This window comes from Pleuronectes platessa, chromosome 14, assembly GCF_947347685.1.
Source record: "Pleuronectes platessa chromosome 14, fPlePla1.1, whole genome shotgun sequence".
Classification (NCBI taxonomy): Eukaryota; Metazoa; Chordata; class Actinopteri; order Pleuronectiformes; family Pleuronectidae; genus Pleuronectes; species Pleuronectes platessa.
The window spans coordinates 24,445,940-24,516,905 of record NC_070639.1 but is presented as its reverse complement, the minus strand read 5'-3'; the positions used below and the strand labels follow the sequence as shown (position 1 = coordinate 24,516,905).

General features: G+C 45.4%; 4 protein-coding genes across 7 annotated transcripts in view; 1 reads left to right on the top strand and 3 right to left on the bottom strand.

Annotated features, from left to right (window-relative positions):
* Positions 1-12,663: 12,663 nt before the first annotated feature.
* LOC128456343 (NACHT, LRR and PYD domains-containing protein 12) lies at positions 12,664-41,047 on the top strand. Of its 4 annotated transcripts, XM_053440464.1 has the most exons (20): positions 12,664-12,802; positions 13,360-13,494; positions 13,595-13,714; positions 14,159-14,361; positions 14,590-16,390; positions 16,817-16,990; positions 17,528-17,701; positions 18,082-18,255; positions 18,636-18,809; positions 19,191-19,364; positions 19,744-19,917; positions 20,369-20,542; positions 34,497-34,673; positions 35,053-35,226; positions 35,606-35,779; positions 36,160-36,333; positions 36,715-36,888; positions 37,268-37,441; positions 37,893-38,069; positions 40,186-41,047. In XM_053440464.1, the coding sequence occupies exons 2-20, from the start codon at positions 13,367-13,369 to the stop codon at positions 40,208-40,210; spliced, it is 4,719 nt and encodes a 1,572-aa protein (XP_053296439.1). In that variant the 5' UTR covers positions 12,664-12,802; positions 13,360-13,366; the 3' UTR covers positions 40,211-41,047. The 4 variants fall into 4 exon arrangements, with proteins under 4 accessions (XP_053296439.1, XP_053296437.1, XP_053296435.1 ...); XM_053440462.1 differs by lacking the exons at positions 16,817-16,990; positions 17,528-17,701; positions 18,082-18,255; ... (2 more) ...; positions 19,744-19,917; positions 20,369-20,542 and adding exons at positions 30,413-30,547; positions 30,648-30,767; positions 31,214-31,416; positions 31,648-33,445; positions 33,786-33,959; XM_053440460.1 differs by lacking the exons at positions 16,817-16,990; positions 17,528-17,701; positions 18,082-18,255; ... (2 more) ...; positions 19,744-19,917; positions 20,369-20,542 and adding exons at positions 30,413-30,547; positions 30,648-30,767; positions 31,214-31,416; positions 31,645-33,445; positions 33,786-33,959.
* On the bottom strand, positions 22,964-28,051 carry LOC128456356 (amine oxidase [flavin-containing]). The gene is made up of 6 exons (XM_053440503.1): positions 27,666-28,051; positions 27,435-27,492; positions 27,071-27,168; positions 26,718-26,829; positions 25,413-25,475; positions 22,964-25,332 (listed from the first exon to the last, which is right to left on the bottom strand). The coding sequence occupies exons 1-6, from the start codon at positions 27,803-27,805 to the stop codon at positions 25,177-25,179; spliced, it is 627 nt and encodes a 208-aa protein (XP_053296478.1). The 5' UTR covers positions 27,806-28,051; the 3' UTR covers positions 22,964-25,176.
* Positions 41,043-62,980, bottom strand: mao (monoamine oxidase). The gene is made up of 15 exons (XM_053440495.1): positions 62,826-62,980; positions 53,899-53,993; positions 53,061-53,198; positions 47,308-47,412; positions 47,141-47,232; positions 46,912-47,053; positions 46,244-46,393; positions 45,755-45,914; positions 45,408-45,504; positions 45,011-45,064; positions 44,719-44,776; positions 44,355-44,452; positions 44,106-44,217; positions 43,498-43,560; positions 41,043-43,417 (listed from the first exon to the last, which is right to left on the bottom strand). The coding sequence occupies exons 1-15, from the start codon at positions 62,878-62,880 to the stop codon at positions 43,262-43,264; spliced, it is 1,575 nt and encodes a 524-aa protein (XP_053296470.1). The 5' UTR covers positions 62,881-62,980; the 3' UTR covers positions 41,043-43,261.
* Positions 62,981-68,173: 5,193 nt separating this feature from the next.
* ndp (norrin cystine knot growth factor NDP) overlaps positions 68,174-70,966 on the bottom strand; it is a 7,713-nt gene continuing 4,920 nt past the window's right edge. Inside the window, exon 2 of the mRNA XM_053440507.1 lies at positions 68,174-68,398. Coding sequence (XP_053296482.1) covers positions 68,174-68,398 — 225 coding nt within the window. The remainder of the gene's footprint in view (positions 68,399-70,966) is intronic.

The following is a 70,966-nucleotide window of genomic DNA, read 5'->3' as shown; positions in this document are numbered from 1 at the left end:
GGTGGTGGATCCATTGTGGCGGATTCTGGGCTGATCGTGGTGCTGGTGGCGGACCCTGTGTTGCGTTGGCATTGGGCACGGGCGGTGGACCAGGACCGCGGTGGTGGCTTGTGATGGGTCCTGGTGGTCGGCGGTGGACGGTGACTGAGGACTGGAGTGGCGTCTGGTCTGGATGGTGGATCGTGGTCTAGATGGTTGCTGAGCATGGACTGTGCTTGCAGCGGGACTGCTTGGCATGTCATGTTGGGGTTGTCCTTCGGGATGTCTACCCTCATCAAATGCTGCTAGAGACTTTGATTATTGATGATGTTTTCCTGCACGTGGCATCTATTGCACTTCTGTCCGTCCTGGGAGAGGGATCCCTCTCATGTGGCTCTCTCTGAGGTTTCTACATATTTTTACCCTGTTAAAAGGGTTTTTAGTAGTTTTTACTTACTCTTGCTGAGGGTTAAGGACAGAGGATGCCACACCCTGTTAAAGCCCTATGAGATGAATGGTAATTTGTGAATATGGGCTATACAAATAAAATTTGATTGATTGATTGATTGATTATCCTGATCTTCAGATTGTTTGTCTACAAGCGATCGTAAGACGTCTCAGCTTCCATCATGTCTCCTCCCTCTCAGCACCCCCCCCCCCTTCCTTCTCTTTTACACCCCCCCCCCCCCCCCCCCCCCACCCCTCCTCCAGGCCCCACCTGTGAGTTGGAGATAGTCGGCGCCGCTATCAGCCGAGCTCCTGCACAATACCAGTGTCCAGTAGAGCGTGTGAACGGGGTCATGCCAAGGAGACAGGAGACGGGAAGCAGAGCTGCCATGCGTGAACAGGGAGGACAGGGGGGTACGTCTCCTCTGCATCAGGGGGGACATCTGAGGACCAATATCATCGTCTGACTCTCAATTATGTGTCTCTGCTCCAGAGGCTTTAAGGACCGAGCACGGGGAGAGAGGACGTCCTGCTCCGGTCAACGCTACAGGAATTCAATATGTCACAAACATATCATCATCACCATCATCATCATCAGTGCGTGTCCTGTTTGTGTGTAAACAGTCACATGGTTCATAAACACACAAGGAAACGCTCTGTTGCTTCTCTCTGCTGAGTTTAATTAACAGTTCTGATATAAACATTTCTCTTCGTTTTGTAATTGAGTTGAAATTAATCTGTCGCCCTCGGGGGAGCAGGTAGAGGGTGTGTGTGTGTGTGTGTGTGTGTGTGTGTGTCACATTTATACCCTTATATATTTCTAAGACATTGTAATTGTTGGGTTTGTGATCAGTTTGTTATATTTGGACCTTAACGAGGGAAAGGGTCCAGGTTTACTTTACAGTTTACATATATATATTATACAGTAGATGATATGTTATTATAATCACACTGTGTAGCTGAGCGGGGGGGGGGGGGGTCAGGGACAAACGTCTGAGACTCGACAGGAGATTTAAAATATATATTAGAAAAGCTGTAACCATGACAACCTCTTATTAAACCTCCAGCTGATCATGTTTCCACGTTCGGGACATCGTGTTTGATATTCAGAGGGAAGGTGAGTGACAGGCCTTCTCCTGGGTCCAGACTCCTCCCACTTCTGATTTAACCTGATTGTGATGATGGAACACGAGCTCAGGTTTTCTCATCATGTTTCACAATCGAGTATTTGACCCAAAACAAAAAGCTTCTCTCTCTGCTGCCGTCAGGATTTATTAATCTGCAGAATGACGCCGTCCAATCAGAGCCAACCTGCCACGGTACGTGTGTCTATAGACAGTAGAAATATTCCTCCCTGCCATTTGGGTTATTAGTGATGTTGATGGAAATGATGGCGTCGCCCTGAGAGAGAGAAATTCAATTATAATAAACGTCTCTGAATGTGAAACACATCATTTCACAGAATCGTTTCACTGCAGAATCAAGTTATTAATTCATGTTAATGGAAATCACAGAGGAAACATCAAATAAACACACTTCACTTCAGAAGTACTTCAATATACAAATAGTAATTTAAAAGTTAAGCTCTGCATTGAAAATAAAACATCAGTAAATGTATTTGATTATTTGAAGTGTTGTAAAAAGTACTGATGCTCTGACAATGTTATATTGTTATATATAATGTAAAATATGTAAAATAACATTTTATACAGCTGTAAAATAAATGTAATAAATAAAAGTACTAAAGTACAGAAATGAAATGTAAATGCACTTAATATCTCCACTAACAGAGAGTCAGTCCGGAGCTGATATTGATCAGAGAAGATCATGGAGGAGGAGGTTAATGACCTGTACTGCAGTCAGCCACCAGGGGGCGATAGAGACGCTATGGCTTCACTTTCGGGAGCCGTCCTGTTGTCCATCTTTATTCACAGTCTGATCCATTTGTTTTTAATTAAACAAAACTCTGACTTTTATTAGTCTGATGACAACAAGACGTTTAAATTCAGCTACACAATTCACTTTCAGGATTTTGTCTTAAATCTTTGTCTCCTTCAGTCTCTGTTGAGTCCCCCCCCCCTCCAGTGACGTGACTCCCAACCCAGTCTCATCAGAAAACGTTCAATGGCAACGTTGGTCCACTTGGAACGACGTGACCATCTCACAATCTGGCCTCTCAGATTGTGAGATGGTAACATTTAGTCCTCCCATTGTTTTGCATTGGCGTGTTCTCAGGTCACGTGACTCTCAAGCTCCCGTCTGCGGAGAGGAAAACATGGCGGAGATTCCCTGTTTTTTCAGATAAAAATATAATTTTGTAACTTAGTTTGGGCATAAAAATACATTCTGACACCATTTCTAGCGAGAAATGTGCTCTTTGCTTCCACAGCCTTCAGCCAGTTCGTGCTTATGATCAATATTTTAATAGTTATCACGCATGTGTTTATCGTTGCTATGACGGTTGCCATGCCACCACGGTGCAGCGTGGTGTTTAAATCACAGTCCCTGCGTGGTGTCCTTCAGTGATCGTGAATGTTATTCATGTTATATAATAGTAATATTTGAGGCTAGATTACATCTCTAATGAGAAGGATCCTGCGAGTCTGCTCATACCGAGGCCGGCCCGAGTGCGCGAGCGGACCGAGCGGCGCGAGCCGAGCGGCCCGAGTGCGACCGGACCGAGTGCGCGAGCGGACATGACGTGTGGCTGTCGTAAAAACCCTATTTGTAAACAACCAGCCCTTTAACTCGGGGCTGCGTCATAAACACGGCGCGCTTGGAAGACCACGATGTCATCTTCCTTCTGTCAGGTAAGTAGTTTATTGTTTTTAAAGATCGTTACGATCTAGGTTTACAGTCCGAGTGCGGAGAGAGTCCGTCAATCCACACTATGGACGCTGTTCATCAGCTAATACGCCATTGTTAGCCACATGCTTCAGCCCACGGTAGCCTGTGCTACCTGGGAGGTGAATACATGGTTGTTGAAAAGCAGTTCAAGACGCTTAGCTCATCATTGAGGGACGCTACAATATAAATATAAACATGAATTTGATTTATGAATGCTTTAGATTAATAAGGAGTGTATTTGTCTACCATTACTCCACAATATCAGATCAATTTGGTTTAATGTATAGTATGCAATATGACAATGTTTTCATGTTATGGAGTTGCGATTCATTTTATAAAACAATTGCTATGTTCTGTTTTTTAATCAAGGAGGATCAAAGTGAAGCTACAGGAGTTTCATTAACGTCAACAACTTGGACCGAACACTTTGTTTTGCTTGATGAAGAGCAGGAAGGGCAGCCTGGAGAGAAAGAGAAGCCGGGTTGAGCCCACTACCATCATCCATGTACCACAAGGAAGATGAGGGAGAGAAATGATCCTACCATTAAAGAGGTACTTTTAAGTTACATACCAGAAAAAACATTTGATATAATTTGCCAAATATACATTTTATTAAATCCCCAAAGTACGCTTGCTGAAATACAAGTTAATATCACACTGAAAGAATTTTGATCAATCATGCTTCCCTGCTGTGATTGTTTAACTGGGAAAACAACTTTTTCCACAGGAAGGCAAGTAAATTTAAGGAATACATGTGCAAAGTTTTCCTCTGTTATGTATAATGATGACCCCCATCAAACATAATGTTAGCAATCTTTACACCTTTTAATTTATACTGAAAAATGTGTGTCATTGTTGTACAATGTCCTTTGACTCTGTTTACACAGAATGTTTCTCATAAGACCTTATCAGATGCATTGTGAAACATCTGGGTCACCTAATTTTAATGTAAACAAGAGGGTGAACTCTTGACTAATGACTAATTTTGCACTGAAACACAAACTTGATGTTACACATCTTAAACAATGATATGGGTGTCCCTAGACAACCAGACCTGTGTGCTTTGCTGTGACTATAAATGACTGGAACCTCAGATAAAGAAAGTTATTTTCTGACTTCCATAACTGAGGCATTCTCTACAGAATGTAATGTGCCCATTCTACTTCAGATCCATTGGATCATTGTTTGTTTATGTTGCTTAAAGAAGAGCATTCACTGCTTTAATGTAATCAGCATCTTATCTGACAATATCATGGTGTAGAAGTGCAAGGAAATACCATTATGTTATGATCAATGTCATTTATTGTGCACAAACATTACATTAAGGCATCTGCTGGAAATGATATGATCAACAATTCTCATGCAAAAAATACTTTAAAAACTACACAAATAGTGTTTTGGAGAGGGGGGTTTCAGAGGGAGGGGGCAGCTCTGGAGAAAGGTCTGTCAATCCAGGTCTGCTGCTTGGTGTGATGGAGACATGAGGTTAGCATCAGGAGCGGAGGTTGCAGGAGGGACCGTGGAGCTGAGGCACACCTGTACTGCTTCTCTTGAGAAGAACTGAAGGACACACAAACAAACCATAGTGTTAAATTATGAAGATGGTTCCCTCTGATTTTTTTTTAAACATAAACGTCAGACAGGCCACTAAAAACTAAAAATGCTGAAGCTAACAGCTACCCAACAGCAAGCTCAGTACTCAGTACTGCCTGAGAATATATGATAAAAAACAAAACGTCTCAATAGTGCGTTTGTGTGTATGTATACATACACACATACAGGGCTTTCTTTTCTACAGAAATATTTTTCCTGAGTTGATGACTCTGCTTATTGCCATCTAGAATGTGAAACCAAATATATTTTTTGGTGTACCCATACAAGATGTCCAATGTAACACCAATAAAATCCAATCTACTACACTACGGTTTTAATGCCTCTGCAATAGCGAGTCGCCGGAGGCATAACTGCATGTTTTCGGATTGTCTAACTTTGTATTTGTCTTAAAGTAAAAAGGTCAAGGCCACACTGACCTCATCTTATGGTTTCAGTTGTCAAGAGATACAGTGTCATTTATATGAGAGAAAATATGTAGAAATATGTAGACGGACACTGCACTGGTTAGCGGAGTCATACAACGCAGTGCGGTAATTCTAGTGTAGTTTTTTTTTAATAAATGGGTAATAAATAGATTGTAAATCTATTTTTACAATCTACAAAAAGTTATCTATACATTTGGTCACAGAATGTTACACAAATAAATTGGCATTAAAGTTGGCATCTTGCTGTCTCACCAGTCTGACGATGCAGCTGAAGCGTCCATCAAGGGCTTTCTGCAGGTAATTTGGATTGTTTGTTTCTTGTGAAGAGGAGAATAACATGAATTCATACCAATATCACTTTACAATCAAACCTTTTTGTGTTAACCTTGTGTAAACAGAGTCAAAGGACATTGTACAACAATGACACACATTTTTCCACAGTACCTGTCGTTCACTACTGAACTTCTGACACCCATTACTGGACTGTGTCTTCCTGTAGAGTGGTGATGTTCTCAACGTTCTTTTCACAGTCTGTCAAAACAAAATTAGAGTTACAAATGTTAATGCCCCACAACCCATTGCAGATACGGTTGTATTTGCACACCACATCGGATCAAAACAAAACTGCAATCTGTGAAACAAGCAGTTTTGGTAGATATAAGGGAAATGCTAATATTTCTGCATGAAACATATTCAGTCCCTTAAGCAAAATAACAATGATGGCAGGCCGCAACCTCGATGCCTTCGTCTGCTTTGCTTACAGACTAGTTTGCGGAGTCTCGTGCTGCCGCCCACTGACCGATACATCATCGCTCTTTTCTGAAACTAATGAAGGCAAATTCACACATGCAGACAGAAATAAACAGTATAAATTAAAAGGTGTAAAGATTGCTAACATTATGTTTGATGGGGGTCATCATTATACATAACAGAGGAAAACTTTGCACATGTATTCCTTAAATTTACTTGCCTTCCTGTGGAAAAAGTTGTTTTCCCAGTTAAACAATCACAGCAGGGAAGCATGATTGATCAAAATTCTTTCAGTGTGATATTAACTTGTATTTCAGCAAGTGTACTTTGGGGATTTAATAAAAATGTATATTTGGCAAATTATATAAAATGGTTTTTCTGGTATGTAACTTAAAAGTACCTCTTTAATGGTAGGATCATTTCTCTCCCTCATCTTCCTTGTGGTACATGGATGATGGTAGTGGGCTCAACCCGGCTTCTCTTTCTCTCCAGGCTGCCCTTCCTGCTCTTCATCAAGCAAAACAAACTGTTCGGTCCAAGTTGTTGACGTTAATGAAACTCTTGTAGCTTCACTTTGATCCTCCTTGATTAAAAAACAGAACATAGCAATTGTTTTATAAAATGAATCGCAACTCCATAACATGAAAACATTATTGTCATAGTGCATACTATACATTAAACCAAATTGACCTGATATTGTGGAGTAATGGTAGAGAAATACACTCCTTATTAATCTAAAGCATTCATAAATCAAATTCATGTTTATATTTATATTGTAGCGTCCCTCAATGATGAGCTAAGCGTCTTGAACTGGTTTTCAACAACCATGTATTCACCTCCCAGGTAGCACAGGCTACCGTGGGCTGAAGCATGTGGCTAACAATGGCGTATTAGCTGATGAACAGCGTCCATAGTGTGGATTGACGGACTCTCTCCGCACTCGGACTGTAAACCTAGATCGTAACGATCTTTAAAAACAATAAACTACTTACCTGACAGAAGGAAGATGACATCGTGGTCTTCCAAGCGCGCCGTGTTTATGACGCAGCCCTGAGTTAAAGGACTGGTTGTTTACAAATAGGGTTTTTACGACAGCCACACGTCATGTCCGCTCGCGCACTCGGTCCGGTCGCACTCGGTCCGGTCGCACTCGGTCCGGTCGCGCACTCGGGCCGGCCTCGGTATGAGCAGACTCGCAGGATCCTTCTCATTAGAGATGTAATCTAGCCTCAAATATTACTATTATATAACATGAATAACATTCACGATCACTGAAGGACACCACGCAGGGACTGTGATTTAAACACCAAGCTGCGCCGTGGTGGCATGGCAACCGTCATAGCAACGATAAAAACATGCGTGATAACTATTAAAATATTGATCATAAGCACGAACTGGCTGAAGACTGTGGAAGCAAAGAGCACATTTCTCGCTAAAAATGGTGTCAGAATGTATTTTTATGCTCAAACTAAGTTACAAAATTATATTTTTATCTGAAAAAACAGGGAATCTCCGCCATGTTTTCCTCTCCGCAGACGGGAGCTTGAGAGTCACGTGACCTGAGAACACGCCAATGCAAAACAATGGGAGGACTAAATGTTACCATCTCACAATCTGAGAGGCCAGATTGTGAGATGGTAACGTCGTTCCAAGTGGACCAACGTTGCCATTGAACGTTTTCTGATGAGACTGGGTTGTGACTCCTGTATCTATAGACACATCTGTCCCTCAGAGTTCTCACGCTGGGTCGTCACTGAGCTGGAACCATCAGCTGCACTGGGATCAGCCAAGTTGCCATTTGTGGAGCCTAATTTAGAAGGAGTTGTGATTAGCTGGTTCCGCCCTCTGAGGCAATATGCATTTAACTGGGACACATTCAACCAGCTGGGAATAGGAGCAGCCGATTCCCTCAGTGCTGCAGTTTACTGGTCCTGCTGGGAAGAGCGTTTAGATCAGGACGAGAGGAGAGGAGAGGAGAGGTGAGGAGAGGAGAGGAGAGGAGAGAAAAGAGAGGGAGAGAGAGAGAGAGAGAGGAGAAGACTATTTCAGGTTCGAGGGCTTTTACTGCTGTCGTCTCACTCCAGGGATTAAACACACTCTCTCTCTCTCTCTCTCTCTCTCTCTCTCTCTCTCTCTCTCTCTCACTCTCCCCTCACTCTCTCTCTCTCTCTAAACCAGTGGAGTCGCCCTCTGTTGGTCATTTGAGAGATTTCTGGTTTCATTAGCTTCTCTTCTCGGATCTGGAGTCCACGTCCACCAGGGGGCGACATAGCTCGATGTCTCAGTGGGACAACAAAGATGAGACCAATGTTAACTGATGTAATTTTCTCATAGACTTCTATAGAAAGTGACTTGTTTTAAAGCCAGTGGATTCGCCCTCTGCTGGTCATTTGAGAGAATGCAGGTGTCAGGAACTTCCACATTAGCTTCACTTTCACAGATGACACTGTTTATGTAACTTCCTTCTCCTCCTCATCCTCCGCCTCCTCCTCCTCCTCCTTCTCCTCCTCCTCCTCTCTCCCCACGCTCAGTTTCTTTCTTTGTGGCCTGACAGATTGAGTGATCGTCACTGGGCCCTGATGGTTCTGTATCAGATGAAATCACCTCAGTGCTCCGTCACTGTCACACTGAGTCATTCTGAAGCTAATGGTCCGACTCCAGCCCAGAGAAGATGGTGGATCATCAGGCGAGGGGCAGAGCCTGTAGAGCAGCAGGAGGCGGGACATGACGTACAAACTCTGCTGTGGACAGATCAGTGTTGTTGTTTACAGCTCATCCACACCGGCATCGGCCCTCATCACCAGAAGATCTGGAATCTCCTCGTGTTCCCAAGTGGACGTCTTCATCTTCTACGTGTCCGGCTCCTCTTCTTCATCCTGAGACGTTTGTGTTCTTCCAGTTTCACGTCACGTGTTAGAAACCTCATCAACACATCCACTTGTGAAGAACAGATCTCAATCCTGTTTCAAGTCGTCCTGAGCTGCAGATCCTGAAGCTTCTCTGTGAAAACACACAAACAGAGAAACTGTTTTTTTCTGCAGCAGCTGTTGTTTTCAGTAAAGTCGTCGCTGCACCTCAGCACCTCAGCACCCTGGGTACAGACTGCCCCCCCCCCCCCCACACACACACACACATACACACATCACCCCCCCCTCACCTGCTGACAGGAAAACAATCTAACGCTGAGTCTGGGAGCGAGAACATTTAACGGGAGATTGCAGACGATTTCACCGTTGAGGGAACTTACGTGGGCGTTGGGGGTGCGGGGGGAGGGGGGGGGCGGTTGGTGGAGGGAGGTTAGTGGTTGTCTAGGCCACAGCTCCGAGTCCCCGGCTCCCACAATGCATCTGAATCCAATCGACCGCCTGACGGATTGGGAGGCAAATTGACAGTGTCACATTTCATATCACAGCAGGCTGCAGCGAGGGCCAGGAGCATTGTGGTCTGATACACACAGGGCAGTGTGTGTCTGTGTGTGTGTGTGTGTGTGTAGGGTGGGGATGGGCCTGTGTGCATGTCCGTGCACGCTCTTTGGCACAGATGAATGCAGATGTATTGACACCTGCATGAAATGAAGGAAAAAATGCAACCCCAGCATCATGCAGCTGCTCGTGTGCTGCAGCTACACAACCTGTGTGTGTGTGTGTGTGTGTGTGTGTGTGTGTGTGTGTGCTGATGGAGTCATGGTGGTTTACTGAAGTGGTGGCAGTGACTAATCCTGCTGTGTCAGTCTGGGCCTGTACGAGCCTCTGACAGCACTGATGACAGCAACATGTCGACCAGCAGAACCAGCGACAACATGATTAATCCCAGTTCAGGATTAAACCCCCCACTCCTCTGTGTGTGTGTGTGTGTGTGTGTGTATGTGTGTGTGTGTGTGTGTGTGTGTGTGTGTGCACATAGCTCCTGCAGCAATCAGGGCGGAAACCAACCCAGAGTTTCTTAGAGGACACCAGTTCATCTGTCGTCAGTCTGCTCACTCGGTGGTTTTCTGCCCTCTAGTGGCCATGCACACGACTGCAGGAGGTCACTGTATTTCATAATCACACCTTTTTTAGTCAGAACATTTAGGTCCTGAGCACTGACAGGCACTGACAGACGTGAGGCCCTATTGAAATTGTAAGAATTATTATTATTATTTAGGCAAATGATTTGGCTTTTTGAGGCTTCAACATGCTAAAATGTTTACCAAAATTGGCAGAAAGTTAGAAAGTGGTGAAAATGTACGTATTCTGGAGGAATGAAACTTTCCAGATAACATCCCAGAGGAGGTGAGGATCCACTGATGTGAGGGAATCGGTCCGATGTTCTTAATAAATAAATACTGCTGTGACAGTGGTGCGTGGTTCTGTGATGTGTGCACATGAATGGAAGGACGAGGAGGAAGAGAGGGTTCAGTGATTTCTGATCTCACACATTGTGTTATCCACAGAGTGTCAGTGTGTCTGTGTGTTGTCTTTATTAGTGACATCACTGCTGTCCCATGAAGTCGCTCTTCACCTCCACCTCACTAACAAACACCTCGATGTCAGTGTCAGAAAGTTTCACTTCCTCTTCTCATCGCTTGATGCCGTGCCTCCGTCAGGACTGTCATGGGAATTTCTCAATAGTCAAGCACAAGTCATTACAATGTCTTTCTGGAAGTTTATTCTACATCTGCAGATGGGCATCAATGTACAAGACCATGGAATAGATTTCATACAATGAGCAATGACATACAAGAAAAGCAGCACTTTATACATCTCCAAGCCCCTCCTAGAGAGGAAACAAATGTTATAGATCAACCTCTTTCATGTTAAGCAATAGGTGACCAATATCCTGTCTCCTAATCTTTCCCAGACCTTTGGAATGTAGCATCTGTTTTTCAAGATCCCTTGCCCAATGTTTACAACCACAAATCCCCCGTTCTGTTAAGTCTTTGTTTGGTGACATCGTCAGTGAGGATGTCACATACCAGTCATGAGTGCAACCCTGACTTCTCAGGCAACATTTGTTATCTTTCGAAAACATCAATATCAATCATTGCCCTAATGAGTAAAATTTCTATCACAGGACTCACGGTGGAAACCCATTGGTCAGCAGCATCATTTAATATTCATGAGGTGCTTTGCATTGACCACATATAGTTGAAATTGGGTGTGTGGAGGGCGGAATTGGAGTTCAGGTTTGCTTGCGCACGGTTTTATAAATCTGAATTAGCTTTGGTATACTCCATTTCCGGCTTTTGTGCGTACGCACACTTCAGTCAGACAACTCACGTTCGGTCATGTAATATATTTATTAAAACAAATTTAGTGTTTGGCGTCTAGGCTCCAACTTAATCACTCCCCCATATGATTACACAGGAATGATGGGAGTGATGAGCAAATACTTGTAACCCCCCGTTGGAGCCTACAGGTGGATGCTGGGGTGGTGGAGGGACTGAAGCAACAGGTAACAATACTGCAGCAGCAGTGCGAGCAAGAGGGGTGGATGGGAAATGTCTCTGGTTAAATAGACCACCTGATAAGGTGGGTGTGTATTATAGATGGTTGTGGAGATTGAGGTATGTCACATGATGTATGTAATATGATTGGCGCAGCGCAGCTCGAGTTGTCTGCCAGAACTAGCTCGCAGGCGTCGCCATATTTTTTGTAAGAATCCTACGCACTCTTTTATAAATCCGACCCCTGAGCTTGAACCGGTTGTTCTGACGTCTCTATGTTAGCATCAATGACTGTATCAACATGGACGACATGACCGGATACTGCTGTCATCGAGCACTGGTGACGTCATGTATACGCCCACCTGACCAATCAGGAGTCAGCCTCAGCTGTCAATCATCACGTCTCAGCTTGTTTTTATATCATCAAATAATTGATTCAAACCAAACTGATCAGAAACACTTGAAAAACATCAGTGACATGAGAACGACCTGAAATGAAAGGAAACATCTTTGACAAAAATGCATTTAATGTTTACTGCAGCCGGCCACTAGGGGGCGATCCAGATGTTTTGGCTTCACTTTCCTGTGGGAGCCGTCAAATCACTTCACATTTAAATCGTCTCCTATGTTTGAGAAAAGCTGCTCTGGCGTACTTTCCATTTTTGACTGATTTTATAACTTCTCTCCTCTAAAATTAGTAAATGCCATTAGACCAATCAAGTGAAGGATGCATTCAGTACTCAGCCAATCAGGAGCAGCTTTCACTTAAGCTGCAGTGAGCCCCCACCCACTCCCAGTCCCTCCCACCTTGAGATAATGGGAGAGGAGCAGAGTCCGTCCACTTGAAGCAGCCGCTCACTTTGTCTCTGGTCCACCAGTGTCCTCCTCCTCTCTGCTCTCACTTGGACTAAGACACACTCATCACTAGTGACCAGGATCAGAACATGAAGGAACTGAGTGATGGTTTGATTCCACAGTTTATGAGACTCATTTAAACATCATGAGAAAGGACCAGTCAACATAGTCTGTCTCAGTCCCAGGAGAAGCTCCCAGTCAGGACTCAGGGTTAAAGTGAGGATCTGGATTCAGGATCCCAAACCGTCCATTATTAACTAAATACATGATCCTAAGTGTGTCACCGACATCATAACATCAAACATGAACTGTGAACCAGTTCATCTTCATGGGCATGAACTGGACTTTGAACCGGTTGGTTTAAATAGTGAACTGGTTCCACAGGGAGGAGGAGCCTGAGAACAGGGAAGTGTCAGACTCCATTTTCACCTGGACGAGCAGAAGGAAGGAAAGTGAGCAGGTGAGTGTGAACACAACTTTCTGAAAGTTTCACTGTCTCACTCTCACACCTGCTGTTAACATCCGTCTGCTGATCACATGACTCTAAGTTTGTCAGTTCACACCTGGTGACAGACGTCATGTGATCGGATCCCAGAGACAGATGTGAACAGCAGGTCTGGATCAAAGAGCCTTCAAAGGACTAATTAACAGAGTTAACTCACAGCATCACTTTTTATCTTCATCTGTTCATCAAGTGTTTAATAACAAAACGTGTTTTCACACTCATACGTTACATTCACCTGAGTGTGTGTGTGTGTGTGTGTGTGTGTGTGTGTGTCTGTGTGTGTGTGAGTGAGTGAGTGAGTGAGTGAGTGAGTGAGTGAGTGTGTGTGTGTGTGTGAGTGAGTGAGTGAGTGAGTGAGTGAGTGAGTGAGTGAGTGAGTGAGTGTGTGTGTTTGTGTGAGTGTGTGTGTGTGTGTGTGTGTGTGTGTTTCCTTGCTTGGTATTTTTAGGTGTGTTTCTTGAACAGACTGGTTTGTCCTGAATCCTCTGAGCTCACAGTGTTTTTCCTCTCAGACTGAAGATGAGTGGTTATGAGGAGGAAGAGGACAGAGCAGAGTCTCCAGGGTTAATCTGTGAGTCTCTGAAGAGTGACTGGTTCATGGGACATCCTCCAGTCTTCAGTAATGAACCTGGACCCTCACACACAAAGTAAGAGACCTGCTACAAACATGTGAAGCTCCAAACTGAATCCTCACAGAATGAACCAGTGAATGATGTGTTCTGAATAAAAACATGTTTGTGTTTGCAGAGGTCAGGACCACAGCCTGAGAGCAGAGTCTCCAGGGTCCAGATGTCTGTCTCTGAAGAGTGACTGGTCCATGATGAATCCTCCACACTTCAGTAATGAACCTGGACCCTCACCCACAGAGTAAGAGACTGTTTCTACTGGGACCTGCTCTGAAGAGGATCTAGTTTCCTCTAGTGTGGCCCCTGCATTAGGACACAGCTTCATTGAAGTTGGTGACTAATCTCTCAGAATCACTCAAAGAGCTCAGACCTCCACCAAGAACCAACACGCTCCTTATGAAACCACTTTGAAATCCACTAGAGACTCATTTTCATTTGGATCTGCACCAAATTCCACACACTGGTAAACATCAGTCCTCTGAACATGTCTGTGAAAGAGCCCCCCCCCCCCCTGGTTCACAGACCACAACCTTCCACCAAGTTTACTGGTAATCTGTCGTTTTTTATAATACCACTAACGAACCAACCAACACACAAACATACTGGGTGAAAACTAAACCTCCTTGACAGAAGTGATGACAACCTGTGACTGTGACATGTGAGTTATCAGGACATGTCTTCACAGGGAGAGGAAGAGGAGTCATGTTTCTGAGGAGGAGCAGTCGTGCTGCTGTGCTTCGTGTCAGGACGTCCTGAAGGATCCAGTCTCCACCAGCTGTGGACACTGGTTCTGCAGACAGTGCATCACCTCATACTGGGACCAGTCTGGTTCTTCAGGAGACTCCTCCTGTCCCCAGTGTGGACAAAGATCCAGAACAGGAGCTGGAGGTCAGACAGCCGGTCAGAGCAGCACTGTACATGTGTCTGCTGATGTCTTCACTTCTGACAACAGCACATGTGGTTTTATTTTGTTCCTTCATACAGCATCAACATTTAACATCGTTAGAAAAGCACAAAGTTAAAAAGCTTTTATTTTCTGTAGTTTTTCTGTATCTGATGAAAACAATCAGCAGATTCTCAGATTCTCTGTCTCTCACATTGTTTCTTGTCTTTAAGCAGATCGTGGTCTGCAGGAGGTTTCAGATGAACATAAGCTCAGTGTGAGGAGGAGATGTGAACATGTGACTGAAGGAAGTGATGAAACAGGAAGTAGAACCCTCCTCAACAGGATCTACACTGAGCTCTACATCACAGAGGGACAGAGTGAAGATGTTAATACTCAACATGAGGTGAGGCAGCTTGAGACGGCTTCCAAGAAGAAGATCCTCCACGACACTCCCATCAAGGTCCACGACATCTTTAAAGCCTCCACTGACCAGCAGAGCAGCATCAGAGTCGTCCTGACCAACGGAGTCGCTGGCGTTGGAAAAACCTTCTCGGTGCAGAAGTTCACTCTGGACTGGGCAGAGGGTTTAGAGAACCAGGATGTGGGTCTGCTGGCTGTGCTTTCGTTCAGGGAGCTGAACCTGGTGAAGGACCAGCAGCACAGTCTTCTCACTCTGCTCCATGTTTTCCATCCAGCGTTACAGAAGCTCACTGCAGAGACGCTCGCTGTCTGTAAACCTTTGTTCATCTTTGACGGCCTGGATGAAAGCAGACCTTCTCTGGACTTCAACCACAGGGAGCTTTTGTCTGAGGTCACACAGAGGTCATCAGTCAACGTGCTGCTGACAAACCTCATCCGGGGGAATCTGCTTCCCTCGGCTCTCGTCTGGATAACCTCCAGACCTGCGGCGGCCAATCAGATCCCTCCTGCATGTGTTGACAGGGTCACAGAAGTACGAGGCTTCACTGACGCCCAGAAGGAGGAGTACTTCAGGAGGAGGTTCAGTGATGAAGAGCTGTGCAGCAGAATCATCTCACACATCAAGACGTCCAGGAGCCTCCACATCATGTGTCAAATCCCAGTCTTCTGCTGGATCAGTGCTACAGTTCTGGAGCACATGTTGACCACAGACCAGAGAGGAAAGCTGCCCAAGACCCTAACTGACCTGTACTCACACTTCCTGCTGGTTCAGACAAAGAGGAAGAACAACAAGTACGGTGAGGGACATGAGACGACTCCACAGCAGCTGACGGAGGCTGACAGGGACGTTCTCCTGAAGCTGGGGAGGCTGGCACTTAAACATCTGGAGGAAGGAAACATCATGTTCTACCAAGAAGACCTGGAGCGGTGTGGTCTTAATGTCACAGAGGCCTCGGTGTACTCAGGAGTTTGTACTGAGATCTTCAGAAGAGAGTGTGTGATCTTCCAGAAATCAGTCTACTGCTTTGTTCATCTGAGCGTTCAGGAGTTTCTGGCTGCAGTCTACATGTTCCACTGTTACACCAAGAGGAACAGAGAAGAACTCAACAGCTTCTGGGGAACATATTGGAACACAGACAGTATCTTCTCCCTGGATGACCTCCTGAAGAGAACCATGGAGAAATCCCTCACCAGTACAAATGGTCATCTGGACCTGTTTGTTCGATTCCTTCACGGCCTCAGTCTGGAGTCCAACCAGAGAGTCTTAGGAGGCCTGCTGGGTCAGAGAGGGAACATTCCACAGATCACCCACATCATCATCAACAACCTGAAGGAGATAAACAGTGATAACATTTCTCCGGACAGAAGCATCAACATCTTCCACTGTCTGACTGAGATGAAGGACCACTCAGTTCATCAGCAGATGAAACAGTTCCTGACGTCAGGGAACAGATCAAAGGAGAAACTCTCTGAGATCCACTGCTCAGCTCTGGTCTACATGCTGCAGATGTCAGAGAGGGTTCTGGATGAGTTGAACCTGAAGAAGTTCAACACATCAGACCAGGGTCGACGGAGACTGATCCCAGCTGTGAGGAAATGCAGGAAGGCTCGGTGAGTCCAGACATGATCAATAACATGTCCAATCAGTGGTGTGTTTGTGTGTGTGTGTGTGTGTGTGTCTTTGTGTGTGTGTGTGTGTGTGTGTGTGTGTGTGTGTGTGTGTGTGTGTGTGTGTGTGTGTGTGTGTGTGTGTGTGTGTGTGTGTGTGTGTGTGTGTGTGTGTGTGTGTGTGTGTGTGTGTGTGTGTGTGTGTGTGTGTGTGTGTGTGTGTATGTGTGTGTTAGTGTGTGTGTGTGTGTTTGTGTCTGTGTGTGTGAGAGAGAGAGAGTTCCCACCCTGCGTTTGTACGATGTATGAAGAAATCTCCTAAAGACAGACTTGAACTCCAAGAGGCCATGAAAATGTTCTGTGACTTTGACCTTTGACCACCTGAATCTAATGAGTTCCTCTGTCAGTTCTAACTACACTTAATTACAGACTCAGTGGTTGTCGACTCTCAGAGACTCACTGTGAAGTCGTGGCCTCAGCTCTGAAGTCAGACCCCTCACATCTGAGAGAACTGGATCTGAGCTCCAGCGGGCTACAGGATTCAGGAGTGAAGATGCTGTGTTCTGGACTGGAGAGTCCAAACTGTCGACTGGAGACTCTGAGGTCCTTAAATCCTTCTTCACTTTTCAGACTTTCTTTCTTATTGGGTCATTATTTATTTAAATTGTCTCAGTTCTTCTCTGCTCACTGTCCCTCAGTCATCTGTCACTCACCCAGCCTGTCAGTCACGTCCACCTCATCAACTCCATTCACCTGCACTCACCTGCTCCTGATCACTGAGAAAGTGTCAGTAAATAACATGTGGACTGAGGCCGAGCACTCGTCCTCCTCAGGTTTTCAGAATAAGACACATTCTTATTGAAGCACGTTGGACAGTTGATAAGTATAGAAACAAACAGGAAGTGACTGTCAGGAGCCGTCCCTACTTTAAACAGTGTTTAATTACACAAACCTGCTCAGTGACCAACACACAGAGAAGAAGCTGATGAATGAAACAATGGTCCAACATGTCTGATCTGATATTTATCTTCAGGTCACAGACTGGACTGAGGTCAGCAGCATGTTGAGAGTCTGTGTTGATATGATGACGATCCACAACAACAGGAGGACAAATTCTAATATTCATATTTCTTTATCCAGGTTGAGGAGCTGCAGACTGTCAGAGATCAGCTGTTCTTCTCTGGCTTCAGCTCTGAGGTCAAACCTCTCTCATTTGAGAGAACTGGATCTGAGTCTAAACAGGCTGCAGGACTCAGGAGTGAAGGAGCTGTGTGGTTTTCTACAAAGTCCAACCTGTCGACTGGAGATTCTGTGGTCAGTTCACTGACTGACTTTTGTAGATCTCATATCTATAAAACAGCATTCATACACAATTTATCTAATTTAATTCTAATTTAACATAATTCCTCTTCATACATAACTTGAATCCATTCATTAATTAATCTGTGACATTTTAAATATTCAGCTACTTGTTAAAACACTGAGTTTAGTTCTGGATTTCCTAAACTGATCTGCAGGACAGAGACCGGGTCCAAAATAATCTATTTTTACTGAATCAAGACTCGTTTTAGTCCAACATGTCTGATTTCATATTTATCTTCCATGTTATGAGTCTGTGCTCACATGAATATGTGTCCTTTATTTTCACACATGAACTCAGTTTAATTTACAGTTAAGTTTTATTCTTCATCCAGGTTGTGGAGCTGCAGTCTGTCAGAGATCAGCTGTTCTTCTCTGGCTTCAGCTCTGAGGTCAAACCCCTCTCATCTGAGAGAACTGGATCTGAGTAGAAACAACCTGCAGGACTCAGGAGTGAAGGAGCTGTGTGGTTTTCTACAGAGTCCAACCTGTCGACTGGAGATTCTGACGTCAGTTCACTGACTGACTTTTGTAGATCTCATATCTATAAAACAGCAATTATACACAATTGATCTCATTTATTTTGAATTTAACATAATTCCTCTTCATACATAACTTGAATCCATTCATAAATTAATCTGTGACATTTTAAATATTCAGCGACTTGTCAAAACACTGAGTTTAGTTCTGGATTTCCTAAACTGATCTGCAGGACAGAGACCGGGTCCAAATAATCTATTTGTACTGAATCAGGACTCGTTTTTAGTCCAACATGTCTGATTTCATATTTATCTTCCATGTTATGAGTCTGTGCTGACATGAATATGTGTCTGTTATTTTCACACATGATCTCAGTTTAATTTACAGTTAAGTTTTATTCTTCATCCAGGTTGTGGATCTGCAGTCTGTCAGAGATCAGCTGTTTTTCTCTGGCTTCAGCTCTGAGGTCAAACCCCTCTCATCTGAGAGAACTGAATCTGAGTGACAACAACCTGCAGGACTCAGGAGTGAAGGAGCTGTGTGGTTTTCTAAAGAGTCCAACCTGTCGACTGGAGATTCTGACGTCAGTTCACTGACTGACTTTCGTAGATCTCATATCTATAAAGCAGTATTTATACACAATTGATCTCATTTAATTTGAATTTAACATAATTCCTCTTCATACATAACATGAATTCATTAATTAATTAATCTGTGACATTTTAAATATTCAGCGACTTGTTTAAACATTGAGTTTAGTTCTGGATTTCCTAAACTGATCTGCAGGACAGAGACCGGGTCCAAATAATCTGTTTTCACTGAATCAGGACTCGTTTTTTAGTCCAACATTTCTGATTTCATATTTATCTTCCATGTTATGAGTCTGTGCTGACATGAATATGTGTCTGTTATTTTCACACATGAACTCAGTTTAATTTACAGTTAAGTTTTATTCTTTATCCAGGTTGAGGATCTGCAGACTGTCAAAGATCAGCTGTTCTTCTCTGGCTGCAGCTCTGAGGTCAAACCCCTCTCATCTGAGAGAACTGGATCTGAGTGGAAACAAGCTGAAGGACTCAGGAGTGAAGGAGCTGTGTGGTTTTCTAAAGAGTCCAACCTGTCGACTGGAGAATCTGAGGTCAGTTCACTGACTGACTTTTGTAGATCTCATATCTATAAACAACATTTATACACAATTGATCTCATTAAATTATAATTTAACATAATTCCTCTTCATACATAACTTGGATCCATTCATAAATTAATCTGTGACATTTTAAATATTCAGCGACTTGTTAAAACACTGAGTTTAGTTCTGGATTTCCTAAACTGATCTGCAGGACAGAGACCGGGTCCAAATAATCTATTTGTACTGAATCAGGACTCGTTTTAAGTCCAACATGTCTGATTTCATATTTATCTTCCATGTTATGAGTCTGTGCTGACATGAATATGTGTCTGTTATTTTCACACATGAACTCAGTTTAATTTACAGTTAAGTTTTATTCTTTATCCAGGTTGATGAGCTGCAGACTGACAGAGATCAGTTGTTCTTCTCTGGCTTCAGCTCTGAGGTCAAACCCCTCTCATCTGAGAGAACTGGATCTGAGATACACCAACCTGCAGGACTCAGGAGTGAAGGAGCTGTGTGGTTTTCTAAAGAATCCAACCTGTCGACTGGAGACTCTGTGGTCAGTTCACTGACAGACTTTTGTAGATCTTGTATCTTTAAAGCATGATTTATACACAATTTATCTCCTTTATTTCAAATTTAACATTATTCCTCTTCATAGATAACATGAATCCATTCATTAATAATCTGTGACATTTTAAATATTCAGCTACTTTTTAAAACACTGAGTTTAGTTCTGGATTTCCTAAACTGATCTGCGGGACAGAGACCGGGTCCAAATAATCTGTTTTCACTGAATCAGGACTCGTTTTAGTCCAACATGTCTGATTTCATATTCTGTTTTCACATGAATATGTTTCTGTTATTTTCACACATGAACATTAATTTACAGTTAAGTTTTATTCTTTATCCAGGTTGAAGAACTGCAGCATGTTGAGAGTCTGTGTTGACATGATGACGATCCACAACAACAGGAGGACACATTCTAATATTCATATTTCTTTATCCAGGTTGAAGAGATGCTGTCTGTCAGAGATCAGCTGTTCTTTTCTGGCTTCAGCTTTGAGGTCAAACCCCTCTCATCTGAGAGAACTGGATCTGAGCTACAACTGCCTGCAGGCCTCAGCAGTGAAGGTGCTGCTTGATCTACAGCAGAGTCCAACCTGTCGACTGGAGACTCTGAGGTCAGTAGATGGTTGGAGTCAGTCCACGCTGCTTTCATCAGTATGTTACTAAACACAGTCAGTATCACAGATCCAGGGTCTGTGCTACCAAGCAGGATTTGTGGTTATCAGGTTAACTTCAGGTTTAGTTTTTTCAGTTCTACGAAGCTCGTCCACTTCTTAACCAGTTCAATCACCATGGTAACTTCTGATGAACATCTAACCTGCTCCAGGTTAAGTTGGAGATCAACCAGTATAGAAGCTCCACCCACTGACCACAGTGACTCTACACTGTTGTGTGGTGCACACTCTCCTTAAAGGGACGGATAAGAGAAGTTTAAATCAACGTCTGGTTGGTTCAGTTGATCTCTAACTCACCCAGAACATCTCAATGTCTCCAGACTCATCCTGTCACCAAAACACCAGATGACCTCAGCTTCCTGGAGACAGGTCCATGTGTTTCTATTGAGTAGTGATGTCAGAGGTTTCCACCACAGTGTGTGTCCTCAGAGACAGTTAGACCGTGTGTGTCCTCAGAGACAGTGATACAGTGTGTGTCCTCAGAGTAGTGAGACACTGTGTGTCACATCCTGGGATTCAAACATTTCTCATCCAGAATCTTCTTGTCTTCCACTCGTCTTGTTAATAAACAACAGATTCATATCTCGTGGCCTCGAGTTATTTATCTCGTTCACACACGTTATTATGTTGTGGTCACGTAATATTTTTACCAGATGCCACCAGGGGGCGCTGTAACTTACACATTGACACGATCCAGATGTTTCACCAGCTGTTCTTCCTACATTTAGCAGCTGTGACTGAGTTTCTTTTTTTTCTGGATCATGTGTTTGTTCTCCTCTGATTTTTATTATAGAACAGTTTGATCCTGGTTGTGAAATATGAGGCTCTGCTGTCAGTCAAACTGTCCATGTCTGTGATTGGTCATCCACAGTAAACCCCGCCCCTTTTAGATGAGGAAAACCTGAGTTAACTTAACGAGTTGATAACCAGCGTCATGTGACCACTTAGCCTGACTGTGTCTGTCAGGTTCAGTTGAGCTGATCTCAGAAAGATCTCCTGGACATGTCCTCACACGAGGAGCAGAGACGGTGTCGTCTTCATCTGATCTGAGACAGTTTGTCCTCTCACTTCATCAGTGAAGAACTGATCAGGTGGATCTTTGTCACAGCTCTGAGATCAGTGGGACTGAAGCCTCTCCTCATCACATGGTAACCAGGAGCTCTTTTTACAGAGCAGAACCTCTGCTGAGGTCCATCTGTCTCCTCTGGTCCCAGTTTGTCAGAAGCAGATGTTCATCAACACACAGTGAAACATGGCTTCACCTGTAACAGCAGTAAATCCACCTCTCAGGTGTCCACTCTGCACTTTGACATGCAGAGGACACACACTGAGCTCTTAGCGTGTTCATTCCAACACGTGAACATGAAGCAGAGAGGAAGCTGCTCCACCTCTGAACAGGACTGAAGTCCCTGCTGCTCTTTCTACTGGATGAGCTGCATCACTGACTCACAACTGATGAAGTGAGTCTCTGTGACACTGATGTCTTCTTCTCTCAACAGGTGGGGGTCTTATCGAAGCAGAGTGTGAAGAGGACAGTGTGAAGAGGACAGTGTGTGTGGACGGAGGCTGAGCTGTGTCCTGAGGATCCAGAGGCTGAAGCAGCAGCAGCTTGTGTGTAGAGCGGCTCTGACTGGGCCTTGTTGCTGGGAGGCAGAGTGGAGACAGAGCTCCAGAGGAATCAGAGGAGGTGGTTGTAATATATAACTTCACCACTAGATGGCCCTCCACACCCATTGTGTTTATTCACATGAAGAATGAGTTTATTGAAATGACACAACACAAGCAGAATACATTAACCCTCTATGAAGAGTCACATATATGTGTTTATTGATTAACTAAATTGATTTAGTTCAACACAAAGTTAAACACATTGAAATCACTTTGAGTTTAAAATCAGAGTTTTGTCTTTGACACAAAAGATCAAAACTCTGGACTTAAAAATGGGACGTTTTAATTTCTGCATCAGGTGCAGAGCGGTGGTGGCTTTTCTACTTTTGACCCACAGGTGGCGCTGCAGTATAACAGCAGCACATCCCAGTCAAAGCCTTTATATTCAGTCTATGAGTCAAACACATGGATCATTTCCTCTGTGACAAACCAGATGTAACGACAAGAAAAACATCTCAGAGAGAAAAGTTCTGTTTCTACTTGTCTCTGCTTTAATTTTTTTTTGTTATTTCAAAACTCAGATTCAAAATTTAGGTTTTCAATCAATCAATCAGAAATAAATGTATTAATATTTTTTTTATGTCTAAATTTTTTTGCAAAAGCATAAGTCACAGGAAACTTGAAACAGACTCAAGGGCTTTTACTCTGAAATCTCTGGATTACTACACAAATAAAAACCTCAAACAGGAACAGTTTCATACGAGGAAAAGATTTATTTCACATTTCTTTCTTTAAATATCACCAGCTTTGTTTGAGGAATCATAGACATCAACGAGACACAGGAAGAATCAAGAGGCTCAATTACAGAGAAAGACACGAGGGCCGGAGGACGATTACACACACGAGACGTCGGTTCTGTTCTGTACGAGTTCTGTACGAGTTTTGTACGAGTTCTGTTAGAGTTCTGTACGAGTTCTGTGGTTCAGGACGTGTGTTTCTGCTCCTGTGAGAAGAAAACCAGTAGAAAAAGAGGCGAGGGGGTAAAACAGCTGACATGAGGTCATCACACAACAGAGACAGAGACACACTGCCAACACAAGACACACACACACACACACTGGAGATCACAGCTTGACAAATTCAACAATCTGATCACAGACGACACCGTTTTGATTACAAGCCCTGACCTCCTCCATGTTAGCCGATGTGACATGGACCAAACAAACAAACAAAATGAAAGTAGACGTTGAATAATTGTTTGTTAAAGATGGTTTCTGTCATTTCAGGTCGTTCTTCAGATTTTCTGATCGGTTTGGTTTTAATAATAATAAAAATGTTCTGAGACATGATGATTGACAGCTGAGACGTGGGGCTGCAGCCCGCCCTACTGGTGAGAGACAGTAGCTGCATGGCAAAAAAGTTTTCTGTAATCGTTTAAAGAAACTTTCATTTTCTAAAGACATTTTGAAAGTAGCATCGTATTTTTATTTATTTTTTATTTTGTGAGAATATTTTGTGTATTTTCTGCGAAGGTTGGACGATGTGGGCGTGGCCTCGATGATGTAGCTCCACTAAACTTCACATGACGTCATCGTTTGCATCGTAGATATTTTAGTGGAGACGTGTCGTCCATCTTTATTTAGTTTGTTCACACAACTGGATTCACCAGAGTCACGTTAACAGTGATGACACAACTCCGGTAAAACAGGTTTTAAACCAGCAACCTGCTCGATCTGACCTCTGACCTCCAGTGCAGGCGGGACAAGGAGGGGGAGGAGCAAAGGGCGGAGAGTGTCAGAGTCACACAGGCACTTGAGAGGAAACACGAAAAACACTAGGACTTCAATTAAGGCACAACAGACTACACACAAACACTAACAGACACACACAAACACACACATCTTTGGAACAGAGGATTCTCTCGAACACAGAACGACCTTCACAACAGATGTAAAAACTCAGTCATGTTTAAATTCTAACAACGTGGATAGAACCTTGATTTTCATGTTATAATCATATAACAATTGTTCGTCCATCAGCTGTAAAGTTTAGTTTAAAGTATTAATGTCTCTTTTCCCTTTCTAACTCAAACTAGAAAGTAATATAAGTTTAGTTTTATTAATTCTCTGTGTATTTCTGTTTCAAAGAGTCAAAGTTCCTTCAGGTTGAGGAACGTTCAGATGTGAAGTGATGTTTACAGGAAGTGGATTTCATGGAGTCGCTCCAACATTAAAATACAAACAGCTGCACAGGTCACTTCGGTTCACACGTCACAAATCTGCACAAATTCACGAGGCTTCAGTCGGACTCACTTTGACGCAGTCGGGATTTTCATGGAGTTTTTACTGAAGCAGCACAAACGAGGATCTGATGATGAATCAACATCGTCTGAAAACACAGAATCTCTGAGAGGACGATTCTGAGATGAATCAGCTGCTGAGTTCACAATAAAAACAATACAAATAAAAATATCACTTCATCTTTATCCTCTGCTGGGGTTTTTAATTTCGTGAAAACAAGTGTTTGAACGTGACGTGAGTGGATCAGCACCGAAAATCATCAGAGGTAATTACACACACACACACACACACACACTCACACAAACACACACACACAGAGATAATACACTCTGATGTGATCAATGGGAGTGTCATTGGCAATGTGTGGAACATTATTCATCATATATATGTTATATATCTATTTCTCATTTGATTCGTTTTCTTCATTAGTTTCATTGTTTCAATCTGATTGGCTGACGAGCTCGAGTCTTCTTCTCTCGTCTCTTTACGTTTAATCTTTTCTGTTTCTCTCTCGTTTGTGCTCGACGGTGCTTGAGCTCAACAGTCTCTGATCCGACCGGGCGTTTCTCAAATAACATCCTAACCCTACAGGTCACCACTCTGAACACGGAGCGGTGCACTAGAAGAACTCGAGTACAGTGTCTGTTGAGATCTGCCCCCCCCGCTCTAGCTCCGGGGGAGGAGACCCTTCTTGTAGGCCACGAGGCCCGCTGCCGTGGCCAGCGTCAGGAGGGCGGAGACTCCGGTGAGCTTGAGGAGGCCCCCGACCGACGGCAGGTTCCTCTCCCAGAAGGAGGTGACGAAGGGCAGAGCGGGAACTTCCTGTCGGGGGACGGACACGAGTGTGAGACACGTTCATCCAGGTTTTCACTTCCTGTAAATCTGTAGAAAGTTTGTCTCACCACACTCTCAGGCTCCGGCTGCCAGATCTCACTCTGCTGGATTCTGCCCATCACACACAGGACCTGCAACAGACAGGAGGACGAGACTCAGGAGACGAGAGACGAGTGGAGAGGTCAAAGTTCAATTCCACAGAATCAACGACATGAAGACCAGTCGTCAACGAGTCGATGAGACACTGAGAACTTCATCCTTCAATCTAAATCAACAACTTTCATCATTTCATTATTGAATTAATAAGTGAGGGTATTAAGTTCTATAGAGGTTTTAAAGATGGACTGGTCCCACATGTGAGGGACAATAAGTCATGAATCCACTTGTACTGAAGAAACTGGTGAATATTAAACTTGTTTCTTATTGTCAAACTACAGAGGGAGGAGTGGGAGGTGAGACTCCTCCCACCTCCTCCTCCCGTCTGCGCTTTAACTACGAGCTGATCTCCTGGTCTCTTTAGTGGTCGTGGTCGTGGTCGTGGTCGTGGTCGTGGTCGTGGTCGAGGTCGTGGTCTCTTTAGTGGTCGTGGCCGAAGTCGTGGTCGTGGTCGAGGTCGTGGTCTTGGTCGCGGTCGTGGTCTTGGTCTTGGTCGTGGTCTTGGTCGTGGTCTTGGTCGTGGTCTCTTTAGTGGTCGTGGCCGAGGTCGTGGTCGTGTTCGAGGTCGTGGTCTTGGTCATGGTCTCTTTAGTGGGTTGTGGTCTTGGTCTTGGTCTTGGTCTTGGTCTTGGTCGTGGTCTTGGAAGTGGTCTCTTTAGTTGGTTGTGGCCGAGGTCGTGGTCGTGGTCTTGGAAGTGGTCTCTTTAGTGGTCGTGGCCGAAGTCGTGGTCGTGGTCGAGGTCGTGGTCGCGGTTGTGGTCTTGGTCTTGGTCGTGGTCGTGGTCTTTTTAGTGGGTTGTGGTCTTGGTCTTGGTCTTGGTCTTGGTCGTGGTCTTGGAAGTGGTCTCTTTAGTTGGTTGTGGCCGAGGTCGCGGTCGTGGTCTTGGTCTTGGTCGTGGCCGAATTCGTGGTCGTGGTCGAGGTCGTGGTCTTGGTCTTGGTCGTGGTCTTGGTCGTGGTCTTGGTCGTGGTCTCTTTAGTGGTCGTGGCCGAGGTCGTGGTCGTGTTCGAGGTCGTGGTCTTGGTCGTGGTCGTGGTCTCTTTAGTGGGTTGTGGTCTTGGTCTTGGTCTTGGTCTTGGTCGTGGTCTTGGAAGTGGTCTCTTTAGTTGGTTGTGGCCGAGGTCGTGGTCGTGGTCTTGGAAGTGGTCTCTTTAGTGGGTCGTGGTCTTGGTCTAGGTCGGGGTCGGGTCTTGGTCGTGGTCTTGGTCGCCCTCACCTCTCTGGCCGCTCTCTCTCCGGCCTGCACCGCCCCCTCCATGTAGCCGCTCCACTCTGTGGCCGTCTCCGTCCCAGCGAAGTACAACCGGCCCACCGGCTCCCTCAGCACCCTGCAGGGGACATGAGGAACTACAGCTCATCTGTGATTCACTGACGGTGAGTTTCATCCCTGTGTGTTTGTTTGTTTGTTTGTTTGTATGTTTGTTTGTTTGTTTGTTTGTTTGTTTGTTTGTTTGTTTGTATGTATGTATGTATGTATGTTTGTTTGTTTGTTTGTTTGTTTGTTTGTTTGTTTGTTTGTTTGTTTGTTTGCAGGACGACAGGACGGATGCTGACGTGGTGGAGACTTACTTCCCGTACTGGGTGAGGATCCCTGGGGGGAAGTAAGCTGTGTAGCAGCCTCCAGAATATTCCTCCTCACACCAGTTCTTCTCCTCGTAGTGAACCGGCTGAAACACACAGGACCACACATGAGGGTTCGAACCAGCGACGCAGCTGCAGCTGTGGCTGAGCGTGTGTTCACTGTGGGTCGGGATCCCAGAGTGAACACTCAGGAAATAAGTAAAGGTTGAATAATTAGCAGCGCTGCTCCACAGGACGTCTCCCTGTGGACGCGGGTCAGAACCAAACCCGTCCCCGAGTGGGAGTTCTCCAGGAGAACATGGAGCCTGTGATGCTCAGAAACCAGTGAGCTCCAGTCTGAGGAGGAACTCACATGCAGAGCCTCCTCCGAGTCCAGAACCCGGGCGTAGATCTCACAGATCTTCTTCAGCCTGAAAACAGCAACAACAGTCTGGATTAGAAGGATCCTGCAGCTGGGACAGTGTCAATGATCCGTCTCCTCTGAGGGACAGTGTGAAGGTTCTGTCTCCTCTGAGGGACAGTGTGAAGGTTCTGTCTCCGCTGAGGGACAGTGTGAAGGTTCTGTCTCCTCTGAGGGACCCACCTCTCCTCCTTGGTCAGTCCGGACAGTTTCCTGCACTTACGGGCCAGGATGAACCTGAAGGAGAGGAAACAGTGATTCGTGAGAAGGAAGAAGTGAACAAACACATACACACACACATTGTGAACACAACACAAACACATTATGACAAAGGACACACAGCTGCATCTATAAGAGAAATTATTTGTCTCTCGTCTCTGAAGTTAGAGTCTGATCTAAAAACTAAATTAATGTTTTATTGAGTTTGTCCTCAGCAGGAAACTGTGACATCACAAGAGAGACATCTGAAAGTTAAACCACAGATTCACTTCCTTCCTGTTCCTCCTGCTTTTCAAACAATCAACCTTCATGTCAATCACAGTCACATGATCAGTGTCACTGTCTGAATCTCTGTCTTCACCCCATGATCGCAGGGACACTCCCATCGGGCTTTGTGTCGTCCAGCGTCAGGCCAATGGGAGCGTCCTCCTCCTCGATCACCATGGTGCCACAGTAACCTGCACACACACACAGACACAGACACACACACACACACACACACACACACACACATATATAAGCAAGTGTGAAAAAACAAGGTTTTTGATGGACAGGGAAATCTGCCAAACATGAAACACTTTCATAGGGGTATAATATGAAGTTATGTGAAAAGGAATCTTCTGTGTGATGCTGTATTTACACCTGGAAACAGGAAGTTGTCAGATTGAACGTATGTGTTGCTGTTCTCTTTATAACCTCAGGCTGTTCTCCCCCCCCCCCCCCCGTACCCTTCTTCCTATTAGTGACATCACTGCTGTCCCATAAAGTCGCTCTTCACCTCCACCTCACTAACAAACACCTCGATGTCAGTGTCAGAAAGTTTCACTTCCTCTTCTCATCGCTTGATGCCGTGACTCCGTCAGGACTCACGGTGGAAGCCCATTGGTCAGCAGCATCATTACATATTCATGACGTGCTTTGCATTGACCATTTATAGTTGAAATTGGTTCGGGTTAGGGCGTGTGGAGGACGGATTTGGAGTTCAGGTTTGCGTGCGCACGGTTCTCTCTATAAATCAGAATTAGCTTTGGCGTACTCCATTTCCGGCTTTTGTGCGTACGCACACTTTGAGTAAGAATCCTACGCACGCTTTTATAAATCTGACCCCTGAGCTTGAAGGCATCAATGACTGTATCAACATGGACGACATGACCGGATACTGCTGTCATCGAGCACTGGTGACGTCATGTATACGCCCACCTGACCAATCAGGAGTCAGCCTCAGCTGTCAATCATCACGTCTCAGCTCGTTTTTATATCATCAAATAAGTGATTCAAACCAAACTGATCAGAAACACTTGAAAAACATCAGTGACATGAGAACGACCTGAAATGAAAGGAACCATCTTTGACAAACATTTATTTAACGTTTACTTTGAGTTTTTACTTTAGTCCATGTCCCATCTACCAACATGGAGGAGGAGGGGTTTATGACCTCTACTGCAGCCGGCCACTAGGGGGCGATCCAGATGTTTTGGCTTCACTTCCTGTGGGAGCCGTCAAATCATTTCACATTTAAACCGTTTCATATGTTTGAAAAAAGCTGCTCTGGCGTACTTTCGATTTTTGACTATGATTTTATAACTTCTCTCCTCTAAAATTAGTAAATGCCATTAGACCAATCAAGTGAAGGATGCATTCAGTACTGAGCCAATCAGGAGCAGCTTTCACTTAAGCTGCAGTGAGCCCCCACCCACTCCCAGTCCCTCCCACCTTGAGATAATGGGAGAGGAGCAGAGTCCGTCCACTTGAAGCAGCCGCTCACGTTGATTCTGGTCCACCAGTGTCCTCCTCCTCTCTGCTCTCACTTGGACTAAGACACACTCATCACTAGTGACCAGGATCAGAACATGAAGGAACTGAGTGATGGTTTGATTCCACAGTTTTTGAGACTCATTTAAACATCATGAGAAAGGACCAGTCAGCATTGTCTGTCTCAGTCCCAGTAGACGCTCCCAGTCAGGACTCAGTGTTAAAGTGAAGATCTGGATTCAGGATCCCAAACCGTCCATTATTAACTGAATACATGATCCTAAGTGTGTCATCTTCATCATAACATCACAATAACACATGAACTGTGAACCAGTTCATCTTCATGGGTATGAACTGGACTTTGAACCGGTTGGTTTCAAGAGTGAACTGGTTCAACAGGGAGGAGGAGCCTGAGAACAGGGAGGAGGAGCCTGAGAACAGGGATGTGTCCGACTCCATTTTCACCTGGACGAGCAGAAGGAAGGAAAGTGAGCAGGTGAGTGTGAACACAACTTTCTGAAAGTTTCACTGTCTCACTCTCACACCTGCTGTTAACATCCGTCTGCTGATCACATGACTCTAAGTTTGTCAGTTCACACCTGGTGACAGACGTCATGTGATCGGATCCCAGAGACAGATGTGAACAGCAGGTCTGGATCAAAGAGCCTTCAAAGGACTAATTAACAGAGTTAACTCACAGTTTCACTTTTTATCTTCATCTGTTCATCAAGTGTTTAATAACACAAAGTGTTTTCACAATCATACGTTACAGTCACCTGAGTGTGTGTGTGTGTGTTTGTGTGTGTGTGTGTGAGTGTGTGTGTGTGTGTGTGTGTGTGTGTGTGTGTGTGTGTGTGTGTGTGTCTGTGTGTGTGTCCTTGCTTGGTATTTTTGGGTGTGTTTCTTGAACAGACTGGTTTGTCCTGATTCATGTGAGCTCACTGTGTTTTTCCTCTCAGACTGAAGATGAGTGGTTATGAGGAGGAAGAGGACAGAGCAGAGTCTCCAGGGTTCATCTGTGAGTCTCTGAAGAGTGACCGGTCCATGTTTGAGCCTCTGAACTTCAGTAATGAACCTGGACCCTCACCCACAAAGTAAGAGACCTGCTACAAACATGTGAAGCTCCAAACTGAATCCTCACAGAATGAACCAGTGAATGATGTGTTCTGAATAAAAACATGTTTGTGTTTGCAGAGGTCAGGACCACAGACTGAGAGCAGAGTCTCCAGGGTCCAGCTGTCTGTCTCTGAAGAGTGACTGGTCCATGGGATGTCCTCCAAACTTCAGTAATGAACCTGGACCCTCACACACAGAGTAAGAGACTGTTTCTACTGTGACCTGCTCTGAAGAGGATCTAGTTTCCTCTAGTGTGGCCCCTGCATTAGTCATCAGTGAAGTTGGTGACTAATCTCTCAGAATCACTCAAAGAGCTCAGACCTCCACCAAGAACCAACACGCTCCTTATGAAACCACTTTGAAATCCACTAGAGACTCATTTTGATTTGGATCTGCACCAAATTCCACACACTGGTAAACATCAGTCCTCTGAACATGTCTGTGAAAGAGGACCCCCCCCCCCCCCCATACTGGTTCACAGACCACAACCTTCCACCAAGTTTACTGGTAATCTGTCATTTTTTATAATCCCACTAACGAACCAACCAACACACAAACATACTGGGTGAAGACAAAACCTCCTTGACAGAAGTGATGACAACCTGTGACTGTGACATGTGAGTTATCAGGACATGTCTTCACAGGGAGAGGAAGAGGAGTCATGTTTCTGAGGAGGAGCAGTCGTCCTGCTGTGCTTCGTGTCAGGACGTCCTGAAGGATCCAGTCTCCACCAGCTGTGGACACTGGTTCTGCAGACAGTGCATCACCTCATACTGGGACCAGTCTGGTTCTTCAGGAGACTCCTCCTGTCCCCAGTGTGGACAAAGATCCAGAACAGGAGCTGGAGGTCAGACAGCCGGTCAGAGCAGCACTGTACATGTGTCTGCTGATGTCTTCACTTCTGACAACAGCACATGTGGTTTTATTTTGTTCCTTCATACAGCATCAACATTTAACATCGTTAGAAAAGCACAAAGTTAAAAAGCTTTTATTTTCTGTAGTTTTTCTGTATCTGATGAAAACAATCAGCAGATTCTCAGATTCTCTGTCTCTCACATTGTTTCTTGTCTTTCAGCAGATCGTGGTCTGCAGGAGGTTTCAGATGAACATAAGCTCAGTGTGAGTAGGAGATGTGAACATGTGACTGAAGGAAGTGATGAAACAGGAAGTAGAACCCTCCTCAACAGGATCTACACTGAGCTCTACATCACAGAGGGACAGAGTGAAGAGGTTAATACTCAACATGAGGTGAGGCAGCTTGAGACGGCTTCCAAGAAGAAGATCCTCCAGGACACTCCCATCAAGGTCCACGACATCTTTAAAGCCTCCACTGACCAGCAGAGCAGCATCAGAGTCGTCCTGACCAACGGCGTCGCTGGCGTTGGAAAAACCTTCTCGGTGCAGAAGTTCACTCTGGACTGGGCAGAGGGTTTAGAGAACCAGGATGTGGGTCTGCTGGCTGTGCTTTCGTTCAGGGAGCTGAACCTGGTGAAGGACCAGCAGCACAGTCTTCTCACGCTGCTCCATGTTTTCCATCCAGCGTTACAGAAGCTCACGGCAGAGACGCTCACTGTCTGTAAACCTTTGTTCATCTTTGACGGCCTGGATGAAAGCAGACCTTCTCTGGACTTCAACCACAGGGAGCTTGTGTCTGAGGTCACACAGAGGTCATCAGTCAACGTGCTGCTGACAAACCTCATCCGGGGGAATCTGCTTCCCTCGGCTCTCGTCTGGATAACCTCCAGACCTGCGGCGGCCAATCAGATCCCTCCTTCATGTGTTGACAGGGTCACAGAAGTACGAGGCTTCACTGAGGCCCAGAAGGAGGAGTACTTCAGGAGGAGATTCAGTGATGAAGAGCTGTGCAGCAGAATCATCTCACACATCAAGACGACCAGGAGCCTCCACATCATGTGTCAAATCCCAGTCTTCTGCTGGATCAGTGCTACAGTTCTGGAGCACATGTTGACCACAGACCAGAGAGGAGAGCTGCCCAAGACCCTGACTGACCTGTACTCACACTTCCTGCTGGTTCAGACAAAGAGGAAGAACAACAAGTACGGTGAGGGACATGAGACGACTCCACAGCAGCTGACGGAGGCTGACAGGGACGTTCTCCTGAAGCTGGGGAGGCTGGCACTGAAACATCTGGAGGAAGGAAACATCATGTTCTACCAAGAAGACCTGGAGCGGTGTGGTCTTAATGTCACAGAGGCCTCGGTGTACTCAGGAGTTTGTACTGAGATCTTCAGAAGAGAGGGTGTGATCTTCCAGAAATCAGTCTACTGCTTTGTTCATCTGAGCGTTCAGGAGTTTCTTGCTGCAGTCTACTTGTTCCACTGTTGCACCAAGAGGAACAGAGAAGAACTCAACAACTTCTGGGGAACATATTGGAACACAGACAGTATCTTCTCCCTGGAAGACCTCCTGAAGAGAACCATGGAGAAATCCCTCACCAGTACAAATGGTCATCTGGACCTGTTTGTTCGCTTCCTTCACGGCCTCAGTCTGGAGTCCAACCAGAGAGTCTTAGGAGGCCTGCTGGGTCGGACAGAGAACAATCCAGAGATCATCCAGAGAGTCATCAACAACCTGAAGGAGATGGACAGTTATAACATTTCTCCTGACAGAAGCATCAACATCTTCCACTGTCTGACTGAGATGAACGACCACTCAGTTCATCAGCAGATGAAACAGTTCCTGACGTCAGAGAACAGATCAGAGGAGGAACTCTCTGAGATCCACTGCTCAGCTCTGGCCTACATGCTGCAGATGTCAGAGGAGGTTCTGGATGAGTTGGATCTGGAGAAGTTCAACACATCAGACCAAGGTCAACTGAGACTGATCCCAGCTGTGAGGAACTGCAGGAAGGCTCGGTGAGTCCAGACATGATCAATAACGTGTTCAATCAGTGGTGTGTTTGTGTGTGTGTGTTTGTGTTTGTGTGTGTGTGTGTGTGTGTGTGTGTGTGTGTGTGTGTGTGTGTGTGTGTGTGTGTGTGTGTGTGTGTTAGTGTGTGTGTGTTTGTGTTTGTGTGTGTGTGTGTGTGAGTGAGAGAGAGAGAGAGTTCCCACCCTGCGTTTGTACGATGTATGAAGAAATCTCCTAAAGACAGACTTGAACTCCAAGAGGCCATGAACATGTTCTGTTACTTTGATCTTTGACCACCTGAATCTAATGAGTTCCTCTGTCTGTTCTAACTACACTTAATTACAGACTCAGTGGTTGTTTCCTCTCAGAGACTCACTGTGAAGTCGTGGCCTCAGCTCTGAAGTCAGACCCCTCACATCTGAGAGAACTGGATCTGAGTAACAACAAGCTGCAGGAGTCAGAAGTGAAGCTGCTGTGTTCTGGACTGGAGAGTCCAAACTGTCGACTGGACACTCTGAGGTCCTTAAATCCTTCTTCACTTTTCAGACTCTCTTTCTTATTGGGTCATTATTTATTTAAATTGTCTCAGTTCTGCTCTGCTCACTGTCCCTCAGTCATCTGTCACTCACCCAGCCTGTCAGTCACGTCCACCTCATCAACTCCATTCATCTGCACTCACCTGCTCCTGATCCCTGAGAAAGTGTCAGTAAATAACATGTGGACTGAGGCCGAGCACTCGTCCTCCTCAGGTTTTCAGAATAAGACACATTCTTATTGAAAGACGTTGGACAGTTGATAAGTATAGAAACAAACAGGGAGTGACTGTCAGGAGCCATCCCTACTTTAAACAGTGTTTAATTACACAAACCTGCTCAGTGACCAACACACAGAGAAGAAGCTGATGAATGAAACAATGGTCCAACATGTCTGATCTGATATTTATCTTCAGGTCACAGACTGGACTGAGGTCAGCAGCATGTTGAGAGTCTGTGTTGACATGATGACGATCCACAACAACAGGAGGACACATTCTAATATTCATATTTCTTTATCCAGGTTGATGAGCTGCAGTCTGTCAAAGATCAGCTGTTCTTCTCTGGCTTCAGCTCTGAGGTCAAACCCCTCTCATCTGAGAGAACTGGATCTGACTAACAACAACAACCTGCAGGACTCAGGAGTGAAGGAGCTGTGTGGTTTTCTACAGAGTCAAACATTTCGACTGGAGATTCTGTGGTCAGTTCACTGACTGACTTTTGTAGATCTCATATCTATAAACAGCATTTATACACAATTTATCTAATTTAATTCTAATTTAACATAATTCCTCTTCATACATAACTTGAATCCATTCATTAATTAATCTGTGACATTTTAAATATTCAGCTACTTGTTAAAACACTGAGTTTAGTTCTGGATTTCCTAAACTGATCTGCAGGACAGAGACCGGGTCCAAATAATCTATTTGTACTGAATCAGGACTCGTTTTTAGTCCAACATGTCTGATTTCATATTTATCTTCCATGTTATGAGTCTGTGCTGACATGAATTTTTGTCTGTTATTTTCACACATGAACTCAGTTTAATTTACAGTTAAGTTTTATTCTTCATCCAGGTTGATGGACTGCAGTCTGTCAGAGATCAGCTGTTCTTCTCTGGCTTCAGCTCTGAGGTCAAACCCCTCTCATCTGAGAGAACTGCATCTGAGTAGAAACAACCTGCAGGACTCAGGAGTGAAGGAGCTGTGTGGTTTTCTAAAGAGTCCAACCTGTCGACTGGAGATTCTGTGGTCAGTTCACTGACTGACTTTTGTAGATCTCATATCTATAAAACAGCATTTATACACAATTTATCTAATTTAATTCTAATTTAACATAATTCCTCTTCATACATAACATGAATCCATTAATTAATTAATCTGTGACATTTTAAATATTCAGCTACTTGTTAAAACACTGAGTTTAGTTCTGGATTTCCTAAACTGATCTGCAGGACAGAGACCGGGTCCAAATAATCTATTTGTACTGAATCAAGACTCGTTTTAGTCCAACATGTAAGATTTCATATTCATCTTCCATGTTATGAGTCTGTGCTCACATGAATATTTGTCTGTTATTTTCACACATGAACTCAGTTTAATTTACAGTTAAGTTTTATTCTTTATTCAGGTTGTGGAACTGCAGACTGTCAAAGATCAGCTGTTCTTCTCTGGCTTCAGCTCTGAGGTCAAACCCCTCTCATCTGAGAGAACTGGATCTGAGTGGAAACAACCTGCAGGACTCAGGAGTGAAGGAGCTGTGTGGTTTTCTACAGAGTCCAACCTGTCGACTGGAGATTCTGACGTCAGTTCACTGACTGACTTTTGTAGATCTCATATCTATAAAACAGCAATTATACACAATTGATCTCATTTATTTTGAATTTAACATAATTCCTCTTCATACATAACTTGAATCCATTCATAAATTAATCTGTGACATTTTAAATATTCAGCGACTTGTTAAAACACTGAGTTTAGTTCTGGATTTCCTAAACTGATCTGCAGGACAGAGACCGGGTCCAATTAATCTATTTGTACTGAATCAGGACTCGTTTTTAGTCCAACATGTCTGATTTAATTTTTATCTTCCATGTTATGAGTCTGTGCTGACATGAATATTTGTCTGTTATTTTCACACATGAACTCAGTTTAATTTACAGTTAAGTTTTATTCTTTATCCAGGTTGTGGATCTGCAGTCTGTCAGAGATCAGCTGTTCTTCTCTGGCTTCAGCTCTGAGGTCAAACCCCTCTCATCTGAGAGAACTGAATCTGAGTGAAAACAACCTGCAGGACTCAGCAGTGGAGGAGCTGTGTGGTTTTCTACAGAGTCCAACCTGTCGACTGGAGATTCTGACGTCAGTTCACTGACTGACTTTCGTAGATCTCATATCTATAAAGCAGTATTTATACACAATTGATCTCATTTAATTTGAATTTAACATAATTCCTCTTCATACATAACATGAATTCATTAATTAATTAATCTGTGACATTTTAAATATTCAGCGACTTGTTTAAACATTGAGTTTAGTTCTGGAATTCCTAAACTGATCTGCAGGACAGAGACCGGGTCCAAATAATCTATTTGTACTGAATCAGGACTCGTTTTTTAGTCCAACATGTCTGATCTCATATTTATCTTCCATGTTATGAGTCTGTGCTGACATGAATATGTGTCTGTTATTTTCACACATGAACTCAGTTTAATTTACAGTTAAGTTTTATTCTTTATCCAGGTTGAGGATCTGCAGACTGACAAAGATCAGCTGTTCTTCTCTGGCTTCAGCTCTGAGGTCAAACCCCTCTCATCTGAGACACCTGGATCTGAGTGTAAACAGGCTGAAGGACTCAGGAGTGAAGGAGCTGTGTGGTTTTCTACAGAGTCCAACCTGTCGACTGGAGACTCTGTGGTCAGATCACTGACTGACTTTTGTAGATCTCATATCTATAAACAACATTTATACACAATTGATCTGATTAAATTATAATTTAACATAATTCCTCTTCATACATAACTTGGATCCATTCATTAATTAATCTGTGACATTTTAAATATTCAGCTATTTGTTAAAACACTGACTTTAGTTCTGGATTTCCTAAACTGATCTGCAGGACAGAGACCGGGTCCAAAATAATCTATTTGTACTGAATCAAGACTCGTTTTAGTCCAACATGTCTGATTTCATATTTATCTTCCATGTTATGAGTCTGTGCTGACATGAATATGTGTCTGTTATTTTCACACATGAACTCAGTTTAATTTACAGTTAAGTTTTATTCTTTATCCAGGTTGAGGAACTGCAGACTGTCAAAGATCAGCTGTTCTTCTCTGGCTTCAGCTCTGAGGTCAAACCCCTCTCATCTGAGAGAACTGGATCTGAGCTACAACAAGCTGAAGGACTCAGGAGTGAAGAAGCTGTGTGGTTTTCTAAAGAATCCAACCTGTCGACTGGAGACTCTGTGGTCAGTTCACTAACAGACTTTTGTAGATCTTGTATCTTTAAAACAGCATTTATACACAATTTATCTCCTTTATTTCAAATTTAACATTATTCCTCTTCATACATAACATGAATCCATTCATTAATAATCTGTGACATTTTAAATATTCAGCTACTTGTTAAAACACTGAGTTTAGTTCTGGATTTCCTAAACTGATCTGCAGGACAGAGACCGGGTCCAAAATAATCTATTTGTACTGAATCAAGACTCGTTTTAGTCCAACATGTCTGATTTCATATTCTGTTTTCAAATGAATATGTTTCTGTTATTTTCACACATGAACATGAATTTACAGTTAAGTTTTATTCTTTATCCAGGTTGAAGAACTGCAGACTGTCAAAGTCTGTGTTGACATGATGACGATCCACAACAACAGGAGGACACATTCTAATATTCCTATTTCTTTATCCAGGTTTAAGAGCTGCAGTCTGTCAGAGATCAGCTGTTCTTCTCTGGCTTCAGCTCTGAGGTCAAACCCCTCTCATCTGAGAGAACTGGACCTGAGCTACAACTACGACCTGCAGGACTCAGGAGTGAAGGAGCTTCTAGATCTACAGCAGAGTCCAACCTGTCGACTGGAGACTCTGAGGTCAGTAGATGGTTGGAGTCAGTCCACGCTGCTTTCATCAGTATGTTACTAAACACAGTCAGTATCACAGATCCAGGGTCTGTGCTACCAAGCAGGATTTGTGGTTATCAGGTTAACTTCAGGTTTAGTTTTTTCAGTTCTACGAAGCTCGTCCACTTCTTAACCAGGTCAATCACCATGGTAACTTCTGATGAACAGCTAACCTGCTCCAGGTTAAGTTGGAGATCAACCCGTATAGAAGCTCCGCCCACTGACCACAGTGACTCTACACTGTTGTGTGGTGCTCACTCTCCTTAAAGGGACGGATAAGGGAAGTTTAAATCAACGTCTGGTTGGTTCAGTTGATCTCTAACTCACCCAGAACATCTCAATGTCTCCAGACTCATCCTGTCCCCAAAACACCAGATGACCTCAGCTTCCTGGAGACAGGTCCATGTGTGTGTCCTCAGAGTCATTGAGACAGTGAGACAGTGTGTGTTCTCAGAGTAGTGAGACAGTGTGTGTTCTCAGAGTAGTGAGACAGTGTGTGTTCTCAGAGTAGTGAGACAGTGTGTGTTCTCAGAGACAGTGAGACAGTGTGTGTCCTCAGAGACAGTGAGACAGTGTGTGTCACATCCTGGGATTCAAACATTTCTCATCCAGAATCTTCTTCTCTTCCACTCAACTTGTTAGTAAACAACAGATTCAGATCTCGTGGCCTCGAGTTTTTTATCTCGTTCACACGTTATTTTGTCGTGGTCACGTAATATTTTTACCAGATGCCACCAGGGGGCGCTGTAACTTACACATTGACACGATCCAGATGTTTTACCAACTTTTCTTCCTGCATTTAGCAGCTGTGACCGAGTTTCTTTTTTTTCTGGATCATGTGTTTGTTCTCCTCTGATTTTTATTATAAAACAGTTTGGTCCTGGTTGTACGGTGGCCCTGAAAGCTCAACGAACGGCAACTTGAGAAAACACATGCAAGTTGACAAAACACCAGCAAAGTAAAAAAACATCTTCATCAATTTCACAACACAACACAACACATTACAGCAACGCGCTGCAAAAAGAGAAAAGCGCTGCAAATACCGGAACGCGCAGCAAGAAGCCAAACGCGCAGCAAGAAGAGGCCACAACACAACGGAAGTGTTTCCCGGGGACAGCTAAAAGTGATGGACACTGCTGCCACAAAAACGTCCAATACACCATAGAAATTCGGTTCCACACAGGGTTCGGCCACCCGCGGCTCTTCGGCCCCTCTGCAGTGGCTGTACAGTACAACGGTATTTGCTGCGCGTTTCTCTATTTGCAGCACGTTGCTGTAATGTGTTGTGTTGTGTTGTGAAATTGATGAAGATGTTTTTTTACTTTGCTGGTGTTTTGTCAACTTGCATGTGTTTTCTCAAGTTGCCGTTCGTTGAGTTTTCAGGGCCACCGTATGGTTGTGAAATATGAGGCTCTGCTGTCAGTCAAACTGTCCATGTCTGTGATTGGTCATCCACAGTAAACCCCGCCCCTTTTAGATGAGGAAAACCTGAGTTAACTTAACGAGTTGATAACCAGCGTCATGTGACCACTTAGCCTGACTGTGTCTGTCAGGTTCAGTTGAGCTGATCTCAGAAATATCTCCTGGACATGTCCTCACACGAGGGACAGAGACGGTGTCGTCTTCATCTGATCTGAGACAGTTTGTTCTCTCACTTCATCAGTGAAGAACTGATCAGGTGGATCTTTGTCACAGCTCTGAGATCAGTGGGACTGAAGCCTCTCCTCATCACATGGTAACCAGGAGCTCTTTATACAGAGCAGAACCTCTGCTGAGGTCCATCTGTCTCCTCTGGTCCCAGTTTGTCAGAAGCAGATGTTCATCAACACACAGTGAAACATGGCTTCACCTGTAACAGCAGTAAATCCACCTCTCAGGTGTCCACTCTGCACTTTGACATGCAGAGGACACACACTGAGCTCTTAGCGTGTTCATTCCAACACGTGAACATGAAGCAGAGAGGAAGCTGCTCCACCTCTGAACAGGACTGAAGTCCCTGCTGCTCTTTCTACTGGATGAGCTGCATCACTGAGTCACAGCTGATGAAGTGAGTCTCTGTAACACTGATGTCTTCTTCTCTCAACAGGTGCAAGAGATCTTCTAGGAGCTGAGTGTGAAGAGGACAGTGTGTGTGGACGGAGGCTGAGCTGTGTCCTGAGGATCCAGAGGGTGAAGCAGCAGCAGCTTGTGTGTAGAGCGGCTCTGACTGGGCCTTGTTGCTGGGAGGCAGAGTGGAGACAGAGCTCCAGAGGAATCAGAGGAGGTGGCTGTAATATGTAACTTCACCACTAGATGGCCCTCCACACCCATTGTGTTTATTCACATGAAGAATGTGTTTATTGAAATGACACAACACAAGCAGAATACATTAACCCTCTATGAAGAGTCACATATATGTGTTTATTGATTAAATAAATTGATTTAGTTCAACACAAAGTTAAACACATTGAAATCACTTTGAGTTTAAAATCAGAGTTTTGTCTTTGACACAAAAGATCAAAACTCTGGACTTAAAAATGGGACGTTTTCATTTCTGCATCTGTTGCAGAGCGGTGGTGGCTTTTCTACTTTTGACCCACAGGTGGCGCTGCAATATAACAGCAGCACATCCCAGTCAAAGCCTTTATATTCAGTCTATGAGTCAAACACATGGATCATTTCCTCTGTGACAAACCAGATGTAACGAGAAGAAAGACATCTCAGAGAGAAAAGTTTTGTTTCTACTTGTCTCTGCTTTATTTTTTTTGGGTTATTTCAAAGCTCAGATTCAAATTCAGGTTTTCAATCAACCATCAAAAATAAATGTATTAATATTTTTCTTATGTCTAAAAGTTTTTTTTCAAAAGCATAAGTCACAGGAAACTTGAAACAAACTCAAGGACTTTTACTCTTTTACTTTTATCTCTGGATTATTACACAAATAAAAACCTCACACAGGAACAGTTTCATACGAGGAAAAGATTTATTTCACATTTCTTTCTTTTTAAATATCACCAGCTTTGTTTGAGGAATCATAGACATCAACGAGACACAGGAAGAATCAAGAGGCTCAATTACAGAGAAAGACACGAGGGACGGAGGACGATTACACACACGAGACGTCGGTTCTGTTCTGTACGAGTTCTGTACGAGTTCTGTACGAGTTCTGTTAAAGTTCTCTACGAGTTCTGTGGTTCAGGACGTGTGTTTCTGCTCCTGTGAGAAGAAAACCAGTAGAAAAAGAGGCGAGGGGGTAAAACAGCTGACATGAGGTCATCACACAACAGAGACAGAGACACACTGCCAACACAAGACACACACACACACACTGGAGATCACAGCTTGACAAATTCAACAATCTGATCACAGACGACACCGTTTTGATTACAAGCCCCGACCTCCTCCATGTTAGCAGATGGGACATGGACCAAACAAACAAACAAAATGAAAGTAGACGTTGAATAATTGTTTGTTAAAGATGGTTTCTGTCATTTCAGGTCGTTCTTCAGATTTTCTGATCAGTTTGGTTTTAATAATAATAAAAATGTTCTGAGACATGATGATTGACAGCTGAGACGTGGGGCTGCAGCACCCCCTACTGGTGAGAGGCAGTAGCTGCATGGCAAAAAAGTTTTCTGTAATCGTTTAAAGAAACTTACATTTTCTAAAGTCATTTTGAAAGTAGCATCGTGTTTTTATTTATTTTTTATTTTGTGAGAATATTTTGTGTATTTTCTGCCATGGTTGCATGATGTGGGCGTGGCCTCGATGATGTAACTCCACTAAACCTCACATGACGTCATCGTTTGCATCGTAGATATTTTAGTGGAGACGTGTCGTCCATCTTTATTTAGTTTGTTCACACAACTGGATTCACCAGAGTCACGTTAACAGTGATGACACAACTCTGGTAAAACAGGTTTTAAACCAGCAACCTGGTCGATCTGACCTCTGACCTCCAGTGCAGGCGGGACAAGGAGGGGGAGGAGCAAAGGGCGGAGAGTGTCAGAGTCACACAGGCACTTGAGAGGAAACACGAAAAACACTAGGACTTCAATTAAGGCACAACAGACTACACACAAACACTAACAGACACACACATACACACACACATCTTTGGAACAGAGGATTCTCTCGAACACAGAACGACCTTCACAACAGATGTAAAAACTCAGTCATGTTTAAATTCTAACAACGTGGATAGAACCTTGATTTTCATGTTATAATAATATAACATTTGTTCGTCCATCAGCTGTAAAGTTTAGTTTAAAGTATTAATGTCTCTTTTCCCTTTCTAACTCAAACTAGAAAGTAATATAAGTTTAGTTTTATTAATTCTAGTATTTCTGTTTCAAAGAGTCAAAGTTCCTTCAGGTTGAGGAACGTTCAGATGTGAAGTGATGTTTACAGGAAGTGGATTTCATGGAGTCGCTCCAACATTACAATACAAACAGCTGCACAGGTCACTTCGGTTCACACGTCACAAATCTGCACAAATTCACGAGGCTTCAGTCGGACTCACTTTGACGCAGTCGGGGATTTTCATGGAGTTTTTACTGAAGCAGCACGAACGAGGATCTGATGATGAATCAACATCGTCTGAAAACACAGAATCTCTGAGAGGACGATTCTGAGATGAATCAGCTTCTGAGTTCAGAATAAAAACAATACAAATAAAAATATCACTTCATCTTTATCCTCTGCTGGGGTTTTTAATTTCGTGAAAACAAGTGTTTGAACGTGACGTGAGTGGATCAGCACCGAAAATCATCAGAGGTAATTACACACACACACACGGACACACACACTCACACAAACACACATACACAGAGATAATACACTCTGATGTGATCAATGGGAGTGTCATTGGCAATGTGTGGAACATTATTCATCATATATATGTTATATATCTATTTCTCATTTGATTCGTTTTCTTCATTAGTTTCATTGTTTCAATCTGATTGGCTGACGAGCTCAAGTCTTCTTCTCTCGTCTCTTTACGTTTAATCTTTTCTGTTTCTCTCTCGTTTGTGCTCGACGGTGCTTGAGCTCAACAGTCTGTGATACGACCGGGCGTTTCCCAAATAACATCCTGACCCTACAGGTCACCACTCTGAACACGGAGCGGTGCACTAGAAGAACTCGAGTACAGTGTCTGTTGAGATTTGCCCCCCCCCCCCGCTCTAGCTCCGGGGGAGGAGACCCTTCTTGTAGGCCACGAGGCCCGCTGCCGTGGCCAGCGTCAGGAGGGCGGAGACTCCGGTGAGCTTGAGGAGGCCCCTGACCGACGGCAGGTTCCTCTCCCAGAAGGAAGTGACGAAGGGCAGAGCGGGGACTTCCTGTCGGGGGACGGACACGAGTGTGAGACACGTTCATCCAGGTTTTCACTTCCTGTTAATCTGTAGAAAGTTTGTCTCACCACACTCTCAGGCTCCGGCTGCCAGATCTCACTCTGCTGGATTCTCCCCATCACACACAGGACCTGCAACAGACAGGAGGACGAGACTCAGGAGACGAGAGACAAGTGTAGAGGTCAAAGTTCAATTCCACAGAATCAAAGACATGAAGACCAGTCGTCAACGAGTCGATGAGACACTGAGAACTTCATCCTTCAATCTAAATCAACAACTTTCATCATTTCATTATTGAATTAATTAGTAAGGGTATTAAGTTCTATAGAGGTTTTAAAGATGGACTGGTCCCACATGTGAGGGACAATAAGTCATGAATCCACTTGTACTGAAGAAACTGGTGAATATTAAACTTGTTTCTTATTGTCAAACTACAGTGGGAGGAGTGGGAGGTGGGAGGAGGTGAGACTCCTCCCACCTGCACTCTAACTACGAGCAGATCTCCTGGTCTCTTTAGTGCTCGTGGCCGAGGTCGTGGTCTTTGTCTTGGTAGGAGTCTCTTTAGTGGGTCGTGGTCGTGGTCGGGGTCTTGGTCGGGGTCGGGGTCTTGGTCTTGGTCTTGGAAGGAGTCTCTTTAGTGGGTCGGGGTCTTGGTCGGGGTCTTGGTCGCCCTCACCTCTCTGGCTGCTCTCTCTCCGGCCTGCACCGCCCCCTCCATGTAGCCGCTCCACTCTGTGGCCGTCTCCGTCCCAGCGAAGTACAACCGGCCCACCGGCTCCCTCAGCACCCTGCAGGGGACATGAGGAACTACAGCTCATCTGTGATTCACTGACGGTGAGTTTCATCCCTTTGTGTTTGTTTGTTTGTTTGTTTGTTTGTTTGTTTGCAGGACGACAGGACGGATGCCGACGTGGTGGAGACTTACTTCCCGTACTGGGTGAGGATCCCTGGGGGGAAGTAAGCTGTGTAGCAGCCTCCAGAATATTCCTCCTCACACCAGTTCTTCTCCTCGTAGTGAACCGGCTGAAACACACAGGACCACACATGAGGGTTCGAACCAGCGACGCAGCTGCAGCTGTGGCTGAGCGTGTGTTCACTGTGGGTCGGGATCCCAGAGTGAACACTCAGGAAACAAGTAAAGGTTGAATAATGAGCAGCGCTGCTCCACAGGACGTCTCCCTGTGGACGCGGGTCAGAACCAAACCCGTCCCCGAGTGGGAGTTCTCCAGGAGAACATGGAGTCTGTGACACTCAGAAACCAGTGAGGTCCAGTCTGAGGAGGAACTCACATGCAGAGCCTCCTCCGAGTCCAGAACCCGGGCGTAGATCTCACAGATCTTCTTCAGCCTGAAAACAGCAACAACAGTCTGGATTAGAAAGGATCCTGCAGCTGGGACAGTGTCAATGATCTGTCTCCTCTGAGGGACAGTGTGAAGGTTCTGTCTCCTCTGAGGGACAGTGTGAAGGTTCTGTCTCCTCTGAGGGACAGTGTGAAGGTTCTGTCTCCTCTGAGGGACAGTGTCAATGATCCGTCTCCTCTGAGGGACAGTGTGAAGGTTCTGTCTCCTCTGAGGGACCCACCTCTCCTCCTTGGTCAGTCCGGACAGTTTCCTGCACTTACGGGCCAGGATGAACCTGAAGGAGAGGAGACAATGATCCATGAGAAGGAAGAAGTGAACAAACACATACACACACACATTGTGAACACAACACAAACACATTATGACAAAGGACACACAGCTGCATCTATAAGATAAATGATTTGTCTCTCGTCTCTGAAGTTAGAGTCTGATCTAAAAGCTAAATTAATGTTTTATTGAGTTTGTCCTCAGCAGGAAACTGTGACATCACCAGAGAGACATCTGAAAGTTAAACCACAGATTCACTTCCTTCCTGTTCCTCCTGCTTTTCAAACAATCAACCTTCATGTCAGTCACAGTCACATGATCAGTGTCACTCTCTGAATCTCTGTCTTCACCCCATGATCGCAGGGACACTCCCATCGGGCTTTGTGTCGTCCAGCGTCAGGCCAATGGGAGCGTCCTCCTCCTCGATCACCATGGTGCCACAGTAACCTGGACACACACACGCACACACACACACACACACACACACAAGCAAACGTGAAAAAACAAGGTTTTTGATGGACAGGGAAATCTGCCAAACATGAAACACTTTCATAAGGGTATAATATGAAGTTATGTGAAAAGGAGTCTTCTGTGTGATGCTGTATTTACACCTGGAAACAGGAAGTTGTCAGATTGAACGTATGTGTCGCTGTTCTCTTTATAACCTCAGGCTGTTCTCCCCCCCCCCCCTTCGTACCCTTCTTCCTCCAGAAGTTCTCCTTGTAGTAAACCATGCACTTGATGACGGAGCCCATGGGGACGCGGTGGATCAGCTGGTTCCTGAGCGGCGGCAGCTCGGGGTTAAAGTGCATCTTCAGGTTCAGGCTGGGGGGCGTCGCCACGATCACGTACCTGGCCTGAGAATAAAGGACGAGAGAAAAGAGAGAGAGAGATGAATGGAGCAAGAAAGTGTGAGGCAGGTTAGCTAGCAACCAGCAGGGGGCAGCACAGAGCAGCACTAGAGGAGCCTCATGGTTTATTAATCATTTCTTTATGTCACTGTCAATATGACACAAAGCCCCAGAAGTTTGAAAAGAGGAAAAGATCCAAACACATCAAAGTTATCTGTCACACACAGTCTGTTTGAGGAGCTTTTGGATGTTATGAATAAAACAGAATTCTTTATGGTTATTATATCATTATAATGTGCAGCTGCAGTAGTGTCATCACGTGCTGGTCTTGTTACCGTGTAGGTCTGCTTGTCCAGCGTCTCCACCACCACCAGGTCTCCACTCTGGTCGATTCTGTAAACCGGAGACTCCAGCTTCACGCCGTCGCCCAGCTCCTTCGCCATGAACCCGCTGATCTGATTGGAGCCGCCCACGAACTTCCTCTCCTGCAGGAGGACGGAAACAGGGGGGGGGGGGGGGGGGTGTCAGCATCATGAGGTTCTGATCTACTCTCACAGGTTAGATCTCTTCTCAGTCTGATCCTGACTCCTCAAGGAGAGTACAATCTACATTTAGGAGAGAAGCCGATAACGTTCTGTGGATTCCTCCTGAATCCAGCCTCCATTGTTCCTCTGAACGTTCCCTGAACCTCAGGGAGAGTTTACTTTGGAGAAGCTCAGACTGACGACGGCTGAACGACAGAGCGGAGCGAGGGAGAGAGAGGTTCTGCTAAGCTGTGGAACGCAGAATGAAACAGACGGTGACCTTTTCCATATGGTTAGTGTCTCTGTGTTCTCAGTGCATTCCACTGTTGCATTGTGGGAGGAATTCTCCTGCCAGTCACTGGAAGTCAGGAGCTAAATCAACATGAACACGCTCAGTCTGAACTTGTCCTGTTGGATTAGAGATGATTGTTTTCCTCAGTTTCAGTGGAAGGTGAAGAACACGCCTCAGCTTGACCCACCTGTCCCCCGTTAGAGACGGAGAAGATCCTCATGGTTCCTCCGCACTGCTTCACGTACCAGAGGAACCAGAGCGCCGACACCTCGTGGGGCTCAGACGTCACGTTCACGTTCACGAACAATGTGGCGAAGCGTCGAACGGCACTGAGAAGAGAGAGAGGAGCTGAGAATCAGAGCTGGAACCGTCTAACATCTAAACGTCTGTTGACTCTCTCTCTGGGTTCGTGTTACCTGGTCCAGCAGATCTTCTCAAAGAGCTGCAGCATGGACATCTTGTCCCACTCCTCCGCGTGAGGAGCTCTCCATGGAGCCTCCCTGGGAATCTGAAACACAACATGTTACATATTAAAGAAAAGAACAAGTCGAGGAGAGGAAAAGGAAAAACAGAAGAACTTCACCTCCTTGCCCATCTCGTCCATCGTCCTGAACAGGTTGTTGAAGTCCAGCAGGGCGATGGGGTTCCAGATGGGGGGGAGGGAGCCTCTGAACGGGTACGACTTTCCCTGTTCAACACACAGCATCATCATCATCATCATCAGCATCATCATCATCTGACCTGAAACATAACTCATTCAGATATAAGAAGTATTCCCCTCTTTCTTTAACGTGCAGAGATCTAATGTTTGTCGAGATCTCTGCTCTTCAAACATAAACTCTTCATCCTTGAGCCTCTTTGATTAAATGTGTAAACTTTATATTCACGTGTTCCTCAGACTGTTTACATGTACTACATGTATGTAAGGTTGTTAGTAGAAGGAACCGACTCGGTTGTGCAACACTTTCTGATTCAGACTCATTACACCTGATACGAGCGTCCACACTTTGTTTATGAGGCCGGACTCTGGATCTGTTGCTCAATCTCACGACTGATTAACTTCACTGGGATCAAGGTCATTAATGTCAACTCAGCAGATTACACAACAGAGATGAACACAGAACCAGAGCTCATAGAAGGTTTATTGAACTGGTCCTTGAACTGGTTCCATTCAGGTTTCTTGGAACCTTAGTTTTATCAAGAGAAATCAATATTTTTCATCTAAAAACTCAAAGTACAGACAGATTGTTTTGCAATCGGCCGATATAAATATTCTTAAAATCAAATCCTTATGATAGAGAAATGTAAATGAAGTTTGATACTTTACAGTTTAACCATAAACTTTACTTGAGTTAAACTTGTGTTTTAATATCAATATAAAAACAGCTTATTTGTATTGTTTATTCTGGAAATGAAAGTGCTCAGCAGATTAAAAACTCAGATACTGACATGTCTCATATAAACTGATAATCTATTATGTGTCGGGCTCTGAGGGAGCAGCTCGTCCTGCCTCATGGTTAAACATCACCATGAAACCATGAGTCAGCGTTAAAGCTTCTCATGGATTCTCACGTCCACGTGTTCTTCACCTGAGATGAACTCTCTGGTTCCAGGTTCTTCACCTGAGATGAACTCTCTGGTTCCAGGTTCTTCACCTGAGATGAACTCTCTGGTTCCAGGTTCTTCACCTGAGATAAACTCTCTGGTTCCAGGTTCTTCACCTGAGATGAACTCTCTGGTTCCAGGTTCTTCACCTGAGATGAACTCTCTGGTTCCAGGTTCTTCACCTGACATGAACTCTCTGGTTCCAGGACGTCCTCGATCCAGAACCTTTTCTTTTTACTGTCGATCACTTCACATAACGTACAAAACCTGTTTGTTCAAGCATGAACGTCTCTGCAGGAGGACGTGTCTCACATTCAGATGCTTTCTTTTAAAGCCCATTAAACAGAGTGTGTGTCTGTTTGTGTGTCTGTGTGTGTTTCTGTGTGTGTGTGGCTGCAGGCCCAGAGCCACAGACTCTCTGGAATCACTCTCATTCTGTGGTCTGTGCTCAGTCTCCAGTTGTGACTCTGTATGATAAACGTCCTTCTGTCCAATCAGTTCAAACAGCTGACAGCTCAGATGTTTCTACAGGACGGGGGATTCAACCTCTCTAGACACCAGCAGGAGGACGGGACGAGCCGGAGACAGCCATCACAGAAATCCTCTAAAGTCCAGACTGAGGACACTCGATGGAGACACAGCTTCTGTCTCTAGCTCCGGTCGAGAACGTCTCACTTGGCTTTCAATGTCATTTATTACAGATTCTTCTCTGACCTCACCCACGCAACACAAAGGGGTTATCTACCCTTAACCAGTTTAGATGAATTTATAATATTTTGTCAACATATTACAAACAAAGGTTTTACAAGATGTGTTGTGTTGTGTATCAGTTTTCATCGTTTCAAAAAACATAAAAAACATCTAATTTCAATAAATGGTTCTATTAATAAGGTTGTGAATGAGACGTGCGTTAATACTCAAGTATTAAAATAAAAGATGGTTTGTTCCAGGTTCGATCGGTCGATCAGGAATCTACCACATCTGTGTTTGTAAGGATGAGAAGAAGAAACCAGGTCTGATGTAACCTCCATCACCATGATGACACTGTCCCTCGACCAATCAGACGCCTGCTGCTCGGCGGCGTCTCGTTATCTGACAAATGTCCCCCCCCCCCCGACGGACTTTACTTCTAATGAATCGTTCAGTTTGCTTCTTATCGAACTGAAACTCATGTCTGTCAGCAGGGAGACGCCGAGGAGGACAGGAGGACGGGGGAGGTGTGTGTGTGTGTCTGTGTGTCTGTGTGTGTGTGGGGGGGGGGTGTTAGCAGCAGCATCTGCGTCCACTTCAGCGACTCAGCTTCACTGGATGAACACACGAGTCTCTGTGCTGAAGAACGGACGATGATTTCAAACCTCACACCCGTCGTCTCATCAAGTGTTGAAGCTGCTCATCAGCAAATCTGTAAGAAACTGAAACTCATGTTTTCATCATGATCCTCAGACTGAAGCTCACTGCAGAGAACTGAAGCTTCACTGAGGATTCTGTCATAAATCTAGTTCCTGCTTCATCTGATCTGCTGCGTCTGAGTCTGGATGAAAACACAGGAGAGACTTAAAGCAACAGCCTGTGAGTAACAGCGCCCCCTGCAGCCACATGATGATTAATCCGAGCCATAGACCCTGATTCAAGATGGACGACATGACCGCTCCCCAAAGTGAAGCCGAGACGTCTGGGTCCAGTAGGTTCTTCTTGATTTTCACCTCCCTCTCATTTCAGGTGACCTGTGATTAACGTTGAGTAGAGTTTACATCTTTTATTCTAAACGTCTAAACGTCCGTGTGCAGGTCTCCTCCATCAGCAGCCGTCACTCCTCCTCGTGAGGACGCCAGGTCCTCGGCGTCTCAGTGTCTGATAACCAGGTCTAGTGTTGAATCAAAGTCTGTTTCCACATCTCTGATAGTGATGCCCCATTAATAAACCCCAGAGCTGCAGATGAGTGATAAGGGAAGCCAGCACCGGCCCTTTGGATTACAATCTGCCACAGAAAAGCTGATTAGCTCCGCGGCTCGGTCGAGAGCTAGCCCTAATCACACAATGGCTCAGGACACACGCTGCTTCACTGTGTCTCCAGCTCCTCCTCAGATCAGGCTACATGTCCTCCATAGGGACGTCTGTGCAGAGACTAGAGAAGTTCAACACGTTTGATAGACATAGTGAGCGAGTGGTGAAGTGACGCTGGTGAACGTGTTGAGCTTCAGATTCTGAGGTTTTATCAACGTTAGAAAACTACTAACGTCCAATCAGTGTCTCTGTGTTGAAGGTCGGGAGGAGCTGAACAGCTGGTGGTGGGACAACCCCATGGGTGGAGTAATAAAGGATTATTTTATCATATCTTATCTCAAAATCATCCACTCAGTGCTTGTGTCTGCATGTATTAAGTGGTTCAGATCAATGTGACCCTGGGTTCCTCCACATATCAGACAATTAGCCAGTTAATCAATAACCGGAGATTAATCTATGAAGACCACGGCTGTGGACTCAGTGTGTCGAGGTCTGTCTCTCCTTGTGTCTTATGGTGTCTTAGTTTGGGACAATTTTCACTTGCAGTTGTCCTCAGCTGGTGAACAGGTGAATGTCCACAGCAGCAGGACACGAGGGACGTTTACATGGATGAAAAGATTCTGATATTAACCAGATTGAGACGATATTTCTGTCCATGTAGGTGTTTATTTAACGAGGGTTTATTATTTATTATATTTTTATATTTTTTGATTCTGGACCAAATTTAAAGGACGTGAATATCACCAGACTTTGGTGTGAGAGAGATTTAAGGTTTTCACAGTATTTCTTGCAGAGTCTGGTTCAGCAGCAGTGAACACAGGCCTCACCTCACCCCCCCACACCAACTGCATGTGTGCACACAAACGCATCAATGCACACACACAAACACACACAAACACACACACAGACACACACAAACACACAACGGCTGACACTGATAGGACTGAGCAGCTTTCGATGAGGCATGCTGCCATGGAAACCAGCCAGGAAGCTACGAGTGGCACGCATGCTTCTGTGTGTGTGTGTGTGTGTGTGTGTGTGTGTATCTGTGTGTGTGTGTGTGTGTGTGTGTGTGTGTGTGTGTGAACATCAGGTCTTTGAGTGGATCTTGCTCAGATAGTAGCTAAGGAGACGCACTCACACCAGCTGGATGGATTCAGAGCTCTGACGCCTTCGTCCAATTAAAAGTCTCTGAAGCTCAGATTCATTGTGTTGGTCACGCTGTGCAGGAGCAGGTCAGTGATCCATCAGCGCTGAATCACAGGTCACGGGGTCACGGGCTCACACGTGTACATGTATGACGAGGATTTAGTCCCGAAACTTGGACACGTAAAAACCACGCCACTAGGACGGGAGCATCAGCCACTGGCCCCGCCTCCAAAGACTCAAAACTCAACTTGAAGTGTGTGAATGTCGGCGAAGTTGAAACTAGTTCAACAACATAAACATGAAGGTCCGATCAAACAGAAGAGCGACTGAAGCACAATCTGCTGAAAACCCTGAAGAAATGTGAGAACGTGCCCTGGTTGGATGAATCACATCTTCCCCTCCATGGACGCTCGGGTGCAGGTGCATCATGGGTAAAGGGCGGCAGCAGGATGCATGTGAGAAGCAGCCGGAGGCGGCGTGAAGCTCTGGGCAGCGTTCAGCTGACACATTCCACAGAGGGACATCTTTTGGCAGCAGAAGACAGCGCTGCTCTCCGTCAGCAGGAAACTGAACGAGCTGCAAACACCTCACAACCTTCTGAGACGTGAAGATGTCGACTCCACCACGTTCCTATCTGATCCAAACTTCTGTGGGAAGTCGAGTCCGAGTCCTGGAGGCTCCATGTTGTGTCTGACGGGACTAAAAGGATCTGATATGAACGTCCTGGTGCCTGAGACCTTGATTAAGTCTTTAAATGAACTCTGTGATGCAGATTCCTGGTTGTAGGAAGTAGTTCCACGTCCTCCTCCTCATGAACAGGAAGTGAGAGAACAAACAGCTTCCTATGAAATTCAGTGAAAGTGTGTGTTCGTGTGAGTTTGTGAGCACAACCCCCGGCCACAGGCTCAGAGTCCATCTCTGGAGAAGAGATTTACTGACTTGAACAAAGCCTAGAAAGAGATAAGATGATAAGAGCTCACACACACACACACACACACACACACACACCTGCACACACACACACTGGGCAGTGGTTTACAGTCGGGGGTTCAGTGCAGCAGCAGCAAATCAAATCAGGTAAGAACACGACTGTGTTAACGACACACTAATGAGATATGGAGCAAAGAACAAGCAGGACAAAGAACCGTGGCCTCAGCGTCTCCTTGTTTCTTCCTCTTTGTTTGCTCTCACTCTCCATTCAGCCACTCGGGGGGAAGAGGAAGTGTATTACCGAAGCCCCCCCGGCAGAGATTAGCATCTGCAGGGACTAATGCTGCTCAGCAGACGTCAGGAATCACAGGCGCACTCGAAGCTACCTCCGAGTCAGAGGAGCTGCCGGGTGAATTCCGGTCTCAGCCGTGGGAGACTCGTGTCACATCTGGTTCACAAGTCATTTTAAATTGTGCTGCATTAAACTGACAGGTTCTATATTTTACCACACCCCCAAATTCCTCGGCTGAATGGAGGAGGCTGAATAATAGAAACACCACATCCTTGTGAACTGGTTTCCAGCTTCAACTGGAAACACTGAAGGACACGTGTGAATGGATCTGTCCACACAGACGCCGGGACACTCACTTCGACATAATGCACCAGTCTCTCCTGCTCGTTGACTTTGTACGTCTGTACGTTGTATTCTTTGGCCAATCGGAGGATGCGGTTCTGAGTCGGTCCAATGTAAGCCCCGCCCAGATCCACCCACTTCGTCTCCTTATTCTGAAAAACACACAAAAGACAAACACCAAGAAGATGACATCACATCACACCAATTTACTTTTAACAGTAAGACGTTAGCTAGCGTCGGCTAAAGACGTGAATGAACTGTATTTTTTTTACTTTTGTTGTTAAATGGGGCTCATTGATTGGCTGAGGGAACGGGTGGAGTTTAAGACACAGCCCTTAGCTCAGTGAAGTCCTGTCAATCAGAGTGCAACTTTATTCTTCTTTTAAAGTTACACATCACAAAGAACAGATTCTCCTCATGGAGTACCACACGGATCTGTCCTGGGTCCACTACAGGTTTCACAAGTGAGTTGACCACAGGGGTGATCAACCAGAAACACTATTAAATCCCATCTCTATGCAGATCACACAAAACTCTATGTGTCAAATGTGAAATATTGTAAAATAACAATCGTCTTTCTTCGGTCACAACGACAGGAAATGAGCCGACAGATGACTTCACTGTCTCATTAGATCACAGACACGACTTCAGAGATCAGAATCAACATCTGGATTATTTCTGGAGGTCAAGTTGTTTTAAAAGTAATAAACTTCTAGATCTGTTAACCACGAGTCTCCAGGAGGCGGCTGTGGAGGATCTGGACTCACAGGGAACTCGACTGTTTTACTTCAGACACAGACTTCAAACTGAACTTGTTATTTATATGAGTGTGTTTGAGATGTGGGCTCGTACCTGCACAGTGAAGGTTCGACCACCGACTCGATTCCGGGCCTCCAGCACCACAGGGTTCAGTCCGTGAGACTTCAGCAGCTTGGCTGCACTCAACCCTGCAGACAGACAGACGACATGTGAGTGATGATTCCTCAGTGAGGGCTGAAGACACCGGCTCTCACAGGTTCTGACAGTTCGCTTGGTGCTGCACCTTCAGGACAAAGAAGCACTTCATCCTGTGTGAGGGCGTCCAGATTAAGAAGCTTTCAGAGAAGTATGAAGGGATTATTCAGAGAATAACGAACAAAGAACAGGAAAAAAATAAAAATCCAGTTTTCTCCTTCTCATCTGATGTTTGATTTGTATGAATTATTTTCTTATTGGATCAATTTGTGCACAGGCGTCTCCTGAGCAGGATTTAAAACAGGATTAACCAACTCACATTTGCCTTTACACAGTGACTTGGCTCCTGGACTTGGCAAGTCCAGGAGCTGTGTGAGGGGGGGAGCAGGGGGAGGGGAAGCAGGGGGAGGGGCACATTTTTGCAAAGGCCGAGAAACTCTTCAAATCACAACCAGTGATCAGCTGATCGCGTGAGGGCAGAGCAACGAGCAGCAACTCAGGGAATCCTGGTCAAACCACACACTTATACAGTGATTCATGTAAGAACTCTCTCACTAACATGTCAAACGGCCTCAACACTTCTGTGAAGGATTTAGTACAAAGAACAAAGAACCTGGATTCAGGGTTTTGATCCGATTCGGACACAAGAGCAGAGCTGAGGTCCAACCGGTGGTGGAAAGGCTCAAACACCAAGAGACTCAATGGAAGAGCACAAAATAAATTGTTTCTGTTAAAAACTAGTAAATTATTATTTGTTGATAGATTTTTTCGGTGCAGCTAAAAACTCAGTGTTCATCTTAAATAAGAAGAATAAAGGTATATTTAAATAAAACAGATCACACAAAAGAAAACCAATCACCAGTTGGGGTTAGGAAGTCGAGAGGCGTGAAACTGGACTGAAGGAATTTAACGCTACCGACACACCAACGTTATTCTATTAAACTGTTAGGAGGTTTATTGATAGTTCACATTTTACTTTAAATTATAATCCACATAAACTTCTATCTATGAGTCAGATATTGACAATATTCTGCAGAGATGATTTAGGCTGGACAGTTTCATGCTGAGTCTCAACTGTAGAACTGTCACTGACCGTCTATGGGAAAACCAACGTGACGCACACTGAACAGCTCCTTCCTCTTTCCAGCTGTGTTCATGGGTTCATGTTCGGTTGGGGGGGGGGGGGGGGGGTATCATGTCCCAACAGGAGAGAACTTTCCCCTCAGTTGGATTCACACTGTTTAAATATCTTCTCCATCAAACAGCCTCGGACTAAAACTACATGAACTTGTGCTCACGTCCTGTTTGAAACTGGAGCCTGACGATCACAGACTGGTCACAGACGGCAGGAGGCCGCCGCCCACAGCCTGCCAGGCTTCAGAGAGAGCACTGAAGAGGCTCACAAATCTTCCCCCTGTTAAATTGATGCTATTACCTGCACTCAGATCCAAAGGTCAGCGTCTGTCTTGGAAAACAAAGAGCGTCTGTTTCTCCTGTTTGTGCCTCGAGCAATCAGAGGAGCGCAGCCTCCTGATTGGACGCTGCTTTGATCTGGAACCTTGTTTGGATTAATTGAGACGTCGTTCCCTCGTGATGAAAGGATCCGATCAATACGAGGCTCAGAACAAAGTCTTCATCGCTGAAGACTCAGGGTTCTCCTGTTGTCTACCTCCACTCAGACAGGAGGACACAAAAGATGAATGAACTGTACGGAGGACAAATCAACTTAATAAGAACCAACTCAACTGGAGCAGTGGAGGGGGGGGGGGGGGGGGGGGGCAGACCCACCAGAAACAGAGAGATGGGAAAGTGTGAGATTAAGTTCACAGACTCTCTCTCTCTATATATATATATGTATAGCTTCTCTATGTTTACTTCCTCTGTGTACGTCTTCTGAAAGATATGGATTCGGATGAAGTGGACGAAGGGAGCAGTACCACTGGAGTCCATAGGGGGGGCAGTGCAGCCAATAGTTCTGTTCGACCACACGCTTGCACGGACAGGAAGTGAGCTGTAGGTGAAGGTTCGATGCTGTGTCCTCAAAACAACCAGGAGGAGACACAGGCACAACAAAAGAGGGAAGGGGAACACGAGAGCAGGAAGTGGAGATCTGTAACGAGCAATTATCTAAAGTGTGAACCCTGAAGGTCGTCCCCCCCCCCCCCCCCCCGCCATGAAGAGCATCTCTGTGGAGATTCTAAAGAGGAGAAAGGTCGTCGGTCTTTAGCAGAAACCACAAAGAATCAAAGACGTAATCATTTCCCCTCCTCGGCTGACGGAGGCTGACGGAGCCGCTCACCTACAGACACGCTTGATATTTATCAAACAGGCGCAGCGGCCTTGAAGCGCAGACTTCCTGTCATCTGAGGCGCAGCTGGGGCGCATTCACCCCCCCCCCCTTTGTGCATGTGCATTTAAGGAGGGATCAGACAGGAGGAGGAGGAGAAATGGAAAACGAGGCCGATTGTACCGAACGTCACACGACAAGTTCTCAACCTGCAAAGAAGCAGCTGTGAATCTGTGAAGAGCTGATGTGAGATGATGTGAGAAGAGCAGAGGAGCAGAAAGAAAGAGACAAGAATGAAATGCAGCACAAAGGAAAAGGTTTCTGTCAGAGATGAATCCTCGAGAAACATGAAGTTCACTGAGATGAATAATAATTCAGCCTCTTTACATTCCGTCTTTTTTGTCTCTTTCCTAAACATTGTGTGATTGTATGACATTTTCACAGATTTCCCTGAGAGTAATTAATTAATAATAAATGTATTATTAAATTATTGTCATGGGATAAATCCCCTGAGATGTATCATGTGGTCGTGAGTTGGCCCAACCCTCCTTTAAATCTGCAGAGTCAGTTAAATACACTGAGGGGACGAAGAGGAGCTTTAGAGGAGTTCTGGCTCCAGTCAGTGAAATCACTGTATTTATTTTACAAGATTTCCTCTAAAAGACATGAACACTTGATGAATCTCAGACGTTTTCTCTGGTGATTCTTTCTGGATCTCTGAAGAACCCGTCTGGCTCGGTCTCTAGTGACACCAGGCTGCTTCAGATACAGGATGATGCTGCTGCACTATTTAAAAGAAGGAAATGTTCGGTTCAATAATGTAAGTAAATCCGTCTCTTTCTTCTCCAGCTGTATTTGTCCCTCATCTCTGTGTTGACTGTCTGTCCTCTGTCCGTCTCCTCCACTGTCCCTTCAGGCTCAGGTCGACCTGGTTGTCTGGTTCCTCTGAGACGTTCCACAGGAGGAAGGAGATGAACGTGACTGGATGTTTATCGACTGAGATCCTGGACGTACGGTTTGTTGTTTCAGTTTGACCTGAAGGTGCTGGAAGCTTATAGTGCAGAATCAAAGCTCAGTGAACACACACACACACACAGACACACACAGACACAGACACACACACAGACACACACACACACAGACACAGACACACACACACAGACACACACACACACACACACACACACAGACACACACACACAGACACACACACACACACACACAGACACACACACACACACAGACACAGACACAGACACACACAGACACAGACACAGACACAGACACACACAGACACACACACACACACACAGACACACACACACACACAGACACACACACAGTTCTTTTCATCCTCTGCAGGAACAAGCAGTAGGGACAGACACAGTTTCCTTGACAACAGTAATTGTTAAGGTGGAGCCACTTGGCAGGAACAGTTGTGTACTCTGTGTGTGTGTGTCTGTGTCAGTCTGTGTGTGTGTGTCTGTGTGCAGGGGGGGAGGGGGGGGGGGGTCAGAGACAATAACACACACAGTCTATTTCCAGTGTCACACTGACACGTCTAAATACATCCTGTTCCCTGTAAGGACCTGGACAGGAACTTGTTTAGAGTCCAGAACTCTTTTAGATGCTTCACCTCAACTGAACCAGGAGCTGCAGTGAGAGAGGGACCAGGTTCCTCAGACCAGAAGAAGAGTTCTGGGTCTGGATCAAACTGAACCTGGGTCTGTTCCTTTGCAGTGAAAACACTTGTTTGGAGAGTTTGGACTTTTGGATCAATCACAGGAAGTAGAGACAGAATTAGAACCATAGATATATATATATATAAAGGCTAGATGTCTCGGCCCACGGAGTCACAGGCGGTTCGCTCACCCATAACATTGTGTTGTAGTGGTACGTAATTTTTAAATAACGTTAACTATCCAAATTTCAACCGATTTTTAAACGGTTTGGTTTGTTATAAACGTCAGAGATGTAGTTATGACACTGCATACTAAAAAATTGAATAATGTTCTATATAGGTACAAGATTTCCCTACAAATATACATCAATAATTTATTTGTTTTATTGTATTTAAAAAGTACATGTACCACTACCAACACAATGTTATGGGTGGGCGAGCCGCCTTTGGCAAGATGGCCGCCATGTGCGGACGTTCGACTCCATTGGCCGGCAATGCCGACGAGACATCTAGCCTTTATATATATCTATGATTAGAACAATTAGAACAGTAGAAGAAGAAGAAGAAGAAGAAGAAGAAGAGGAAGCACGAAATAGACTCCGCCCACGTCGGTGATGATGACAGGACGTACGTATGTCAAACTAAACTCTTTAGTGAAACCAGAACTAACAGATCAGAGGAAACTATGGAACAAACACGAAGCTTCAGACTCAGAGGAAACGGCCTGAATCCTAAATATGTGACTGAATCAACAGTCAGCAGTTTGTCTTCATCTAATATTCTGTTGAGTCATCGTCTCCCCACTTTCACATCTGAGAGCTGAACACGTAAATAAAACATGATTTCAGTTTTTCACTTTATCCTTTAATAAATCAGCTGCTCTGTGTCTGACGATGCTCGGATGTTAAACCCTGTCAGCGTGTGAAGAAACTGAAGATTCACTAGCAGCTGATTGACAAGTGAGACACTCGAGTCGAGGCCTAAAGGCTCCGTATTGATCCAGAGCCCCCCCCCCCCCCCCCCCCCCCCACACCGTCTTGTGTCCTCAGCTCGGAGACACTGATTGGCTGTTTACAGGCAGCAAACTGAGGAGTGATATCGACAGTAATCACACGATGGAGTGAAATGGACAGATGTGACACCGACAGCAGAGCAGAGAGAGATCAACCAGATAAACCAGGTAGGATGAACGCAGAGTTTCATAACTCCACTCTGCACCTGTTTACAAAAAGCTAATGATGAGCTATAACGCACTAATGAGAAGGAATGGAACACAACATTACACACACGTTTACAACAGGAACTGAACTGGTAGCAGAAGAGTGACCAGCAGCAGCTAGATGTTGTGTTTAGAGGGGGGGGGGGGGCAGGAACAGGGTGGGATAAGAGAGGACTTCCTGTTGGTGGGGGGGCTGATAAATATCAGGAGTCGTAACGGCTGCTCCCACTTCAACGCAAACACTGACTACACAAACAACGCAATCTGTCGCACAAACACTGAGCAGGAAACGCATCACAGCTCCAGATGTACAAACATCCATCAGACTCAAGAGCGTCTCTCACAATCAGTGTCATCGTTAATAACAAAACTGCTGAGATTACAGCTGCATGTTTCTCACGACTTCACCTACAAAACAAACACAATTACACACGAGGCGTTGGACTAATAACGAGGCGTCTCGCTGTTTGCTCAGCTGGACGGAGGATGAGAAGGAGTGATGAAGACGAGAAGACGAGGGTCCCTGCTGCTTTAAGGACATTCAGATACTACCAGGACACAGTGTCCTCCAGGCTCAACAGTCACACCTCATCAAGAGGTAGAATCGACCAGAGCGCAGCATCGTTATGTCCCCAGACTAAAACCTGCTGCAGCTTCTTCCACCAACGAAGAAGAAACAGCAGAAAAATACCGTGAGAATTCAGGAGGCGACAGAATCTGGACCAGAAGTGTTTCTTCAGCTGTAAGATGCTGGAATATGCTGCCAGCTGAAACACTGACTCTTATTTAACCTAAAGGTATTCTATCTGTATCTCCGTGTTTGGTCTCCACCAACTCCTGAGGAAGATACTTTATGTATGTGTTGTTCTTATCGACACACACTGTGTTCATGAGGCTTGTGTTGTTTTCACGACGCAGTGGAAGTGACAACAGAAGAAGATTTGGTAGAAACTCGTTGTAAAGCTCATAAAACTGAGGGGAGCAGGAGTCTGAGGGTTGAGTGACAGGTCACCACTTCTTTGACCAATCATCACAGTTTCCCTGACTCAACCTTTGAGCCAAGTCACCAAACTCACTTTCTTATTGTGAGGAACACACATCCTGTTCTCAGTGTCTATGGAGCTTTGCTTTCACTTCCCTGCTGAGCAGGAGTCTGATCAGCAGCGTCTGTCGGCCTCGGCTCCCTGAGCCAGGTCCAGTTCTCTGAAGCACCTCCTGCAGATCCCTGAGGAGGTGCTTCAGAGAACTGGAGCCAGGTCCAGTTCTCTGAAGCACCTCCTGCACTTCACTGAGCAGCTGATTGTTATTCAGCTCAGGAGCAGCCAGGCCGGTGGAACTTCTCTCACTCTGGTTTCATCTCAACTTCCCTGCTCACATCCTCGTTTCCTGCGCTCTCAGACGCTCTGACCTTCCTCTCTCACCCCTCGTCTCTGCACATCAAAGAGGAAGTGCTTCCCTCTCTCCCCTGTCCTCCCTCCCCCTCCTTCCTCCCCTTCCTCTCTACTGCTGGTTTGATAACAAGCTGTCACAAGGGTTTAGTGTTTCTCAGAAAGTGCTGGCTGTCCCTCGAGGGTCTCACTGCTCCTGCTGGTGGGCGGCGGCTGGCAGACTGGAAGACCACAATCTGCAGGCAGAGTGAGAAAGAAGAGAGAAGGGTGCTTCCTCTCCTCCTTCTCCTCCTTCTCCTCCTTCTCCTCCCTCTCCTCCCTCTCCTCCTTCTCCTCCCTCTCCTCCCTCTCCTCCTGTCTGACAGTGATTGTTATGTGTGGAGCTCGGTGGAGCCGGTAAAGGCCACATGATAAACAAATGGTGTAATAACAACGAGCTAATGTGACACAGGGCCGCGTTATTACATTAACTTCCTCCTCCAGCATTTGTTTTGGGATGTGACTGGGATGTGAACTGACACTGACCCAAATTCTTCTCTGTCTGAGAGCGGCAGCGGGCAGAGAGGAGGAAGAGGAGGAAGAGGAGGAAGAGGAGGAAGAGGAGGAGAGACAGGACACCGTCTCCCAACACAACCAGTTGACGGACGTTTGAATCCTGCTGCACTTTGCACCTGAGAGTCTGCTTGTGTGCAGGAGTGTCACATCCAGTTAGAGGGTGTGTAGACGCTGACACACAGACACACACACACATACACACACACACACACACAGACACACACACACATAAACACACACAAACACACACACACACACACACACACTAGAATCTGTCTTATCGTTGTGTTGCAGCTCAAATCGAATCACAGGATCTGTGGAGTTCTGCAGCACTGACATGTTCAATGACTGTCTGAGAACAGACCGCCAAAATAAAACTAAGACCACCAAAATAAAACTAAGACCACCAAAATAAAACACAGACCACCAAAATAAAACAGGTTACTGCATGGGTGTAGCGTATCTACAACCGACCACCTTCCTCCGTGTCACAGGGAAATCAAATCAACAGTGCTAAATCAAATCAACAGTGCTCACACAAATAATTTACAACTGGTTATTGTTTGATCATGCTGCCTTTGTTCTCTACGTAGCCTATATATATATATTCAACTCATTATATTGCTGCTCTGTACTCTACTGTATACTGCATTTTTACTCTTTTTAATTATCACTATCAGTTTTTTATCAGTATTTGATCTTGTTTCTGTCTTGTTCAGTTTCTTTTGTTGTTTTCAAAAAGCCTCCTGTGGACAGGTGTTGTAAACTAGCATTTATGCTAATACACTGTAAACAATGCATCTGGTTCGTCCAATGACATTGTCATGTCCATGTCCAAATAAAGAGAATAAAAAAAAAAAGTGTTTCCTGACATGACCTCGACAGAAGCTGCAGAAGCTTCATCATCATCATCATCATCATTATTATTATCATTATGTTCATATGACATTAATATTTCATAATGAATATTTACGTTATGTGGACTTCAACCCAGGTCCCCACTACATTAGGAAGACCTGGAGCTGGAGTAGATTAGCCTAGCTTAGCATCACAATAACAAGGAGTGAGTCTGTTCACTGCTCATTAAATAACGTGATAAAACTTTATTGCTCTTGTTCGTTACAGCAGCAAAGACAAACTCTGTGTACAACAATGAGAATATTACAAAGCTACAACACACACACACACAATCAAACTTTAGTGACAGGGTCTATGTCAAATAAGACAGTTGAAGTCACATGACAGCATTATGGATGCAACACACACAGACACACACCTTCATCTTATGTAATACTGGGTGAGCTGTGGCTGATTAGCTGCTGCTGTGGAGATACAAGATGAAGAGGAGGAAGAAGATGAGGAAGAAAAGGAGGAGGAGGAGAGGAGGACAGGAGGACAGAAGGACAGGAGGAGGAGGACAGGAGGACAGGAGAAGGAGGACAGAAGGACAGGAGGCAGAGCAACTGGAACAAACACCACGAGGAAGAAAACTGAGCTTTCATCCAACAGTGTGGTCCTTTAATCCACACACACTGTTTGTGCAACAGGTCTGCACAACGCACACACACACACACGCGCGTGCAGACACACGCGCACAAACAAACAGCCACACGCACACGTTCACACGCAGACACACACACACGCGCTTGTCCCTCTGCAGAACCGCACAGTAAAGTTTCCGGACGCAGCACGCACCTGATATCCCTCCGCCGACCACTATCACGTCGTACGAGTTGCTGGGCGCCGTCATGGTTGGGCTCGGTTCCGCTCGGTTCCGCTTGGCTCGGCTTGGCTTGGCTCGGCTCGGCTCGGCTGTGTCCGGATGTCTCCACCGCTCTACTCCGCTCCGCCGCTGAACGCAGCGCATCTGGTTAGAGCTGCGCACCGCCCTGACTCCGCCCCCTCGGAGTGGAGCAGGGACAGGGAGGAGGAGAAATCTGATGCTCCTGTTACTAACATGGAGGAGACGGGTCGGTCCACTGGTTCCTCCTGGGACCGTTATCTGACACGACACACGTCACCTCCCTGGACCCGTGGGGCCCAGGCGAGACACCTTATATATAAATAATAACCGTTATTTATCTGGAAGCACTCTGACATAACACTTTACGTTAAACACACACTCACACAGTGACATAACACTTTACGTTAAACAGACTCACACAGTGCTGATAACGTGAATGTTTCACCTTTATACTGATAACAACTGTTTAAAGGTACAATATTAATACGCTTGGGTCCAGTTTAACATACGAGCTGATGTCACTGTTCATAATGATTCTTATTAAATACTGCTTCATAGGAGAGACTCAGCATCACATCACCAGTAACATTACATCCCCAGTAACTTTACATCACTAGTAACATTACATCCCCAGTAACTTTACATCACCAGTAACATTACATCACCAGTAACATTACATCCCCAGTAACTTTACATCACTAGTAACTTTACATCACCAGTAACATTACATCACCAGTAACATTACATCCCCAGTAACTTTACATCACTAGTAACTTTACATCACCAGTAACATTACATCCCCAGTAACTTTACATCACTAGTAACTTTACATCACCAGTAACATAATATCCCAAGTAACTTTACATCCCAGTAACATTACATCACCAGTAACTTTACATCACTAGTAACTTTACATCACTAGTAACTTTACATCACCAGTAACATTACATCCCCAGTAACTTTACATCACTAGTAACTTTACATCACTAGTAACTTTACATCACCAGTAACATTACATCCCCAGTAACTTTACATCACCAGTAACATTACATCACCAGTAACATTACATCACCAGTAACATTACATCACCAGTAACTTTACATCAGCAGTAGCCTCACATTAGCAGTAGCATCACATTAGCAGTAGCATCACATTAGCAGTAGCATTACATTAGCAGTAGCATCACATTAGCAGTAGCATCACATTAGCAGTAGCCTCACATTAGCAGTAGCATCACATTAGCAGTAGCATCAAATTAGCAGTAGCATTACATTAGCAGTAGTATTAAATTAGCAGTAGCCTCACATTAGCAGTAGCATGACACAAGGCAAAGCATGTGTGACTGTGGGGCCCCCTGGTGGCTGCGTTGACTCTGCATAAAGCTGAATGATGCACCTGTCTTAACAAATTAACAACAATTTCCTTACTTTTATTATTGTAATAGATTTAGTGTTTTATTCTTTGTATTCTTTTCCTATATTTATCTTTCTATTACTATTGTAATTATTATTATTACTAATATTATTATTACTAATCTTCTTCTTCATCATGAGACTCACGAAGGTTTAATCAGGGCTGCAGGTGTGAGGACGGCAGCTGCCCAGCAGGGGGCAGCAGCTGTCTGTGACTGTGTCTGTGTCCCCGTGGCTGTGTGTGTGTCCGTGTCCGTGTGTGTGTCCGTGTCCGTGTGTGTGTGTCCGTGTGTGTGTCCGTGTTTCTAATGAGCTAAACAAACAAACTTGGCCTGAAAGTACCAACATGAGGTGGAAAGTTTCCAGAAGAGAAACTGTGATCAGGGAGCGATGAAGAAATTAATTTTAACGTTAACTCAGACTTTATAAGACTTTTACAGTTTGATGCTTCTTTCATTTTCTCCTTCGTTCTCTAATAAATAATTAAATATAAATAATATGTCATTTAAACGCTGACAATATCACCACAGTTATGGAACCTCCCACCTGCAGGTTTAATGTCTGTGATTCTGTGGATTTATTTAAAAACCAGGTCAGAAAAAGTCACCTTCGTATTGTTCTTGTTTTAGTGTGTAAGTGTGTTTGTGTAGCTTTACTCAGTAAAACACTTTGTGAGTTTTCTCTGTGAACCGTACTTTATAAATTATCTTTATTTATTAGTTGTTAACTTCATTTATTGACATGTCTCTAACTTTACTGTCTCTATTTATTCATTTTTAACATTTGATCATATAAATAACTGTTAATCTGATCCTTCATTTGTGTCATGCTTTATTTATATTAGTATTTATTGAAAACCTTTTATAAAAAGTATAACAACAAACTGTAATGTAGTTTTAAGCAGATTTAAGTGTAATATTCATCTGTCTGACAACAATAAAAAATGAAAAACAGTTTTAATAATGAAACGTGAAGTAGTTATAGTAAATATTATTAAAGCTGCGTCACAGCTGCTTTATTTTCTAAGAACAATTAAGGTTATTATTGTTACTGTTATTTTCATCATATTGTCTTTAATATCATGTGAAATATTCCATATTATCACTTATTACTTATACACTATTACCACTACCACTTAGTGCCACTGAGTTTAGTGTAACCTTCATGTAACTGGGTCGAATCGACCAGTCAGGACCAGTCAGGACCAGTCAGGCCCTCAGGAGGAGCAGGAGGAGCAGGAGGAGCAGGAGGATTGTAAACCAGTGAGGAGGCTGTTAAACAAACCACCTTAAACAGGAGGTCAGGTGCTGTGCGGTGGAGGATCCTGCAGGGGGCGCTGGCTGCCCACAGCCACATGTTCCAGGTGAGGAGCTGATTCTGTCTCTGGTGAACGAGTCTGAGCAGGTTTCAGATTTTACTCTGGTGAAGAAGCTTCTGTTTGATCTGTTGTCAGCTGGTTTGAACTGTGAGACCTTTTAAAACAATTGATTTCTGAGGGAACTGGGAATTGTGTTGAGATTGTTTTTATTCATTAGAACACAGACACACACAGAGGCTGAACACAGGTTGTTACTCTGGATGAATCCACTGAGACGTGAAGATGATTCTCCTCCTTTACTCGGTCCATCCACCACAGAGAAGATCACGAACCTGAAAGCATCGTTTCTCAAGATTCATCATTTTCTTCTATTTCTACATTTCCTGTTTCAGAGTCTAAAACTCAAAAAGCAAAGAAACGTCACAATCTCGACCCGGGCCAAAGAATTCACATTTTAATCTGTGTTCGTTTGTTAGTTTGCAGGATTACACAAAAACCACAGGACAGACTTCCAGGACACTTGGAGGACAGATGAGGACGAGGACATTTCACAGACGTCCTGTTCAGGGACGGACGTCTGTGACCGTGTGAGCTCGCTGCAGCTTCATGGATCTGAACCGGACTGTTGGTCTCTGGTGGAGGAAGCAGCTCTAATGACTCATGTTAATTGATTCCTCAGAATAATTCATGATCTTGAAGAAATGAATCCGACGCGTTGAGGAACTCATGTTTGTGTAACTTGGTTCAGATCCAAACGTCTGTGAACTCCTGACCTCATCACTTCAAATCAACATAATTCATCCACTCAGCTTCCAGAAGCAGCTTCTAATCACATCCATGTCTGACGAGCTCCTAACACCAGGTTATTGATCCAGAACAGATGCTCTCATGTTTTTATTTATTTATTTATCAGCCCTGATTCTTTTCTTTGCTCTGTTGTGATGCAGACACGTTGAAGAGGAGTCGAGGTGAAACGCTCTTCACTCATAAACACGACAACACAAAGAAACAAAATCCAGATCGGCTCTGGAGAGATTCTGTGAACTTTAGATCTGAACAAACAGTGAAAGTGAAGCTAAACTTTAAACACATTTACATGTTGTGATTGTTTCCTGAGCTGCTTCATCTCCACAGGAAACCATCTGGGATCTGGTTTCTAACTGGTCTCAACTGGTATCAGCTCTTCTCACTGCGTCCAATCACAGCTGAGGAAACTCAACTTCAACATGGAGGCTGGACCGATGTCCTGAAGCGTTTTACTTTGAAAAGATGAATTTACATGGTTTGAATTATCTTCTGTGAGATTCACAGAGAGTCGCCTGGTGTTTGGTTTCTCACTTTCTGTGACAGGATGAAACCTGATTGGACAGAAGATCTGATCGACTCCTCTCAGACTTTATCTTTTCTTTATAATCTCCTGAGCATCGGACACGTGAATTATCTTCTGCATCTGAATTTGTGCACAACTTGAAATAATCTTCTGGTAATTTCATAGAGTGGAATTCAAACCACATCGAGTCAGACAGATGTTTCAGAGCTAGAGACTCAAACACCATGAACTCAGCGGACTCTAAGTTTCAAGATGAAGTTTTCAGATGAAGGTTTGATTTCAGGAATATGATGTCCTGGTTTTTTCTTTGCTTCAACGTGACCCAAGAAAATCTGTTTATTCCAGTTCTAAGTGAACTTTTCACGGAGTTTGAAAAGGTTCATGAGTTTTGAATGCATTTAGCAGAGTTGATGTTTGATTGGCGGCTGATGGCGACGGTTTGACTTCCTGTTCACAGGCGAGCGCGGAGCGAGGAGGAAACACTGGACGTGTCGTTAGTAACATTTCACCACGGGCTCAAAGCAGCAGGTTCCCGATCGCAGCTAAAGGTTCAATAATGTCGACAGGAAGGTCAGAGATTCAAAGAGACAGTTTACATTTCACATCAACACCGATAGCTTCCAGAGCCTGAGTCCACAGCGCCACCCAGAGGACGACAGAGCCGTCTTCCTTCACGTGATGAGCTCTGCTGTCCGCTCGTGTCTCACACAGCGAGATGAAAGCGTGTCGATGATCATAGGCTGAGTAAACCTCACATGTGGATCTGCTCGCCCCCCCCCGGGCCTCGTCCGGTCCCGGCTGCTCTGTAACAGAGCTTTAATGGAGCCTGGAGCGGATCTGTGTGAGCAGCTCTGTGGTTTACTGAGCTCTGTCTCTGCAGCGAGGAGGTTCTCCAGCCGCCTCCTGGGAGCAGCAGTTTGTGGTGTTTGGCCTCGAGTGCTGGAGAAATATGCTTCTGATGATTTACGCTGATTGAATGCACATAGAGGCGAGGGTATGGATGTTGTGTGTGAGTCCCCGGGGCTGCAGGTCGACGCTGAGGCCCGGTGAGGGTGGTACCATGGATCCAAACTGTCACTCCCAACATCACAACCAGCACGTTGAGCTGCCGTCCTCTGGGAAGACGCTCTGATCCAATAATCAACCAAAACGCTCTGGAAAGCTCTAGATTAACGTCCGAGGCCAAGGAAAAAGCTGGGTGTGTAGAGTCTGGAGGGCGGGGCCGGCGCCGCCCCCGGCTCAGCTGCACTCCTCACAGTTGCAGGCGAGGATGTATCTGTACGTGGCCGTGATGCGAGTCCCTCCGGAGCAGCGCAGCCGCACGGCCTTCAGCTTGGAGGTGTGGGGCCGGCAGCAGGAGCAGGTGCTCTTGAAGGGCTGCTTGAGCACCGAGCTGAAGGAGATCAGGGGGTCGGAGCGGGTGGTGTGGCTGCAGTGGCCCTCGCAGCGCGCCAGCAGCACCATCTGGAACACAGAGAGCACAGAGGTCACAGAGGTCACAGAGGTCACAGAGGTCATTCAGACGGCTTCCTCAGGACCTCGGGGATCGGACCAGGATGAGGAACCAGGTCTGTGGGCACAGCGAGGCCGTGGGAGTCGTGGGTTTGAGTCCCACGGCTTTGGCCTTGCACCTGCAGACTGAGAGACAGCATCAAAACCAGCCCCACATTCCTCCAAGAGCTCACACACACAGACACACACACACAGACACACACAGCAGCCTGATTAGTGTTGGGGCGTCCGGCTGACATTCCTCTGAGGGTCACCACATTCCTGTCACCTCCCTAAACAGACTCCTGTGTCACGTCCTCCTGTCAGCTGCTGTGTGTCGCCACCCGGGTGCCCACTTTGACAAAAGCCTGTCTGGGGCCATGGCAGGGTGGCACGCACACACACACACACACACACACACACACAAACACACTCACACACACACACACACACTCACACACACACACACACACACACACACACACTGACAAACACACACACAGACACACACACACACACACACACCGACAAACACACACACACACACACTGACACACACACTGACACACACACACAGACACAGACATCAGGAGCTTTGTCTCCACTTTAAGTCCATTTGTCTTTGTCCCTGCTCAGGATCAGTCTGTCAAACAGCAACAGCTCCTCTCGTGTGACGCTCCTCCTCTTCACCTCCTGTCTCTCAGCACCTCCCTGCTCCTCCTCTTCACCTCCTGTCTCCCACCACCTCCCTGCTCCTCCTCTTCAGCTACTGTCTCCCACCACCTCCCTGCTCATCCTCTTCACCTCCCGTCTCTCATCACCTCCCTACTCCTCCTCTTCACCTCCTGTCTCTCAGCACCTCCCTACTCCTCCTCTTCACCTCCCGTCTCTCAGCACCTCCCTGCTCCTCGTCTTTACCTACTGTCTCCCACCACCTCCCTACTCCTCCTCTTCACCTACTGTCTCTCAGCACCTCCCTGCTCCTCCTCTTCACCTCCCGTCTCTCAGCACCTCCCTGCTCCTCCTCTTCACCTACTGTCTCTCAGCCCCTCCCTGCTCCTTCTCTTCACCTACTGTCTCCCACCACCTCCCTGCTCCTCCTCTTCACCTCCCGTCTCTCATCACCTCCCTACTCCTCCTCTTCACCTCCTGTCTCCCACCACCTCCCTACTCCTCCTCTTCACCTCCTGTCTCTCAGCACCTCCCTACTCCTCCTCTTCACCTCCCGTCTCTCAGAACCTCCCTGCTCCTCCTCTTCACCTACTGTCTCTCAGCCCCTCCCTGCTCCTTCTCTTCACCTACTGTCTCCCACCACCTCCCTGCTCCTTCTCTTCACCTACTGTCTCCCACCACCTCCCTGCTCCTCCTCTTCACCTCCCGTCTCTCATCACCTCCCTACTCCTCCTCTTCACCTCCTGTCTCCCACCACCTCCCTACTCCTCCTCTTCACCTCCTGTCTCTCAGCACCTCCCTGCTCCTCCTCTTCACCTCCCGTCTCTCATCACCTCCCTACTCCTCCTCTTCACCTCCTGTCTCCCACCACCTCCCTACTCCTCCTCTTCACCTCCCGTCTCTCATCACCTCCCTACTCCTCCTCTTCACCTCCTGTCTCCCACCACCTCCCTACTCCTCCTCTTCACCTACTGTCTCCCACCACCTCCCTGCTCCTCCTCTTCACCTCCTGTCTCTCAGCACCTCCCTACTCCTCCTCTTCACCTCCCGTCTCTCAGCACCTCCCTGCTCCTCCTCTTCACCTACTGTCTCTCAGCCCCTCCCTGCTCCTTCTCTTCACCTACTGTCTCCCACCACCTCCCTGCTCCTCCTCTTCACCTCCCGTCTCTCATCACCTCCCTACTCCTCCTCTTCACCTCCTGTCTCCCACCACCTCCCTACTCCTCCTCTTCACCTCCTGTCTCTCAGCACCTCCCTACTCCTCCTCTTCACCTCCCGTCTCTCAGAACCTCCCTGCTCCTCCTCTTCACCTACTGTCTCTCAGCCCCTCCCTGCTCCTTCTCTTCACCTACTGTCTCCCACCACCTCCCTGCTCCTCCTCTTCACCTCCCGTCTCTCATCACCTCCCTACTCCTCCTCTTCACCTCCTGTCTCCCACCACCTCCCTACTCCTCCTCTTCACCTCCTGTCTCTCAGCACCTCCCTGCTCCTCCTCTTCACCTCCCGTCTCTCATCACCTCCCTACTCCTCCTCTTCACCTCCTGTCTCCCACCACCTCCCTACTCCTCCTCTTCACCTCCCGTCTCTCATCACCTCCCTACTCCTCCTCTTCACCTCCTGTCTCCCACCACCTCCCTACTCCTCCTCTTCACCTACTGTCTCCCACCACCTCCCTGCTCCTCCTCTTCACCTCCCGTCTCTCAGCACCTCCCTACTCCTCCTCTTCACCTCCCGTCTCTCAGAACCTCCCTGCTCCTCCTCTTCAGCTACTATCTCTCAGCACCTCCCTGCTCCTCCTCTTCACCTACTGTCTCTCAGCACCTCCCTGCTCCTCCTCTTCACCTCCCGTCTCTCAGCACCTCCCTGCTC

Excerpts from the sequence above, each read along its gene's own strand:
- LOC128456343 (XM_053440460.1), top strand. The coding sequence starts at position 13,367 with ATGAGTGGTTATGAGGAGGAAGAGGACAGAGCAGAGTCTCCAGGGTTA. Across the intron at positions 33,960-34,496 it reads TGTCGACTGGACACTCTGAG|GTTGATGAGCTGCAGTCTGT; the intron begins GTCCTTAAATCC and ends TTCTTTATCCAG. Across the intron at positions 36,334-36,714 it reads TGTCGACTGGAGATTCTGAC|GTTGAGGATCTGCAGACTGA; the intron begins GTCAGTTCACTG and ends TTCTTTATCCAG.
- LOC128456356 (XM_053440503.1), bottom strand. The coding sequence starts at position 27,805 with ATGTGTTTGTGTTGTGTTCACAATGTGTGTGTGTATGTGTTTGTTCAC. Across the intron at positions 27,493-27,665 it reads GGACTGACCAAGGAGGAGAG|GCTGAAGAAGATCTGTGAGA; the intron begins GTGGGTCCCTCA and ends TGCTGTTTTCAG. Across the intron at positions 25,333-25,412 it reads AGCCGGAGCCTGAGAGTGTG|GAAGTTCCCGCTCTGCCCTT; the intron begins GTGAGACAAACT and ends GTCCCCCGACAG.
- mao (XM_053440495.1), bottom strand. The coding sequence starts at position 62,880 with ATGACGGCGCCCAGCAACTCGTACGACGTGATAGTGGTCGGCGGAGGG. Across the intron at positions 45,065-45,407 it reads AGTGTCCCTGCGATCATGGG|GTTCATCCTGGCCCGTAAGT; the intron begins GTGAAGACAGAG and ends CCTCTCCTTCAG. Across the intron at positions 44,777-45,010 it reads GGACTGACCAAGGAGGAGAG|GCTGAAGAAGATCTGTGAGA; the intron begins GTGGGTCCCTCA and ends TGCTGTTTTCAG.